General features: G+C 33.7%; 2 protein-coding genes across 2 annotated transcripts; both read left to right on the top strand.

Annotated features, from left to right (window-relative positions):
• Window positions 1–5,581: 5,581 nt before the first annotated feature.
• LOC145259098 (uncharacterized) lies at window positions 5,582–17,765 on the top strand. Its single transcript, XM_080116793.1, has 2 exons — window positions 5,582–7,756; window positions 13,815–17,765. Exon 2 carries the CDS (start codon window positions 13,827–13,829, stop codon window positions 14,625–14,627), a length of 801 nt encoding a protein of 266 aa, XP_079972919.1. The 5' UTR covers window positions 5,582–7,756; window positions 13,815–13,826; the 3' UTR covers window positions 14,628–17,765.
• A 28,270-nt stretch (window positions 17,766–46,035) lies between these two features.
• LOC145258317 (uncharacterized) lies at window positions 46,036–70,332 on the top strand. Its single transcript, XM_080116452.1, has 2 exons — window positions 46,036–46,177; window positions 63,860–70,332. The coding sequence occupies exon 2, from the start codon at window positions 63,886–63,888 to the stop codon at window positions 68,521–68,523; it is 4,638 nt and encodes a 1,545-aa protein (XP_079972578.1). The 5' UTR covers window positions 46,036–46,177; window positions 63,860–63,885; the 3' UTR covers window positions 68,524–70,332.
• The last annotated feature ends 1,757 nt before the right edge of the window (window positions 70,333–72,089 follow it).

The following is a 72,089-nucleotide window of genomic DNA, read 5'->3' as shown; positions in this document are numbered from 1 at the left end:
ACAAAATTACCATTAAAATAATCTTATTCGTAACATAACAGTCATAAGCTCAACCCCACAGTTCATTATGTGAAGTCGTATTTATAATGGGTAATAGCTCAGCACTAGAGAATTACATTATCACATTTTGAATTTACTGTCAGTGAGTGCATATTCTGACATACTGATGCCTTTTCATAAACAAAATGTTACAACAAACAAATAGTAAAAAAGGGGACTCACATGAGAAGCACATGCGTTTTACAACAAACGTGTATCTGTGCACCCATTGAGTTATGTTTTTGTTTTACATACGTGTGTGTGATCTTCATTCTTGATCATCTCTTATTCCATGTGGCCATTCCTTGCATTGTTGCATCGTCTAGTGGCTCTGAATGGCTATTTACCTCAGGATGAATAAAACTCATGTATGGAAACACAAGGAGACGTGTAGGCAGATTTAAAGGCTTTATCGAGGAGAGATTTGTTCACAAGGGGAGAGACTAAGATTAAGAAATATCTGTCCATTCATTGACCAATTTTTAATCAAGTAATTGGTCTATGAATGGATAGGTTTTGATTAAAATTTCTCTTAGTTTTCTACATAGTTGAATTGGCTGCTTCCTTGACATAAACTGCCCAGAAAACTCTGTGTTGAACATTCGACCCAATTTCCATCTAACAAACTAACACCTGCTTCTAGCATGTTTTGTCTAGGGAACCGACTTCTGAACCTTCACATCACTCATGCCAGGTGTACTGGATTCATCTGCGTTCACCACAAGGCCATTTTGATATGCACTTAATTTAACACTTCTGAAATTCATACTAGTTAACATAATCTTTACCTATTGGCACAGGGTGCCACTATATAACAATATAGTCCTAACTTTTAATTTTATTTAGGAGAAAAGAACAGAACAGAATAGAACATTCAGATGGTATATAAATTTACACACATTCTAACTGTCCTTTTACATGACTTGTTGCTCTTTGCAATTTTTTTTTTTTTTTTGCTAGTAAATTTGATTTGATTTGAATTCTTAGATCCCCATACATTGTCCATTATCTTCTTTGTTGATTGAAGCAGCTCTTTATTTCGTTGACACGTTGTCAGTAAATGCTCAGTAGATAGAGACGTCTGTCAGCAGTAGCTATCATCTCCGTGATGTTTCAACAGTAGAAACAGAGTTGTTCATTTTGCGCTTCTTTACTTTTGATGATAACAGCAGCCATATTCCTCTCTTTCCTTGTAGCTGTAAGTATGGATAACAATAAATAAATAAAATAGCTCCAATAATAATTTTACTCAATGGAGACATACTATTTGATTTTTATTTATAGCAGTGTAAAATTACATAGACTTATTGTCTACTCAGAGGAAGGGTTAATGAAGACCAACTTGAACTGAGAATTTTCTTAGTTCACTAGCAAAAGAGAAAGACCTTGCTATACTTTTTGCTACCTTTCATTTCATTTTTTTTTAATGCCTATCCATCTTAAACAAGGCACTTGGACATAGGGGGCTACTATTTGGGACCATGTCTACAGGGATATTATGTAGGGAGTTCACAAGAATTTCCACTGCCTCCATCTGTTTTAAACTCTTTTCAGACTTCGAAAAATGACTTAAAAACGCTACTCTAATAACAGTTGACCCAGGTAAAGAATTTAAGGTAGAGACAGATACCAGTAATTTCTGCATAGCTGCTACATTAAATCAACAGGGTCGACCAATTGCATTCTTTTCACAAACGCTGAAGCCAAACGAAATTAAACATCATGCTGTTGAAAAGGAAGCTGTTGTAATCGTTGAAGCTCTTCAAAAGTGGTGCCACTCTTACTTGGCAGACACTTCAAAGTCATTACAGATTAAAAGAGTATTAGTTTTACGTTTGAAAATAGAAAATCAAAAATTAAAAATGACAAAATATGTTGACGGCGCGTTGAACTGTCACAGTTCAAATTCAGTATTGTCTACCATCCGCGAATGAAAAATGCAGCTGCTAACATATTCTCTCGCATATTAGCTCTCACTCATACTTTGCAAGACCAACGTGATTTGCATATTGGATTATGTCATCCTGGTGTTACATGGCTATGCCACTTTATCGGAATGAGGAATCTCCCACTCTCTTTAGACCAGATAAAAAGCATAACCAACTCCTGCTCCTCCTGCCAGTATCTGAAGCCCAAATTTGTCAGTAGTAAAAAGAACGCTCATAAAGGCCATACTACTTTCCAGCGATTGAACATCGATTTTAAAGCCCCATTACCAACTTCTTTACATGGTAACAAATACCTCCTCACTATAATTGATGAATATTCTCGCTTTCCCTTTGCTTTTCCCTGTAAGGACATGACAAGCAAAACAATCATCTGTTGTCTAAATCAGCTGTTCTCAATTTTTGGGATGCCTAATATGATACACACGTACCAGGCTGCTGACTTCCTTGCATGAGAAATTAGAGACTTCTTACATGGAAAAAATATTGCTATCTCTAACACAAGTAGATACCACCCTGTAGGTAATGGATGGGTTGAGAAACTGAACGACACTTTATGGAAGGCCATTCAAGTAATCTTACACTCTAGCAACATGAAGCTGCTCTGTTGGGAAGAGGCCCTCCACTCAATTAGATCATTACTCTGCACTGCTACTAATGTGACTCCTCATTACTATTTAAATACAGTCATAAATCCTTCTCTGGGACTTTGACTGCTTCTTTGGCAAAACCGGGTCCAATATATGTAAGAAATCACACTAAAACTAGTAAGCTCGACCCTCCTGTTACTCCAGCCATTTTTTTTTTAACATCAACCCTTACTATGCTCATGTACAACTACCTTCTGGTACAAAAACTACAGTCAACGTGCAAGACATAGCTCCTAACTCCTTGAATGAAAAAGATTTTTCTAATTTGAAAACAACCCTGCTAGCCGTGAGGCCTCTCAAAAACTATCTACTTATGAAGGCGTGGCTGATGAGGAGGAGAAGAATCCTTTGCCCACCCCTAAAGAACCAACACCTCCCAAGAAGTTAATACATAGGACCTTAATCCCCACAAATAAGTACGAAAATTATCCAGAGTATGAAGACTCCCAAGTAAATTGAAGGATTTCATAACTTGATGCTGGAGAGACAACCTTACTGATTCTCTTCATACCCCGTTTCATAAAAATTCTTGAAGAGGAAAATGTTATAGTTTTCAATAACCCTTGTCCCCCTGTCCCTTTGACTTTATCCCTTCCAATGCGGTAATAAAATGATATGGGCAGAAGAAGCCTTTCTGTCATTACAACACTGTACAAGAATCACAGCACGTGTATTTTTTGTTAATTAATAAAACCTATATCAACGGTTTACTAGTTTCTTCTTCCTTCTCAGATATTCTTTTCAGTTCATTACATTTGACTTCCCTCTTTGCAGTACAGTAAGTTTATTGCTAACTTCTTGGATATTGGCACAAGGATGAAATAAAAAAGTAAAAAAAAAAAGATAGAGACAGAGGTGGGATCAATAGGTATCTCCAAAACAATGTTAAAAAAATATGCATGATTCCGTGACGTCAGATTTGTGTTAACTATAAAAACTATGGAAAAGCAGAAGCAACTTAATGATTTTTTAAAACCTTTGTTTATTTTCTTCAAACTGCAATTAATAATTAATCTTTGTTATAATTTTGTTAGGTTTTAAGATCTACACAGTTTAATGATTAATAATATTATAAATAGTATAAATATTTGTATATTAAATATGAAATACGGTTTTACTGAATGTTCATGTTCGGCTTCCATACTTTTGTTCGGTAAAAAGAGACAAACAAAATATGAGAGGGGCCTACAACATGCTTAATATTTGTGCAATAATATTTTCAAATCGGTTTTAATCTGGAGATAAAATAGCTGACAAGAGCCATGTTTATATAAAAACTTAATATTTTAAAAAAAATTAAACATAATTAATTAAAAATCTATGTTGTAATGGAACATTTTGAAATAATGGAATTTTAATCGTTTTAATCTTTTAAAAATTAATTAATGTTTACAAAGTTTCTTTTTCTTGGCAATTCAACTGATTATAGTATATATTAATTTGAAAAAAAAAACGCTTTTTTAAAAAAAAAAACATAATAATATTAAATTTATATCATTTTTTTAGTTGCAACTTCAAGGTAAATTTTTATTCAATACGTGTATTTAAATTTAAAAAAATAAATATGTTTTACTTATTTGAACTCTCATGTTTCATAATAAATAGAAATTTCGATAGATTTAAATATATTTTGTTCAAATTTCAAAAAAATAAATATGGGGGAGGGGACTCGTACTAAAAAAATATTTCTCCTCGTATATTTTATGGAAACTGCATTTTTTATGAAATTTCATTCTAAAATGGATAAGTATCAAAAATTTCACGAAAATCTAACCATAACAGGTTTTTTAAGGAGAATGTGTCAGGAGTACGGTGCATTGATCCTTTCTACCCCCCTAAAGAATTCGGCCAGCATCCGGTTTGAAGAATAAGAACTCTTTCTTATTGAGAGAGACACCAAACGGAACGAACCCTTTTTCTTCATTCTCTCCACTTCAGTGTTATTTCAACCGGTATTGACGATTCCACTGGAATAACTACCGTGATAGTACCAGGTAGCCGGAGTCCAGCTTTTGACCAAGAACATATCACCTGGTACACATTCTCCTTAAAAAACCTGTTATGTGTTACATTTTATGAAGTTGTTGTGTTCGTCATTTCAGAAGCTTGTATTGAATTATTTATTTTCTTAGGTTGTGCCCTAAAAGCATCAAAATCCTACAGTAATGTCAACATGGTTGTCCAAGAAAATTTTAAGAGGACCCTGGCTTGATTCCCCTTACCTTCTAGCTTTATGCCACATCTTCCTGTGATGAGAAAGAAAGAAATATCCAGTCAGTGCATGAATGTTGGCGATAAATTTATCAAAATACTGATGAAAACATAGATATACAATACATAACTATGACCAAAGGCAAGAATAAATTACTTTTCTACTTAGATAAGTGTTTGTGTTTTAACATATTTTAACATGTTCTTTTTTACAAATAAATGTAGTTTAACCTTGTCAAGTTTAAAAGACTGATTTAAACACAAATATACAACACATAACTAGGACCAAAGGCAAGAATGAATTACTTTTTTTACTTAAACTAGCAGGAAGTAGCCGGCGTTACTTGGGTGGAGGATATTGACACAAGGACAAAGCGATGTTAATAATGGCTTCCACATGGTTAAAATTAAAAAAAAGATAGAGAGAGAGAGGTGGGTAATTAGTTTTCTACGCTAACTATTAGTTCAAAGAGGATAGTGAATTCAATGAGTTGATAATTAACTTTTGCCCAGGTGGAGGATATTGGCACAAGGACAAAATAAAAAAAAAAAAAAAAAGATAGAGACAGAGGTGGGATCAAACTCAAAAATATAGGGTAATTAGTCTTCCTTGCTAACCATTAAGGCCGAAGAGGATAGTGAATTCAATGAGTTAGTAATTAACTTAAGAATCATAGAGGTTGCCATGCATACGCAGAAATTTTTTTTTTTTTTTTTTATATAGGCATCACCACTTATCAAGGCCAAGAGGCCACTCGAGGATGAGGGTTAAAGAGTGTACAGTAGAAATTGGGCAGTATAGAAATCGCTAGTAATGGAAATTCAGTAAATTTAACTTATATGGAATGGCTCATCAAAAACTTGTTTACATTAGACTTGAAGGCAACCATGTTGTAGTCAGCTGAAAAGCAGGAAAATGGAAGACAATTTCATAGGCGTGCAGTTCTAAGAAAGAAGCTTTACTCATGGAATCTACGTTTAGATTTAGGCTCAGATGGGGGAAATGTTACTTTTAAACCTGGCTGGTCTGGGTGGGCAGGTAAGCTTCCCACTTTATTAAATGCTGCTTTTAAACCTGTATGTATAGTTTATTGCCAGTAAAAATTTACAATTTACTGTTGGAAAACAATAAAGAGAAAAATTTACAAACAAGAAACTTAGGCATGAAGCCTTACATGGAATTGAGGGGGAGTGCAAGGTCTTTCTATTGTCTATGCAACTTGTGAAATTACTCTTGATTGGCACCATTTACCACAATATCGCATTCACTCCATGTAATTAAACCTACTTAATAAATGAATTCCCAAGCGTTTTTGTAAAAATTATGTACATGTGCTGCTTATAAATTGGTTTGGGGGCCAGGTAAGCTTCCTGCTTTCTGTCGTTTGCATTCGAATAGTTTCACTTTATTATATGAAAAAGACAAACAAATACTCGAGACAACGGCATGGTGGGAATTTTTTTTAACCTGATCAAAAAAAGTAAAGAAGCGGTGTCCGTTTGCGAATCTCAGATGTTATGATCTCGGAAGTATAGGTTTAGGGGATTTAATGTAGGTGCATTACTCTCCTAATAATTAATTGATAATCACAAAAACAACAAAAATAACAAAACACCTCCTTGAAACAACAACAAAAGGGGTCTATTGCAGAAGAAAGACGAGATTGTTTCTCGAACTGAAAAGAAAGAAAGGGCAAAGGAATCTTCCTGGCTGGGTGTCAAGTAGGTGAGTGACGGATGGCAGTAGTCAGCGAGTAGCGGTGTTAGGAGTGCTGTGAGAGAGATCTGTTCTGGTCGCTGGCTGGAGTCTCTCTGCCCAAATCAGTTGAGTTTCCAAAGGGCTAAAAAATAGTCCTTTAAAGGACAGCTACAATCAATGTGCTCTGCCAACTGATTAGTCAATCTTACTGAATCACGTTGGCAAAGGGCATTGATCCGCCTATATAAAATAGTTTGTTAACCGCTACATAGGAAAACTTCTTGCGGAATTTAATCGACAATGGAACCCTGATCTAAAAAGCCTTTCACAGACATACACAAACGCCCACGCCCATTTTGCCTTTTATATATATAGAAGGATAAATTTTTGCATTTTAAGTTATTTTAATGTGCTTTTTTTACAAATAAATATAGTTTTACCCCGTTCTGTTAAAACGACTGATGTAAATATAAATAAAAACATATAATTATGACCAAAGTAGAGAATAAATTACTTTTATAATTAAATGGATAAGCTTCTGTATTTTAACATATTTAACATGTTTTATTCTTACAAATAAATATAGTTGAATCCTGTTAAGTTAAAAAGACTGATGAAAACATAAATATATAACACATAGCTATAACCAAAGACAAGAATAAATTACTTTTCTAATTAAATGGATACATTTTTGTATTTTAACATATTCAACGTGCTTTCTTTACAAATAAATGTAGTTTAATCGTGTTAATTATAAACATAAATATACAACACATAGCTACTGCCATTAGCAAACATAAATAACTTTTCTGCTTAAATGATAAAATTGCAAAAAATTGACATGTAACATGTTTCTATCAAATCGTATTACGGGTTTGTATCTGTAAAAATATGATACCTCACTGTAGTTTTATTTCTTGTAAATAATATCTCAAACAGTTTCCATATTTGTCTTCAAAAAAATGTATTTTTTAATTCATGATCTGATCCGAACTAATATTCCACTGATTATTCTATTGAAGGACAGTTTCATTCTAGTTGTTTGCGTATATGAGGGTTGATGTTTTTAACTACTGTGGAATTTCCACGACTTGTGGTTGATGAGAAAATAAGTTCTGGTTCAACCTTTTTACGGGTACAATTTTTGTTTTACACCGGCCGAACACCGCTCTCATTTTCAATTTCAAATGTCGCAATAACTCCTCTTGAAGGTATAACTGTTTTCATTTCTTTATTTTTAATTGATTTTATTCTTAATAATTTTTTAAATCGCAAAAATAGTATACACCTGAAAATCTCGTCCTTTAATTAAATTTATACCTACAAAAAGTTACGAATAAAATATATTGGCATAGTATTTACTAAATGTGTTAATTATTTACTTTTATTGTGTAATCCAAAAGAATGGACTCAAATAAATAAAAATAACTATTAGAATACACGGTGTTTATGCACTTATGTTACCATGCTATTTTTTAAAAATAGTATTTTCAAGTTAAATTCATATTTTACGATATCTGTTCTTTTTTTCTTTTTTGTACTAGTGCACTTACTGTTCCGCGCTATTTTTTAAATCGTATTTCCAGGTTTAATTAAAGTACCGTTTTATGGGGTTTGTATTACTGTACACATAGATTCGAAAAAGTTGTCAAAAAACAAATATATAACAAATAAATGTTATCAAAGGCAAGATAAGTTACTTTTCTACCAAACTGGATATATTTTTTGTGTTTTTATTCAATAGAACATATTTATTCAGCTCGAAAAACATACAGTGTTAACCGATGTATTCGAAAATTCAAGATGGCGTCTCAGTCGTCTCACACCCTCTTTAACACCGTAAGTATGGAAAAAGGTGTTATAAATAAAAAACTATACAAAATACTATTAAAAACCCGCCGAATATATGTCAACCTATGTCACGGTAACATATATTGAGCGAGTTTTTAACAGTATTTTATCCGGTTTTTTATTTATAACATCTTTTCCCACACTTACCGTGTTAAAGAGAGAATAAGACGCCATCTTGAATGTTCCAATACATCGGTTTTCGAGCTGAATAAACATGTTACATTGAATAAAAACACGGAAAATATATCCAGTTTGGTAGAAAAGTGGTAAAATCCATTGAAAGCGGTCGGTGGTTTGGTTCTATGAGAAAATAAAGCTGTGTACGCATTATAAATGTTTCTTTTCTGTGCCGTATGTTATACATTAGTACATTAGGGGTCATTTCGAGTTAAAAGTTTATTTACTGCACTCATCTGGACTAGAGAAAATCATGATTTAAATGTATATGTGTCGTCTAAATAACTAACGATAATTCTCTGATATGGCCGACCAGACGGGTGATCAAAAAGTCAGATCGAGCGTACCGTACCGCGTACCGGAAAACGAAATGAGACTAAAAAAAACGGGCAAAAAAAAAAAAAAATTATCCACCAAGAAAATAAAACACAACAAATTAATCTGAAAAGCGCAAAGTTAAAGCCAAAAAAAAAAAAAAAGGCCCATTGTCAATTTGATCTCATTTCGTTTTCCGGTACGCTCGATCTGACTTTTTGATCACCCGTCTGGCCGTCTGGTCGGCCATATCAGAGAATTATCGTTAGTTATTTAGACAACACATACACATTTAAATCATGATTTTTCTCTAGTCCAGATGAGTGCAGTAAATACACTTTTAACTCGAAATGACCCCTAATGTACTAATGTATAACGTAAGACACAGAAAAGAAACATTTATAATGCGTACACAGCTTTATTTTCTCATAGAGCCACCGACCGCTTTCAATAGATTTTACCACAAAAGTAACTTATCTTGCCTTTGATAACATTTATTTGTTATATATTTGTTTTTTGACAACTTTTTCGAATCTATGTGTACAGTAATACAAACCCGCCATTTCTATATGTGCAAGCGGGCACATATTGCGTGTACAGAAATGGCCATATCACTAATAACATATAGAATTACATGACTTAATATCTGGAAAACTACTTGTTTGCGGCAAAAATATGCACGCGCTTGCATGTATAGAAATGGTCACCATTGATAACATAAGGAATTACCTTGCTTGATATCTGGAAAACTACTTGTTTGCAACAAAAATATCTGAGCACTTACATGTACAGAAATGGTAACTACTGATAACATAAGGAATTACACGTATCTGTATACAGATCTTTCTTTATTTTTCAATTTCCTTGCGTCTTTATTGAAAGATGAAAGCAGAAAAAAAACCCAAAAAACCCTTTAGCTAATAAACAAACAAAAACATGCTCCCTCACTAAGTGGCTTATTTTAAGTTAAATTTACATGGAAAAGTGATCACCCACTTTTTGAAAAGTACTTCATATCATGAAACTATTTCTTTGTGGCGGAAACGGTTGGCAGATTCGTTTTTAGCACACCGAAATCTACAAAAAAAAATTTTTTTTTTTTTTTTTTCAATACAGGCCTTAAAGTAAAATTTTACCGAATTTTTGTAGGAATTTTTGACACCCCTGACACGAAACTGTGAATAAAATATAAAAAACTCGTAATTTCTCTTTTAAAAGTGGGTTGTTTATTTTCTTTATGGATTATACTTCCAAAATAAGCTATTAAAGTTGTATAAAAAGTAATAGAAATATTATTTTTTTAATTTTTTTTATGAAATTAATTGAATTTTACAAGCTCAGTATTTTTCAGTTTTAAACTTTAAAAATCTATCAATTTTTCTATTGATTCTATTTTTACGATATTTTCAGGGTCAATATGAAATTTTATGCTCTTTCCAATAAATGGAATATAATGTTTTAGACAAACATTTATTATTTAATTCACCCCCCCCCCATTTTGAAATGTCTATTAAAAAGTAAATAATTAATTTACTCACCAAAGTTTTATATATCACAAATTGAAGATAAAAGATCAATAAATAATATATTCAAATTTAAAACAAAAAAAAGTAGTATTTTTTAGAAATTTACCTGTAAAGTCCGAAGTTTAAAATCCTTTTTTTTAAAAAAAACACGTTTTTTTTTTTTTAAATGAAACCTTTGTCCTTGCTCCTTTAATTGAAAAAAAAATTAGGGTTTGAATTACATTTTTCGAGTAGTTATAAGCTTGGAAAAACAGGGAGGTGGAATTATTCAATATTTTTCACAAAGTTTCTGACACACCTAACCGAGTGCTTGTGCGTAGCGTAACTGAAGGCTGTGAAATGGTGGAAAATAGTCGCTTAATATCTTGCAAACAGTACATTTGTGACGGAAACGGTTATATTCTTTTAAAGCACACTGAAATCTACAAAAAAAAAATATTTTTCTATACGAATGTGAGACGGGCCTTAAAGTAAAATAATACCAAAAAAACTTTTGGTACTAGTGGACTTATTGATCCATACTGAAATAATAACGTTATTATTTAAAAAGCCATTCTTAACATGCGGATGGGAGGGTGTTTTGTACCTATTCTATACTTTAACCATACAATTGAATAAAAAATATATATCATAAAACTTTAATTAAACTTGGCAATACAATTTAAAAAATAGCGTGGATCAGTAAGTGCACCAGTACCAAACTTTCAATTATTTTTGTAAAATATACACAAAAAAGAATTGTCTACAAAACTAGGTAAATGTTACCTCTAACTACAACAGAACACTTACCGCTCTGACACTGACAACGAATCTGATATTCAGACACATTGCAAATTTACCGTTTGCCTGGTATTAGCCACTGGATCCTGGGACTATTTTGCGCCATTTCACCACTTTCGTTTACACTACGCTACCGCGATTTCTTACTGAAATGTATGTTTGCACGCATGTAGTCATATAACACTTCACAAGGCGCGTGAATATATGACGAACATTTTAAATTACAAGAAATACTTTTCATAAAATAAAAATAGTTGGTAAGACACCATGAAAGTGGACCCTGCACCACACACGCATGTATTGTGTAAAGCCGCTTTAACAACGCTCCCTTGCGCTAGGAGTATGCATGTGCAAACAGTTACATCTGTCTTATTTACTCATTCTTTTATTTTTTTCTTTACTTAAATAATTTTTCTTTAACTTAAATAAATTTAGTTCACCTTTTTTCATTTTTTCATGTGCATTGAGTTTTTTTTTTTTAATGGTGTTTTTATTTAATGTAAAATGTTTATTCGGTTTGAAAATCACATAGTGTTTATGAATATATTTGAAAAAGACCAATGGCGATGAGGTCTCTGTTGAATACGTTAAGTTTGGGAAAATAAGTTCAAACTAAAAGATTATATAAAATACTGTTAGAAACCCACTCAGTATATGTTACCGTGACATAGGCTGCAGTAGTAAAGAACTTGGAAAAATTTAGTTGTGAAAGTGACCTTCTGAAGGTTGAAGGTTCAGTCCTCAGTGTGGGCAACTGAAAATACAATTTTGAAGTACTTCTATCCAGTCATAAACTAATGGAAAGAGAGAATTAAATAAAGGATTCTGTTCCAAATTTTGTGCAGATTTCCAAGTTCGACAAGATATATTGGAAGAAAATCAGAGGTTACATCAAATAAAACGTTGTAAAAATAACACTCAAGATGAGTAGTCCTCAGAAATGTAAAACAAATGTACAATAAATAAATGTAACCAAAGGCAAGATAGGTTACTCTTCTATGGACCTGGATAAGTTTTTTGTGTTTTCATTTATTTAAAACGTTTATTTACTTTGAAATAAAAGTAGCGTAAAACAAAAGTTTGTTGGAGGTTTAATCAAATTGTGACCAAACAAATAAACAGACTGCGATATAACTTTATTATATATTTTCACTGGACTCCTTTAATTACGGTTGGTTATTTTTATTTTAATATTTAACTCTGTATGAACTGTCCGCATGAGCTATTTTTCCAGATTTATATTTTTATGTTTTTTAGTTATGTGACTACAAATCATAAAACTTTTTAGTTTCATCCTATGTAGCAACCAGCAAATCCATAGAAAGGTTAAAAAAAGTTTTTAGCATGACTATTGGATTATTTTGCTAACTGTTTTTTCTCTGATGAGAAGAATTTGCATTCTTTGAAACTGCAGATTAAGGAGCACCTAGCTACCAGCTTTGGAGTATTCTGCCAAATAATAAAAATTTTTTGTAAATTTCTACTTTACATCTCTGTTCTTCTTCTTCTTCTTCTTCTTATATATATATGTATTAAGCTAGTGTATATTGCCTTTCCAAAAAACCTAATTGTCACTTGAACTACGTGTTTGCCAATTTTAAATTAAATGTTGCAAAAGTAGTAGTGCATGTTTTTTACTATTGACAACAAATCGAAAAAGTAGTTAAGAAACAAACATAACAAATACACTTGGCCTTTTGGCCAGGGACAAAGTGAAGTATCTGTTCTGATACACACTTCACCTCTTCTGTCCTCGGTCAGAAGAGGAAAAATCTTTCATGACTGAGACAATTTTTATTTTCGTTCGTTTTTATCCAGAGTGCCCCTTTTTGGGAAGCTGGATTTTCCCCACATTAAAAACCGACCTTGTGTCTTTGTGTCTAACTCTTCCCTTGTGGGGAGGCAAGTAAATTATAATAAATATATAACAAATAAATGTTGCCAAAGGCAAGATAAATTATTCTTCTACCTACTTGGATAAGTTTTTTTGTGTTTTAAATTATTTTAAAGCATGTATTCAAAAAAAAAATGTGCCAAGTTCCTAAGTTAGAATAACAACATGAGGTTGCCACTTTTGGATTTCTGATAATGGCTCAGAAATACAAAATTATACAATACTGATAGAAATCAATCCAATAACTCTCACCGTGACATTTATTGGGTTGATTTCTATGAGTATTTTGTTTTATTTTTTGTTGAAAAAATTATTCAGTACAAAAATAAGTAAAAGTAAAAATCAAATTTATCAATTTAGAAAGTTTAGCATTTGTTATAATGTTGAAGAGATTGCAAGATCCAAGGGAAGTAATTGTAATCAATCATTTTGTCTAAATTATTACAATCCGTCATTTTTAAACACAAAAGTCAGAATGTAATTGTGGGTACTTTTTTATTAAATATACATCTAGCACATCTACTGAATCATTATTCGTAATTTTTGGAATTTATACTAATTTCAACATGATATGTAAGTATGTATGTTTTTACCTGAAATGCATTGGTTTAAAACATCACTATTCTACACAGGCAACAAAGTTGTTTTTTTTATGTTTTAAATAAAGTTTGTATTTCTTAAATTTTAGAATTAGTAGTTTAATTTTAATGTGTTTTTATTATTCAGGATCTGGACAAGATGGAGAAGAATTACGCTTGCAAGAAATGTGACAAGAAATTTCTGACAAAATATTTTCTCACATTCCACATGAGGAAAGTTCATTCTAATATTCCTGCCTTTGAATGTAACATTTGTCATAAAAACTTCAAGTTATCAATTCATTTGGACCTTCATGAAAAACTTTGCAAGATAAGTGAGCCTGGAATAAGCACGTCATCCGTCGGCACAGACTCTGAAGTTAAATCCAATTTCAGTGAAATATGCTCCAAATCAGAAGGCAAAACAAATGAAGAGAAGAAAAAATTACTTCTACAATCACCGAATTTAAAGAAACACCAGAAAGATAAACATGAAACAGAAGACCAGACAATGAACAACTTTTTCAAGAAATCTAATTTCACGAGAGCAATAAAAAAACTCAAACTGGTAGCATCAAAGGACGAGATTAAATATACATCTGAAATGACTGATGGGATAGTTTACCAGAGATGTTCGATCTGCCGGAGACTTTTACAAAATCATATTGTGATCATGGAACAGCACACAAATAGTCATCTCGAAAACCGACCTTATAAGTGTGACTATTGCGACAAAAGATTCCTAACTAAGCCGGATAGTAACCGCCACATGCGGACGCATGCCGACAAGAGAATGTTTCCGTGTAAATATTGCCCGCAAAAATTCCTGTATTCCCCTGCGAGGGCAACACACATGCGTTTACATACAGGTCTTAAAATATATCGGTGTCAACATTGCCTGAAAAAATTTCATGACTATCGTGATATGTATCATCATACTATAAAAAAGCATATACTGTAAGATTTAGATGGCTATCAACACTGAAAACGGATTATAATAATTGTTTTTTTTTTTTATTTTGTGTGTGTATGGAGGAAGGATTAAACTACACATTAGGGGTGTTGTTAAACCATGCATTTTTAAGGTGTATTTTTGCTTCCTGGGAACTTATTGCATTATAAAAAGATAAAATCTCACTCTAATACAAATAAAAACAAAATCATTTATATCTATATAAATTAAGTTAGCTATGTGTGTAGGTTTATATATATATATATATATATATATATATATATATATATATGTATATATATTTTTTCTTTTTCAATTTTATTTAATTCTGAGGATAAAGCATCCTACCGAATGCCAGACATTCACCTGCTATCGCATACATTCCAACTGAGAGATTTTTTTAAGACTCTACCTGTCCTTGTAAGTGCAATTGTTTGTATTTCTCTTGCACTTGGTTCATCGGGTACATTTGCTTTTGATATTGCACTTCATCTTGTCTATTTTTGGTCAGTGAAGGAGAAATCTCTAATTCAGGCAATTTTAATTTTTTGTCCAAATGGAGGGTGTGCTTTTGCAGGGGACTGAATTTTCTCCACATAAAGAATAACCTCAACCTTCTGTCTAACTTTACACTCTAGTCAAATAAATAATTGCTATAGTGAAATATGTTTTATTTTTTTAGTGGTGATAACATGATGCACAATAAAGCATGAAAATTTTCTAGTCAGGATAAAGTTTGATATGTCAGCTTAAATGCTATTTAGGTATAACTCATAAAATATTACAAGATAGCTATTTTCATATGTTAGAAAACAGATAAGTACCTAGGAGGGAAAAATTGTCTCTTAAAAATGTGTGCCTTAACAGCGACCCCGAAGTGCGGTTTTTACCATTGTTTATATTTTTCTCTCATCTAATTAATATTCAACATGTTCATTCATTCATTTCGCATGAATCAGACGATACTGTTTTTGGCATTGGTTTTCCCAATATCTTTCTAGTTAGAATTATTTCCAGAAAGACATTGGATACGTATAGGCGGGACCACATGAAGGTTGCCAATATCTTAAGTGAGAGTGTTTCTGTGAAGCGAACAGGATTTGAACTTGGCACATCCAGGTTGTCAGTCCATGTCATTAATCACTTAGCTACCATTCATCATGTTACAAAAAAATCAGTACTTACACTGAACTGACTACACAAGCCGATTGTTTTGAGGTTTTAAGAATATTCTGCAGACTTGATAGTTTATACTTATGAACACTTGCAGACTCATGTTTCAACATTAATTCTGGTCAATTTTAATTATGTGGTTTCTGTTTTTTTTTTGTTTTGTTTTTTTTTAAGATAAGGATTGATAATTTGCATTATTCAGACTACTGTTCTCATCTTGAATGTTATTTTCAAAACTTTTCGTTTGATATAACATTCAACCTTTTTTCAGGTGCTTTGTTGAACTCTGGAATATTTTTCTTATAGACAGAAGAATGATGGCAAGTAAGATGATTCAAAGAAATAGCGCATATGCTGGTCAACGATTATCTATTAAGCTGACCTTTTATAGAATTTAATATAATATAGGGAACCGTCTATATATATAAAAGGCAAAATAGCCACGCGCGTTTTTGTATGTCCAGCAAAGGCTTTTTTCGCGGGGGTTCTTGGGGGGGGGGGGATGTAGTATATTTTCGATTTTTTTTTTTTTTATACTCTCTAGTTTGTAATATCTACGATTTGCAAATGGTCATCCTCTCTACATTTATTTTGAGCAAGTTTTTTTAAAAAAAAAAAACCCTGGTTTCCAGTGTTTGTTTATCTTTTTCGTATGAATAAAGTGAAACTGAATCGAATCAAATCAGCTCACTGGCCCTCGAGACTGGCATGTAGCTTTGATCAATGTGGGGAATACCCTTTGTATCAGACAATTGCTATTCATTTGAGAGCTCCCCCTTTATCGGGGGAGCTTTTTTTTTTTGTTTACGGCATATCAACCCTTTTCATTATTTAATGCCGAATCCAAAGATTTTGAAGAAAAATTTTTAATAGAATATTTGTTGTTTTCAAGTCAGTTTCTATTTAATCCATAGTTGGGACCTTAACAGGTTAACACTCTGGGTCAGAGTGGACCTGGGAGCAATGGCTATTAAAGGGTGGCTCCACACTCCCCAAAGTCCGCAATCTTGGGCCTCACAACTGGATATAGTTTAAGGTCATATCCAGGACCATTGGGGGAGCTTGGTTTCTCCAACATCGTTGGGAAACAAATAAATGAAACAGCAGAAAGCTGAACTGGCCTTCAGCCAACCTTCATTTCTCTGCACCTGTGTATTCACTTACCAGTCAACTTTTTGTTTAACATCGCTAAATTTTAACGCTTTACACTTTTTATGGCCTCATAGCGTAGCGGTAAAATGTCAAGTTTTCTTTCACTTTCTTTTCCGCCTTCACATCACTGCATCACGAGTTCAAGCCTCCCTCCCTACTAACACTTTTTTTTTTCCTTTTACACCTCCAAACACCCAAGCAACACCAGGTACCTCCGCTAGTTAATCATAAATAATAAAGTTACCGTTTAAAATATATATATAAAATATATATTAGTGGTCTATATTGGTAAGTAGTAAGATTGTACACTTAAAAACAAGAATATGTTTAAGACTCCCAAAATTCATACTAGAATTGTCCACAAGGACCTGTGGCATAACTGATAAAGTACTAAGTAAAATTCAATTGTGACATGCTTCTGGAGATTGACGGTTCAATCCTCAGTGTCGGCAATACTCAGAATACAATTACAAATTACTTAAGATTTCTACTTGGTCATAGCTGATGGAACGAAAGCATGATACCCCTGTGGATTAAATAAAGGGTTCCATTTAAAATTCTCTGCAGATTTCCGAATTTATCAAAAAGATTCCTTAATTTTCCAAGAGACACCTGAATAAGGTTGGAGGCAACATTGTGAAAATAACAGTCAAGATGAGAAGAGTAGTCCAAATAAATTTTTAAAGAATTGTATACATTTAGTTTTAGCAACAATAAAAAAAAAATAGCATAGGTTACTAACCAAATTGCTCATTCAATCATCTATGTGTGTACATGACTTCATTTGAATTTTGTATAATTAAACTATTCTTGTTTACATAATGTTTAGTCATTTATTTGTTTATTTTTTTTACTTATATGTTGCCACTTATCATGGACAACGAAGATGAACGCCAATACAAAAAAGATTGGACTCAGTGGATCAAATTAACAGAATATTTCTTAAATGAAAGTGATTATCCTACAGGATTACTCAACAATTATTTGTTTACATTAAACTTGGAGATGACCATGTTGTAGTCTGTTGGGAAGCAACCTCTTCATATATCTTTTTTCTACAGATGGAATGTTCTAGGAAAGTAACTTTGTTCATGGAAGATCAGTTTGATTTTTGGTACAGAGAAAAAAAAGTTAATTGCTGGGCAAGTTCTTGTTGTGAATGTTTTTCGGGGATTCAAATTCTGTTGAACACCTATATACAGTAAAGAAAGGTTAGCAATATATCTTCTGTGTGACAGTGGCTGTAGTTAAAAAAGGAAATTGTGAAATCAGTTTTGTACTTTGTTGAGGCAAAATTGCTTTGAGCAGCACCTCTCCAGATATGGCAGCAATACTCTATCACATAACCTATCTAGCTCTTATACAGGTAAAGGATTGCATCAGAAATACTTTTTAGTTATCTCCTGTTACAATGTTAATTCCTAGGATGTTGTTTAAGTTTTCTCACATTCTTAAGGAACACTTATGACTCTGGAATTTCTTTCCAAATTATTACTTGATACCATTAAAAAAATCACTCTAAATGTCGAATTCCCCTGCCGAATTCTACTCCACTTGAACCCAAAAAAATGAATATGTGTTAAATAAAAATATATCAGCTCTGTAGTTATGTCTTGGGTAGGTTTTTTTTTTAACTTTTTGGCTGGAAACACAACTTTCCATTGTATTATTAGATGGTTTAAGAATAACATCAAATGATAGTTTGCATGAAGGCATGAAAATTAAACCATGGAGTACAGTTATTAATAAAAGACATCTATCATCCAGGCTGGTTTACTATCACTCATGAACACAGGGAACAAATTTAATAAGATTACTCTTTTTGAGATTCATCAATAGAAAATCCTATTTTCAGCGTTTTCATTGACTAATGTTCCAACATGATTGACATGAACCCAATGGATTCTATTTTGCATTTTGTAGAGGTAATAGACATACACAGATATGAGAAGAAACATTTAACAAAAATTAATTTATGTATAAATTATAAATCCACTTCAATGAATTTTTGTTGTACCCATTAAGACATTACAAGCAAATACAAACAAGAAAATTACTGTATTTTGAAATTAAAAAAAAAAAATTGACATTATTCTGTTATATTATCATAGGGAATTTGGTTCAAATTTTTTGTCAGTGTGCAAGTTAATGTTTTTTATGTAGTAATACTCATCGATCATAAAATGCTTTGGATGATAACATTTCAAGGTAATTCTACTACTAATCATTGTAAAAACCAAGACATTCTCAAAATACAAATAAAAGATTGAAAATCTTAGAAATTAGTGATTTTAGTAGGGTTTTTTTTTACAAACCTCGCCCTTTTTACTTTCAATGACACGGAAATGCCTGTTCATATGAATTTCATTTCAATAGCTAATATATTGAATCTTCTTAGTATGATTCATAACACATTAGAGATCAAGATAATTTTTTCTTTTAATTATAAATTGATAAAACCACTGAATTGTGGACCATGTAAAAGCAGTTGAACAAACAGTTTGGTAAAAAGGGTAAAAAAAAATGAGTCAAAAGTATGTTACCAAAATTGCTGCAAAAATGTAACCATTGGAGGGAGAAGCTCTTTGCAACTTTACTAATTTTGGGGTGAGGAACTAAAAAAAATGTTTGCCTTGTTTCTAATAAAACTTTTTGCCACAGAAATATTTTTACTTTGGGGAATTTAAACTCACCAAAAAAAGAACCGACAACAATAAGATTTAGAAATTTGTTATACAAAAAGTCACAAGGTATTTTTTTCAAGCATTGAAAAACTTTCAACTTAAAAAAAACAAGTAAGATATTTTATAGGCAGAGGTCTTACTACAATTCCTTTCCTTATTGATTTTCTCTCGGAATTCTTTCATAAGCTTCTGCTATGGTAAATATATCGAGGACACTCCAAATCCTACCATCACTTGAAACTGGCATTACCTCAAAATCTCATCTGTAAAACAAATGCTGACTCTACCTTTGGTTTGCAATAAAAAATTTTATTACAGCGCTGGATGCAGATATAACCTCAATGACTTGGCTAATGTAAAAGTTAGTGTCATAGTAGACAGCAACCCATTGTCCTTAATGCTCATAACTGAAGATATCCTGAGATGGTTCTTCATCGCAACTGCAGGAGTTATCTAAATGTTCAGCAGATTCACTTAGGGACTTTTTTTGTTGCTTTGGAGGTGTAAATGAATTAACTGGATTTCTTCCCAAGAAACAGGTGCACAAAAAAAAAATGGCATCTCCATTTTCGACGATAAACTGTAGAAGTACCGTCTCGGGAATTATTAAATAAACAAAAAAAAATGATTTTTACAGTGAAATTAATTTTTTCATTTACATGCCACGTGCACATAACTTATATTTTCAGTTATTATTTTTTAAGTAATGTACAGTGTAATGAGAAAATAATTTAAAATCTTCAAATTTATCAAAAACGCTTGATAGAACATAAAAAAAAATGCACATTTTTACGTGAAATTAATTTTTTTTATTTACACATGACTTGTTGCACGTAACTTAAAACTTAGCTATATTTTGTTAATTTTTTTTTTTTTTTAACTAAAAATGTTTTTTTGGTTTAAAATGTACCCAGTTTAATTTTTAAAAGATAATTTAACAATGCTGAAGTTTATCCAACCGAAAGAAGATAAAGCAAAGAACATATGAAAGTTTGAAAGATGATATAGAAAATAAACAACTGACATTTTTTAAATTGTAAATTTTCATTCCTTTTATTGACGTGCTTGTCGCACTAAAAATATTATTTTAAACAATAACCTTCTATAACTTTTAAATAAACAAAAACAAATCCATAGTGAAACAAGTTGTTTACGTTTTCGTTGGGTCATGCAGCTCATTCATGCTGACAGTTGATTTTCGTGATGATACTGATACCATCACTTGGCATTAAGTTGTAAATCTCGATGTGTTGGTACATTCACTTTTATTAGTGGCGCTCCTTGATTTATGAGCATAGTATGACACCAACAGATTATTAAAGAGGAGATATTTCTCTACAAAACGGTGCGATTTTCGGAATTTTTTCAATTTTTTTTTTTTTTTTTTTTTTATTACATTTTCACCCCAAACAAGGCAAATTGCCACTTTGGTGTAGGGGGCTACTATCAGGGGCAACAACTACTGGGGTACTATGTAGGGATTTGGGCAGCAAGGTGTCGGTTCACGTTACACTTGAACTTCTGCACGTCAGTACTGTTGGGGAAGCAGGGACCTGGAATGGAATTCCAGAGTCTTGCGGTTCTGGGGAAGAAACTATTGGAGTAAAAAGATCTTTTACATCTAGGGACCTCTACAGTGTGGGGGTGGGATCTAGTAGCCTGTCGGGTTTGTCGAGGGTGCTCGCGTCGTGGGGGCACAAGTGATTGCAGTTCATCAGAGCATTCACCACTAAAATACTTGTAGAACAGGCAGAGGGATGCAACATTTCGTCGATGGGACAGAGGCTGAAGCTTAGATGCCAGTTCAGGGCCTATCAGATTTGCGACTCTCTTTTGAACCTTGTCAAGGAGCGAGAGACTAGTAGCAGATGCACCAGCCCAGATGTGGCAGCAATACTCCATACATGGGCGAATGGTGGCCTTATAGAGGTACAGGATACTTTCGGGTGTTAGTAGTTTTCTAGCACGGTAGAGAGAGCCTACCTTTCTTGCAGCGGCCCTGGCAATGCCTTCAATGTAATTGTTCCAACTCATGTTTCCTGTGAACGTTAGGCCAAGGAGTTTGAAAGATGGACTCTCAGATAAAGGGTCGTTGGCCATTGCTATTGGTGGTAGAGAGGGTTTCTTGTAATTATTGAATGAAACTAGTTTAGTCTTGGCAGCATTGAACGCGACCAACCACTTTTGTCCCCATTCCACTACAGATTGGAGGTCTTCCTCTAGTGTTTCTGCCATTTCTTTAGAAATGTGTTCATTCGTCTTCCTGTCGTGTCTGCCATAGAGCATATATATATCTGTCATCAGCATATATACCCATCTCAGAGGCAATGTTGTCGGGGAGGTCATTTATGAATATCAGGAACAATAGAGGTCCAAGGATAGAACCCTGGGGCACTCCCGCATTTATATCATATTGTTTAGATGTGCGACCGTCGAGGACTACCTGGATTTTTCTCTTATCTAAGAAGGATTTAATTATGTTAAGTATTCTACCAGTGATACCGTAAGATCTAATCTTCCTGAGGAGACCCTCATGCCATACCCTGTCAAAAGCCTTAGATATATCTAGAGCTACCGCTCTGCCTTCCCCCGCTTTGTCCAGTGATTGGTATATACGTTCAGAGATCACGGTGAGGATGTCTGCTGTGGAACGGGCTTGTCTAAATCCATATTGTTTGTCAGTCAGTAGTTTAGCATCTGTAAGATGATGGACTAGAGCATGGTTAATTATGGTCTCAAATATTTTGGCAAAAAGTGGGAGGAGGCTAATGGGGCGATAATTTGATGGGTCTGTCCTTTCGCCAGAATTCTTGAATACTGGTACAACAGAAGCAGTTTTCCAACAGCCCGGAAAGCAAGCTTCATTAAGACATTTGTTGTAGAGTTTGGAGAGAACTGGAGCTACTTCGGCTGAGCACTTTTTTAATAGCACAGCTGGGATAAGATCGGGTCCACATGCTTTTGAGGTGTCAAGGTTTTTTATGATAGCATGCACCTGAGCAGGGGTGGTTTTCAGATCGTCTAGTGTGGCGTCTGTCCACATAGGAAAGTCAGGTAGGGGGTGGTTGGAAGGGTCCAGTGTGGAGTTTGAGGCAAACCGACTGGCAAGCATGTTAGCCTTGTCGGTTGCTGAGGAGACAACCTCGTGATTGTTGGTTAGTGGGGGAATTGTTGATTGCCCATTATTTACTACACTGTTGTAGATTTTCCAGAAGTCTCGAGTTCCTAGTTTTTGTGCTTCGATGCGCTTTTTAGTGGTTTCCGTAAATTCTCTCTTAGCTGTCGCTATTTCTTTCTTAACGTTATTTCTAGCTTCTATATACTTCAGTCTGTTTGAACTGGACTTATGTCGGTTAAACCTACGGTATGCATGCTGCTTTTGAGTAATGGCAGTTGCACAAGTCGACGTAAACCATTGGGGAGAGTGGGGCTTACTATAAAATTTCCGCATGGGAACATGCGCTTCGATTGCAGTTTTGAACCAGTCAGTGGTCTCGTTTGCACACTGTTCAGCAGGGAGAGAGAAAATATTTTTCCATGGAGCATCTCTAATTAGTTCCCTGATGGCTTCCCAGTCAGCCTTATTATAATATCTCGTTGTTTTGAGCACTGGCTCTTCAGTTTTGGGACTAGAGTTTAGGGCGATTTCAACCATTATCACTGCATGATCAGCGTTCCCGAGTGGGCTGTGGGCCTTCGCTATGCAGTCATCGGGAACTGTGGTCAAAAACAGATCTAGAAGTGATGCGTGTTGTTCTTCCTGGTCAGGGAAACGGGTTGGAAACGTAACAATTTGTGATAGGGAGTGAGATATAGCGAAGCTATGGGTTGTGCTGCCCGCTGCATCTGTGTGAGTAGAGAATCCAAGCCAGTTTTTGTGGTGGACATTAAAGTCACCAAACACATGTATTTGTGCGCTAGTGTCGAGGGACAGTGCCGTGTCTATGCTGTCAGATACTTTGTTTATTATGGAGCAGTCCTGAGTCGAGGGAGAGCGGTAGAGAAAATAATAGTAGCTAATACTGTGTTGCACGTTTAGTCTAAAGCACATAAAGGCTTGATCATCTGTTTCTAGGTTTGTTTCTCTAGTCAAGGGAAGGGTATTACGAATGTAAACTCCAAGTCCGTGCATATGTCTGTCAGAGTCCTTACGGCAGAGTGGGAGATATCCAGGCATGTTAAAGTGGTTAGAGGGAATGGAGGAGTGTAGGTTAGTCTCACTTAGTGCTAAGATATCCGGGGTATTTGTTAAGAGAAATGCTTCAACATCAGCTAAGTTAGTTCTAAGCCCACGGATATTTGTGAATGAGAGCCTCAAGGGAGGAGGCAAGTTGAATTTGTTTGTCCCTAATCCTGGTTTAAGCTTATTTTTAGATTGTACTGTCGTCATATTTTTTTTTTTAAGAGTTTCGGTAAGGGGGAGCTAAACAAGAGGTTATGCGGAGCTTCAGACATGCATCACAAGTAGACCATCAGCTGACCTTTCTCCAATTAGGATTGTGGCCTCAGGAAAGCCCACCGGGGATGAGTGCAGGGTCCCTTTCCATGCGCGTCATGGCACTGCAAACAACCCGATATTATTCAACTGTTGATGGAGCAGCCGCTCTAAGCGCTACCAAAGAGTTAGGTCTCCTGTACTACCAGTCGGGAACAGCAGCCAGGAACTGTCAATCCGGTACCCTCAACCCTTTAGAAGAAGGTCAACCCAATCTAACCGCTCAGGCATATCTTATACTCAAGCACTCCCAAATGTTCAGTTATAGGGGTGGGGCATGCTGGGAATGGGGAAGAACGGCGTTCATTGCCCTAGCCAGGAAACAAGATCTACCGCTGGGTGTTTCTGTCGAATCACTGAGATAGTGTCTCTGCGCTTGACTAATAGGCAAAGAAGGAGTATGGAAGCCGGGCGATAGACAGAGCCTATCTACTCCTTAAGCAATTTAGGTTTGCAAACCGGTGAATTTGTTTGAGTCACCAGCTCTAGGAAGGTTGTCATCCAAGACTGAAGAGGCCTCTCTCCCCTTTGGTTTAGTTTCAGAGTTTTCCTTCTCCTAGACGGATGATCTGGGAAGACCTACTGGGTCCGTCAGCCCTGAGAGGGTTTTCTCCGCGCCTAGGTTCTAATCCAGGTATTTCTGCGACCCCGCGTTGTTAGTGTTACTGGGTTAGTTTGTTGGGGATTATATCTACTGATTAGTTACACTCCTCAAAGTGATTTAGGGACATGCTATTTACTTGTTAATGGATAAAGGGGGTGGGTGAAGTTCATGCAGTGTAAGCGTCTATGTTTGTAAGAGGGCTTGTTAGGGAGGAGATAATGTGATTTTAGTCGTACCCTTTTTTTTTTTTTTATTAATGTTAGCTTAGGTCTAGTATAGTGTTACAGTATGAGTAGGTATTAAGAATTGAGCTACGAGTTGTGCCCGAGCTATTTTAGATGATAGGAGGGTTAAGATGTAAGTGCAATATAGCATGGATAAGACAGCAAGTATTGAGTCATGCGTAATTAGGTGAATAGATATATATGGGCAGGTTTTCAGTAGGTGCGAATAGTGTTGGAGTTGTAGGTATTTTTTAGTAAGAGTCATGGGGCGTTTTGCATAACAAGGAGTGTCGTTTCAATAACGTAATTAATCGTTGCAAAACTCGAGACAGTTGTGTAGTGCATATCGCTTTGTTTCTGGGTACTTTGGCTGTTAAGTACCTGCCTTTGTGTGCATAGGCTGTTAAGTCCCTTACTGGATAGGAAGGAGCTGTAATGCATGCCTTAGAGGTAGAAATGTATAGATGTTTAGTGATGGTTATTAAAACAGTTTGCATGTGAGGGATTAGGGGCTGGAAGTTAGCGATTCAACTACAGATGCGGAGCAATGTGGGAGTTTAGTGGCAGATAGATTGGAAGGAGTAGATTGTTAGCGTTCAAGAGAAGAGGGGTTATTTATTTACAGATGGATTTCCATTAGGATTTTTGAGTTACAGGTAAGGTTTAGTCTGAAGAAGGGAGGAAATTTTTTTATTTTTTTTATTTTTTTTTATTTTTTATGCATGCAGGTAAGACAAACGCAATCGTCTTGGAGGTAAAATGTATAGGATTTCGTAGCTAGCTATTAGGTTTTTCCCTCCCAGTTATAGGGACAGCTAATTAATGGGATTTGGAATTGTAGTCATTAAGGTCAGGCGCAGAGTGTTGCATCTATTCAGAAAATTGAATTTCTTTCATATTTCTTTCACTGAAGTTTTCGAGTTGGATTTTTTGTGAAAAGCAACTTAAACCCCTTTGTTAAACTCACCATATTGATAAGTGACCTTTTTTCTTTAAAATGGTACTATTTTTTATACCTAGAGACTCACAATATCGTGTGCACCAAATTTGAAAAACACTATTTTTTTTGTGCAAAAAATAAAGCCTCGTTCACCAAAATTAGTGACATAGCTTGAAGTAACCTGGAAAAAAACTATTAAAGACACAAAAGACACATGAAAAAGAATTATATATCTATAAAGCAAAAAGATTAAATTTTATTTAAATCAAAACTTTAATAATAACCCAAAAAATAAACACGATATCGCAAGTTGAATTTAAGGGAAATTTAACTTTATTTACCAGTTTTCGCATCCTAAACTAGGCTACTTCGGGATACCTAATATTAGCTCCTTTTCAGCAAAAGTAAACAAATTGGCTGCCACCTGTTTTGTTTAAAATTATTACTTTTTGTGATTCTTTTATACAAGAAATGCAGATTTTCAAATGTACTCAGTTTTCTGACTAGAATTATAGTAATAAATGACTTTCTAACCACCAATTTAAAAGACTAAATAAAATTATACCTTTTTTAGGCTATTATGTGTGAATACCTTAAAAACTTTGTGGACAAAAAGAAAAACTGATAACAAAAATACTTTAGAGGAAGAATCAGTTTTGCATATAAATTTAATGTGTAATGATCCTCCATTTCTTGGCCATTCTTGTCTTTTAGTGCAGTTAGAACTCTAAATTCTTTTGATATTTCTTCAAGTTGAAACATTAAAAAAAATTACCCTAGCACTACATCTAGGTCCAAGTGACAAGCCCATTTACTAAAAATGTCTTTCCTTGAACGTGTCATACTATTAACCTTAAAACTAAGTGACAAGCCACCACTCTCGAAAAACCTTTAAATCTACCACTAAATCCGAGTGGCAAAACAAAAATCATTCCTTAACCTTACTACTTACCCTAAGAGTGAGTGACAAGTACAAACCGTTTTAAAACTACAAAAAAAAAAAAGACTCCTGCACCCCCTATAAAATACATAAAAAGTAAAATCAATGAATCATTAGGTTGATGCAAAAATAATGTCATTTTTTGACATAAAGTTGAACATCAAAAAGCGACATTATTTTTGCACCAACTTAATAACTGTCCTAAAACGTTAGGATGGCCTGGAAATAGTGGATTATTTTACATTAAATTTATGTGTAAAACTAATCCTATATTCTAAAATAATTGTTTTTCTGTCAAGTTTTCAAAGTATTCACATTCCTGAGCCCTACCATTAACCCAAAATCCCAGTAGAAAACACCTTCCTCTCACAAAGACCTGCTTAAAATCATGCGTAATCATCTGGAAAAATAAATAAAATTCACAGGATTTATTTCTTATACAAAAATATTTGATCAACTGTTCAATAAACGTTAGAATGGCCTAACAATCGAAGATTAATTAATTAAATTTTTATTTATTTTTATTTCTGCTAAGTTTTCTAGTGTGTTTATATGTAATTGTCTAAAAAACAGGGAAAATTACATTTTTGAGAGGCAGGTAGGGAGGGGATAGCAAAAGATGTTAATCTACAATAATACCAAATTTTGCAATATATTAATTTTTAAATTATTCTAGTATTAGATTTATGATAAAATGCATTACAATTCAACTTTGAGTTCTCTAACTTCTTTTTTAATGGGTTACATGGAATTTTTATAGTATTGCAGCATATTTCTGTGTATTTGCTGCAGATTACTTTGAAATCATTAATTTCTGAAGATTTTCATTACCATATTCTGATTCTTTTTTTATATTTTCACCCAAAACAAGGCACATTGCCACTTTGGTGTAGGGGGCTACTATCAGTGACGACAACTACTGGGGTACTATGTAGGGATTTGGGCAGCAAGATGTCGGTTCACGTTGCACTTGAACTTCTGCACGTCAGTAGAGTTGGGGAAGTAGGGACCTGGAATGGAATTCCAAAGTCTAGCGGTTCTGGGGAAGAAACTACTGGAGTAGAAAGATCTTTTACATCTAGGGATCTCTACAGTGTGGGGGTGGGATTTTGCAGCCTGTCGGGTCTGTCAAGGTGTTCACGTCGTGGGGGCACAAGTGCTTGCAGTTCGTTAGAGCATTCACTATTAAAATACTTGTAGAACAGGCAGAGGAATGCAATGTTTCGTCGATGGGACAGAGGCTGAAGCTTAGATGCCAGTTCAGGGCCTATCAGATTTGTGACTCTCTTTTGAACCTTGGCAAGGAGCGAGAGACTAGTAGCTGATGCACCCGCCCAAATATGACAGCAATACTCCATACATGGGCGAATGGTTGCCTTATAGAGGTACAGGATACTTTCGGGGTTTAGTAGTTTTCTAGCACGGTAGAGAGAGCCCACCTTCCTTACAGCGGCCCTGGTAACGCCTTCAATGTAATTGTTCCAACTCATGTTTCCTGTGAACGTTAGGCCAAGGAGTTTGAAAGATGTACTCTCAGATAAAAAGTCGTTGGCCGTTGATATAGGTGGTAGAGAAGGTTTCTTGTAATTATTGAATGAAACTAGTTTAGTCTTGGTGGCATTGAACGTGACCATCCATTTTTGTCCCCATTCCACTACAGATTGGAGGTCATCCTCGTGTTTCTGTCATCTCTTTAAATATGTGTTTATTTGTTTTCCTGTCGTGCCTGTTATAGAGTGTGGTGTCATCAGCATATATACCCATCTCAGAGGCAATTTTATCGGGGAGGTCATTTATGAATATCAGGAACAGTAGAGGTCCAAGGATAGACCCCTGGGGCACTCCCGCATTTATATCATATTGTTTAGATGTACGACCGTCGAGGACAACCTGGATTTTTCTCTTATCTAAGAAGGATTTAATTATGTTATGTATTCTACCAGTGATATCATATGATCTAATTTCCCTGAGGAGACCCTCATGCCATACCCTGTCAAAAGCCTTAGATATATCTAAAGCTACCGCTCTGCCATCCCCCGCTTTGTCCAGTGAATGGTATATACGTTCAGAGATTACAGTAAGGATGTCTGCTGTGGAACGGGCTTGTCTAAATCCATATTGTTGGTCAGTCAGAAGTTTAGCATCTGTAAGGTGATGAACTAGAGCATGGTTAATTAAGGTCTCAAATATTTTGGCAAAAAGTGGGAGGAGGCTAATGGGGCGATAATTTAATGGGTCAGTTCTTTTGCCAGAATTCTTGAATACTGGTACCACAGAAGCAGTTTTCCAACAGCCCGGAAAGCAAGATTCGTTAAGGCATATGTTGTAGAGTTTGAAGAGAACTGGAGCTACTTTGGCTGAGCACTTTTTTAATAGTACAGCTGGGATTCAGATCGTCTAGCGTGGCGTCCGTCCGCATAGGAAATTCTTTGCAGAAAATCACACTTATATGGCAAATTTCATTTATTTTTATCGTGTTTTAACAAAGATATAAAATTTTTACTGAAAAAGTAGTGTAAAAAAAATGCAGCAAAATCCATATGGTTATAAAGAGGGAAAAATATCTAAATATGTAAGACACAAAAATATTCATAACTTCCTTATTTTTAGTCAAATTTAAAAAATTAAAAAAGATTCTTTCTTAGATCGTCAAACTCTTTCTATGTATGCCATTATTAAGATATTTTACGCAATTTAAATTTTTGTCATGTGTATTCTTAATTTATGGTAAATTTTCTTTAAAATTTGTTTTCAATATTTTCGTTGTGATGCCATTACATACTCTTGCTGTTGATGAAACTCATGTGTAATCTTGTCCTTGTTTCAAGACACTGCTCTTTTCAGAATAGAGGTTCCTATTTACATGAGAAACATGCTCAGACGTATTATTTACCAAAAGGTTACACACAAGGTTAAGTGTGATTTTGAGAAGCCAGTAGAAAAATGCCTGAACAACCTTCTTGGTATTTCTCTGTAGCAATACCTCAGGCGATTAACAATAAACTCCTTTGCAGAGAAAAAGTAAGCCTGGAAGAATTGAACAGACCCTTACCTCAGCCAGAAAGTGGCGAAGCCACTATCAGATTGATTTGAATCATAACTTACAGAGAAGTTACAGACGTAACTTACAGAAATCAGAGAGATATAAAGTTTGTATACACAGGCATTTTCTGCTATTATATGAAACAGTCTATCCTCATTAGAGTTGGAACAAACAATTTCTCACATCTGCTTTGAAGGTTGACGGTGACAAGAAATCACAAAACTCTTCTAGAGAAATGACATCAGATCTTAACTTCTACTTATTCATGGGAGTTGTAGTGAACTACTACTATGATGCTGCTACGGTATGCTTCTCTTATTTCTCTCTTTCTCCCTACTCTTCTACTTTTCCCTTCCTTTCTTCTCTCAACATCCCCAGAGGTTTCAGCCAGTTGGAATAGAGGACTGTGTTGGAGGGAGATACAAAGAAGAAATCTGTCTCAGACATGCGGAAACGATAGAAGCATCAACATGCGACGGACCAGTTTCCTGGGTAAAGACTTTTATCAAAGAAAATGTATCATCCTCTTTGTACCCTATATCTTGGAAACCTTTATAAAACATCATCAATCCTAAAGTCTCGTCGCACTTAATTATAACCCGATGATTTCTTTTCCACAACCGTTCTTTTTCAGCACTCTTGTTCTCTCTCTAATGTCGGAGGTGCCCCAAAAAGGGGACCAACCGAAATGGTGACCCTTTTTCAAACGTCGTTAAAATTTATGGTAACCACCATAGAATCACACTTTTGATTTCACAGCCGTCAATCATTTCTAGTTTTGAATTATCTGCCAGCCTAAAACCAGGGCTCTATGCTCACTTCAAGCTGTTTTAATTAACCTGCTATTGTTGAGCTTTTTTTATATCACGAAAATACTTCATTTTTCTTTCAGCAATAATATTTTCAATTTAATTCAAAGAAAAAACATCTCATCTAATGTATTCAGAGATTAAAAAAAAAAAGAAAAGAAACCAACATTTTGTTATTCTTGCAAAAGTTCATCTCCAAATGTTTTAGACTAATAAGTCATTTGTTTGTTTTATACAGTAAACTTTCTTTCAAATCAGTTTTAAATTTTTTTTTTTTTTTTCGGTTTTCTTATTTTGTTCTAACTGATTATAAGATATCCTACTGGACACCAAACATTCACCTGCTATTTCATATATTCCAATCAAGTGATCTTTTTAAGATTCTAATCATTCCTTTAAATGCATTTATTTGTATCTCTCTTGTACTTGATTCACCAAGTATATTTGCGAGGTAGTTTAATAAAAAAGGTTTTCATGAGTCCAGTTGCTCCTATAATTACCGGAATGATGGAGATCTTCCTAAGATTCCAGTTCTTTTCATATCATACATAATATCTTGGTGTTTTGTTATCTTTCCCTTTCAGTTCTGTTTAACCCAGCATCATTGCGAACACTATTACTACAATTGCTAATTGGATAATTTCAGACTTAAGAAAAAATATAATATACTTGAGTCTTAATGTTAAATACTCATGAAAGTACAGCTACTAGTATCTATTTGTTTATATCTATGTTGAGAAATGTGTTGGGAAACAGGAAACGTTTTAGATAAAGGGTCACGAAGGAGGTTCAAAAATCAAACTTGCTGAATGTGTGAGAAACAGAAGCTGATGAAGTGAACAGATATGATCAATAGAGAGGGTAGCAGGCAAAAGGCCATCATTACTGGTGGGAGCCTCAGTGGAGAAAAAACATTAATATTTAAGCTATGTGCTTAAAAGGTAAGTAATTTTCTTTCTTTCTCTATTCTCCTCCTCCTCCTCCTCTTTCACCTTTCGACTACAAGACAATCACTGGTTCAATAAATCCTTTATTATTCTAAGAACATGTTCAATTAATTGAATAATTATATTAAGAAAGCAGATGGCTTCTGATTGCAGCTATCTGAATTGGCCTTGGTCTTTAGTATGATTTTAAGTGATTGAAATATTAATAATGAAATGATTTTAAAGAACTAAATGATTATATAAGGTTAGTTTGATAACATCCTTATGATCATATTGCAACAACGTGAGTTCTTGTCCTCAAAGCAATAAGCTTAAACCAAAATTATGGCCCTTGGATGCCAGTTTTTTATTTTGCTTAGGGGATGCTTTCTTGTTTTTATTTTTTTTTTTTTTTTCATAAATAAAGGTGTGACATTCGCAGAACTAGCTTCACCTTAGTATAAAACACTAATCGTGTTTAGTTTGTTTCCATTTTAATCGGGACATAATATATGTAACATTGGCATATATGTAATCAAAATTAGGGAACATGTAATCAAAATTAGTCCCAAGCATCACTAGCTTGCCATGCATGGCATTGGCTAAGTTTTTACGGAATTAAATCATTCATCGACTAAGTGTTCAATATTGTTGAATATTGCTAAATGCCATAAAAATGATAATGAAAGCAAAATTAAACAAAACCGCCATTCACCTAAATTTTCTTTATATAATGCTCGTGCAGCTCGAAGGTCCTGGAATTAAAAGAGTAACAGACGACTAAGCAGGAATTGTTATTATTTTCTTTGATTCAGTAGTAACCAGGCACAAAATATTATCAATGAAAGCTAAAACTATGGTCCATGTAAAGGGTAGGGAATTAGATGACTTGTTTCATCAAGCATGACTTTCTGTCTCCTTCTCCATACATTTTTCTCTTAAATACATGGGGGAGGGTCATGTATTGGCATTCGTTTCTCTCATATTTTTTTTATTTTAATGCTTGTTCAATCAGTACAAAACTAGCACAAATGCAAAAAAAAAAAATAAAAACAATAGTCATCATTGATGTAATAAAAATATTTACAAGAAGAAAAATCTTGTAATTTGTTATGCTTGCAGGTGTGTGCGTAATATGATATCTCGTACACTGAAAGTTCAATCAACGGAAGATGAATTAGTAATATGTTTGAAAAAGTTGTTATCCAGTTTAGTAGAATTTAAAAAAAAAAAAATTTTTTATGGAAATCGTTCCAGATAAGACAAGAAGTCAATCGATGTAAGAAGCTAAAAAAGATGAAAGTTGATTCTTGCAAAAATAGGAGATACTTATTAACCTTAGTTTTGAGGAAAAAAATAAATAAATAAAAATAAGGTGGAAAATAAGAGGAACAGTTAGCAAGAATAGAGCTCCGTAAGCCTGGAGTTTTTGGATAGAAGCTAATGGAATAAACTGTATTTTAACAATGTATTAAAACAGTGAATCGGTGGTGACCATTAGACTAACGAGTCAAATAGGCTGAAATAAAGGAAGCAGGAAATAAATCAGACAGGTTTGAAGAACACAGATTAAATTATGTAAAATGGCTTCTGTGTGAGAATGACTGGCTATAAAAAATGTATAGCATTAGGTACTATTGGCATGCTAATGCTGTCTTGTAGTTGCTAGTAATGATAATGATTGAGTTTGCATTCAGCATGGTTTAATCACCATTGTTATTACAAAAGGAAGAGTAAATAAAGTCGGTTACTTTCAGTGTCTGAAGATGATAGTGCATTTTTGGTTGGATAGATGAAGTTGGGCATTTTTATTGGTGCGAAAGTGTCAGTCATAGATGTCATAGCTTTGTGTGATATTGTAGACATCTTGCCTTAATCTGCTTCTTTCTCTCTTTAAACCAGGGCATTTATAGACTATTTTGTATCAAGTTTTAGATTCAACTGTTTCTTGATGTGCATATATTTGATTGGCCAGTCCTAGCATGAATTGATATGCTGTAAAACAAAACAATCAACCATGCATGGGTGGTTAAGTCATGCATGCATATTTCAATCCAGTTGCCATCATCTATGTACAAACATCTCAAAATAGCTTGCTTTATAAATTAGAAAATAAAATGAATATGAACACCAGCATTCATAGTGAAAGTGGAGCCATATTTTATGGGGGAAAGGAGGACTTCAAATGGAGGCAGGAGGCTGATCATTTGAAATTAGGCAAGTTTAAGATGAAGATGGAGAAAATAAAGAGGGTAAAAAAGAAGAAGAAGGTGGGTAATGTTTCTTTGAAACAGATACAAATCAGAAATCTGTGAAAGTACCGAAATTTTCCAAATATCTTCATATCTTAGAAAATTCTCGAATTGGCATTGAAATGTAGGAATCTCCATTAAATTCTTAGTACTGAGGGAACATATGTGAGCAAATTGTAGTAGTAATGCTACAAACAACCTCACCTCAAAGAAGCAAAAGGTGTGCTTTTTCTGCTGCCAGCGTGGGGAAAACATTAGAAGAAAACGCAAGAGGTGTGGCATGTTTTATGGAAGAGGTCGAGATAAGCCACGTGAAGTGGCAAGAGTTGCTGAACATAATTGGCCACACTCTAAGGGAAAGAAATTAATATTTCGCTCATGCTTGATGAGTAAAGCTGTCACCAAAAGACACACATGTGTATGGAACAAAACGGTGATCAAGGAAAACCGCCTCCCCCCTTACAAAGAGTTCCAGTGTTATGAGCCATAATTCTCCAAACTCCACAGAACACAAATTCATAAAGCGTAAAGCTGTTGTAGTTAATGAAAAATTGGTGAAATTTTGCTAGCAATTCTTTTTTTCTTTATGGCTATTACTCCAAACAAGACATGAAGCCATTGACATAAGCCATTGACATGAAGCCAAGACATTGATGTAAGAAGCTTAAAAATATAATATTTTAAGGTAAAAAAACAATCAACAGTAAGTGTGAACTGAATAGAAAACAGCAATTCTCACCTCCCCTGCTTCATGGGATGTGAGGACTAAAGGATGAAATAAGGAAAGTAAGAATTACGATGCTGTCAAACGTAAACTCAAGGTCTACTTTCTATTCTTCTTATTAAACACTCAACCATGACCAGAAGATAAAGCACATACTTTTTTTGCTAGATCAACATTTAAAAAAAAAGTATTGTCAACGTAAGTTGTTCCAGTTGCTGCACTAATGCAAAATCTTTGATGATAGAAAAAAAGAATATTTTCAAATCCTGAAAGGCGGTGAAATTCACAAAATACCACGAGACATTTTTAAAAACTTTACATGAGTCTAGCAGTTCAATCCGAGCTGCTGCTGATGGCTGGTGATGAGCATCATTCATTCATTTCAAATGAATCAGATGGCTTACTTTATAAGCTTTCTATCTATCGAATATCTGGCAATGTCTTCTCAACCACCAAATCCTTTCTCTCTGATAGGTATATAAAAGTAATTGTTGATGGGCTGAAGTCTAAAGCACATACTGATGTACCTAAAAATCTATTCTGAACCTAATTCTCATCCTGATCTTCATTAATGATCTTCCAAATCATATTCTGAATGGTAACATTTAATGCTACCAAGAACAAGCATCTTTCCTTTAACAATAATAAGAAACCTTCTCAACCAGCGATTGTCATAACTAATTACACTCTACCTGAGAAATCGTCGTTCAAACTTCTCAGCTTAACATCCACAAACAACATGAATTGAAACAAACACATTGAAGACATTGCCAAGGCTGCTGCAAAGAAGGTGAACTATCTCTACCGTGCTAGAAAACTACTCACACCTGACAGTATCCTGTATCTCTACAAAGTCACAATTCGTCCATGCATGCAGTATTGTTGCCACATCTGAGCTGGTGCATCTACCACTAGTCTCTCCTTCTTAGATGGGATCCAAAAATGAATCTCAAATCTAATAGGTCCCATATTATCAACCAAGTTTCAACCAAGTTTCATCACTAGAGTATTGCATTTACAAACACTTTAATGGAATATGCTCTGATGAAGTCATAGCACTTGTGCTTTCTCAACCTAAATACCCTGACTAACCTGAGAAGCAGCAAAATCCCACCCTTCAACTGTAGAAGTCTTTATATGCTGAAATACTTTCTGCTCTAATAGTTTCTTCCTTTAAACTATATGGCTTTGAAATTCCCTTCCTGTTTCCTGCTTTCCTGATTGTACTAACATGTAGAAATTTAAATGTAATGTGAACAGACATCTCACTGCTTAACTCCCTACATAGTGCCACAGTAGACATTGTTAATCCATGTGAGAGATCTCCTCTGAATACTTCTCCAGCTGATAAAGCAACTTCCAGCCAGAAGTTGTACAGCCGCCATTACTGTAGCTAGAAGGAGCACGAGTATCCATTGTCGAAGTTTGTCATTTCATGTGTTTATATTCTTTAACAGTCTGTAATTTTTCAATTAACATTGGTAGCAGAGCAAAACAAAGCTATGGCTTCGAAATTCATTCCTCCACCTATCTTGGTCAAAGACAAATACAGCACATGGAAGAAAGAAATGCAAATACGAGAGATGGCTACATCGCTCGAGAAAACAAAATGCACCCCAATAGTGTTTCTCTCTTTGGAAAGAAAACCCAGAGAAGCTGTTTTGGAATTAGATGTTGCAACACTAAACTCTGAGGATGGCATGATGAGATTATACAAAAAATTGGACACATTATTTTTAGAAAACATAAACCATATGACGTTTCTGAATTTTTGAGGTGAGTATTGGTTATTTGTATTATTATTCATCGAACTACTGTTATCATCTTGAGTGTGATTTTCACAACGTTGAACCTTTGATATGACAGTAGCAATCTTAAATTCAATTTTTCATTTGGCTTTGGAGCAAAAACATTTTTGGGCTTGATGAGATGGCAAAAGTTGCTAGCAGAAGCAAGCACCTTTTGCTACCAGAATTCCTACAAGATAACACCACATAATTTGCAATCAATCAGATTTCTACAGCTTTCATCAACAATGACAAAAACAAGAGAGATAATAACAGTTTCTCATGTGCTTGCCACAACATTCATCATTTAAAGCTCTCAACCTGTCAACAGTCGTCATCATAGTCGCAATCATGAACCGATCCTGCCATCATTACAGTGGTGACAGAAATAACAGTAGTGACATCAAAATTAACAACTCTCAGTGAAAGACAAGACTAGAAAAAAAAAACATCACCATGCTACGATAATAGTCCATCCTTTCTTGAATCATGAACTTTAAAGACATATACTTATTCCTTTCACATAGATACTAGCTTTATATTTTGTTGTACAAACAATTTCAGTTCATATAATATTGAGTGAACTAAGTAATCTTTTTAAAAAATAGATTGCAGCATTATTGCCAATAACATGCTTAATAATAAATAAAAATTGGCTAGTCAGAAGATCCCACAAAATAACTTCAAATATATGAATGATGAAATAAATATTACTTATCCTTCCATGAAAGAGAAAAAAAGGGGGAATAAAAACAGAACATCAGACCAACCTTTTAGATGGACAGTTCCTGCTGGGAGCATTGTAGGTTTAAAAAGTTCCACATTTCCATACTCATTCCGAGGAATTTTTCCCTGAAAAAAAAAAAAGTAGAAATAAATAAATAATTAGATTTGTATGTCAAACATTTTAGAAAAAAAAAAAAAAAATGCCATGCTATGCTAGCAATGTCAGTTTGGTTAATGGTAAAAAAACACAAAGATCAATTCAGACTAAAGACACAAATTTCAGTTTCAAGTAAAGAAAACATTGGTTTGTAGCTTCAAGGTAATGAGGACAAACTAAATGAAAGATCTGTTCTTATCATGTATGCTCCATCTGCAAGCAACAAGGTTTATCTTCACTAAGAAATTTGATGTTTCTTTAAATTAGGGAACAGTTAGGTTCCAAAGTTAAATATAAAAAAAAAAAAACCCTAAAAATCTAAATTTAGCATCTTTTTGATTGCAATTTATTTTTTTCTCTTTCTCTCTTTGAATACTATCACTGGATGTGGTACTATCATCTTGTTTATGATGTACCATTATAACCCTTTTTTGATTGTTAATAACATTCTTTGGGCTTTTGGTTAGGAGCAAAATGGAGTATCTATTCTGATACTACACTAAATTTTTTCGTCCTTGGTCAGTGAAGGGAAAATCCTTTCAGACTTAGGCAATTTTTGTATTATTTGGATTCATTGGACTACTGTTCTCATCTTGAGTGTGATTTTCACAACGTTTCACTCGATATAACCTCCGACCTTCTTCAGGTGTATTTTGTTGAGCTCGGGAATGTTTCTGTTGAACTCGGGAATTTGAACGCAAGGACCTGTGGCATAGTGGTTAGAGTAGTGGGAAAAATCAATTGTAAAAGTGATATTCTCCTGAGGGTTGAAGGTTCAATCCTCAGTGTGGGTGACCAAAATATACATTTGCAAATTACTTAGGACTTCTATCCAGTCATGGCTGACAAAACAAGAGCACGCTACTCTTGTGAAGTAAATAAAGGGTTCCGCTCGAAATTCCGTCCAAATTCCCGAGTTCGACCGAAACATTCCCGAGTTCGACAAGATACGCCTGAAGAAGGGTGGAGGTTATATCGACCAAACGTTGTGAAAATCACACTCAAGATGAGAACAGTAGTCCGATGAATAATAATACAAACATAAACCAGTCAGCATTTTTGGTTTACAAGACTTTTGAAGGATATCAGAGACAGCCTAACACATTAGTGGAAGATTTTCTTATAAACTTTCGCCGACATGTCACTAACTTGAAAGATTTCAACATCATCCTCCTCGAACCTGTACTTGTGTTCATGGCATTAAAGAGTACCTCTCTGTCACCAGAAAATGAAAGGCTAGTCAAGGCTACAGTCGGCGAGTTAACGCTGTGTTCAATGTCAGGACAGCTAAGAAAGATTATGCAAAGGCAGCCTTCTAACACGTCATCTATGAACTCAACACCTGTTGTGGTAAAAGAGGAAGATGTTATCACCTATGCTCAGAAGGAAAACGAATCTAGCGAGGTTTATTATGGTCGCTCTTCACACCGACATAACTTGACGATGAGAAAAAGCAAACCAGGGTGGAAGATGTGGTAACAGCAACAAAGCACGCTCCATTGACAAAATAAAAAAGATAAATCTGCTAAGACCCAAAGAAAACACCATTGTATGTTTTAAGTGTGGCTGCAAGTTTCATTGGTCTTATGATTGTCCTTACATCAGTGATGTCTAGGATCTACACAAGGACAGCGAACACGAGGGTTATCTTTTCCTGGCTAACATCGTGCTTATGAGTCGGCAAAAATGTGAGGCAAACAGCAACACACTCTTAGGTGAGACACTCGGTTCAGCTGTCCTAGATAGTGGTGCATTTGGTACCGTTTGTGAAAAAAAATGGTATGAAGGTTTCCTTGAAACATTAACCGATGCACAGAAAAAAAGTAACTGCGTGAGACGGAGTGAGAACTTTTAAATTTGGCGGCAGAAAAAAGCTGAACTCCTTCAACAACATCACGTTAGCATGTGTTATTACAGACATCAAAGTCAAGATCGTCACTGACATTGTAGACTCTGACATTCCACTTCTTCTAAGTAAAGATGCAATGAAAGAAGCTGGGACTGGTCTCAATTTTGAACACAACAGTGTGACTATGTTTAAAAGGATAATGGCAGAGAATTCAACAACCAATTATTTTGGGACATGGCACAGAATTTGAATATTGTTGTATGGACTTCTGCTGCTGAAAGTCCATAGAGTAACGGCTTAAATGCACGCCATAACGGTATACTAGGATAAATGGCAAAAAAGACCCTAGAGGACACAAACTGTAGTTTTGAAACACCACTAGCATGGGCCATAAGTGCCAAAAATACGCTTCACAGTACCTATGGATTCAGTCCTAATCAACCTGTTTTTCAGTAGGAATCCCAATTTGTTTTGAATAATTGACTTCCTGCATTAGGTGTTTCTACTAATGAGATTGTTGCTAGTAATTTCAATGCCATACATGCAGCTAGTAATCAATTCATAATGTGCGAAAAATTACAACATGCACTTTGTCATCAAGTTAGAACTGGGATAACTCAATAATATAAAAATACGGATGTGTTTTACAAGAGAAATCTGTGAGGTCGCTTGATCCAGGAACTGTTATAGGTTGGGAGCACAAGCAGGTATTTGTCAAACATGAAGGCACATATGTAAGAGTACACCCATGTCGTTTGGTGTCTCATCCAGAAGCTTATCAGTTCTTCTGCAAATGAGTCAATAATTGAACTCACCATTTCACAAAATGAACCTGAAGGATCTTCAAACATATCAATGTCTGAGGAGAATGATACTGATGAAGAATCAGGAACCTTCAACGATCAAGTTGCACAACATCAAACTGTGAATGAGAGACATGTATTACCAAAACAAAATCCCGTCAAAAAAAAACTATAATGCTTTCCACACGAGGACAATTTATTAAATGCAAACTTGCCAGTGATGAGGATTCAGAATGGTAAACATTGAATGTCATAAGTAGAGCAAGCAAAGCCACAGGTAAAAACAAACATTTAATGAATGTGGCTATGGAACAAAGTGAATCATTTTGGCTGGACTTTGATAATCGAGTATTGGAATGGAAAGAAATGAAGTCAAATCAATAAATAAGGATGGAGCCTCCTATGGTGATCAGCAACACATAATGATTTCCTCTTCTAACTGTTGCAATATTTTTTATTCATAATGGGGTATGATCCCACACAGTCGGGTGATTCTATTTATAAACGATGCTGCTAGGAACTGACGAATCGAATTAATTCACGTTCTGCTACCAACCAATCAGAAACCAGAATTGTTCCATAAATATTAAACCTTTTCTGTAGCAATTTCGCATGTTTTTTCCGTCTCGACATGGTAAAAATCTTTTGCTCTGTGGAACTGTCTACTGCAAACCAGTCACCTCTCAAGACTTGTTTAGAACAACGAACCATCAGAAACTGTTCTGTCTATTGCAAACCAGTCACCTCTCAAGACTTGTTTAGAACAATGAACCATCGGAAACTCTTCTGAGACTAAACATGGCTTACACTTCTAGAATTCTTGCCAGTGATGAGGATTCAGAATGGTAAACATTGAATGTCATAAGTAGGGCAGGCAAAACCATAGGTAAAAACAAACATTTAATGAATGTGGTTATGGAACAAAGTGAATCATTTTGGCTGGACTTTGGTAATGGAGTATTGGAATGGAAAGAAAATGAAGTCAGATCAATAAATAAGGATGGAGCTTCCTATGGTGATCAGCAACACACAATGATTTCCTCTTCTAATCATGACTTGGAAGTAGCAAGAAAATCGAACTCCAAAGCTGGATTAAAAATAAAGTTTCACTCGAGTGCCTGACCAAGGCCAACTCAAGATATCCACAAGATGGGTTTATACAAATAAAAACCTCAATGGCAAACAAGTTCATAAAGTTAGAGTTGTGGCAAAAAGCTTTCAAGAAAGGAATTTCAGCAATATAAGGAACAAAGTAAGTCTATGTATAGCCTTGACCATAATGGCATCTAACTATTGAGTGTGTAAGATCATGGGCATAAAAACAGCATTTTTACAGAGTAAAGAGTTAGACCTCCTAAGTGTGTATATGGTTTGATGGATGCATCCTGATTCTGGTACCGTACACTCAAGGAGGAATTGTTGAAGTTAGGAGCAGTGGTTTCTAAATATGATCAAGTTATATTTACACAGAACTTTGGAAACAAATTGCATAGTATTATCGTTACTCATGTTGATGATTTTTGCTTTGCAAGCTCAGAGATCTTTCAAAATGAAGGTATGGACAGAAATCGTCACTTGTCCAAGGTCAAATCTGAAGTTGCAGAGTTCAAGTATATCAGATAAAGCATAAAAAAAAACAGGAATGATGTAAAATTTGGACGAATATGTGACGAAGTTAAAATGCATCCCATTAGAAACAGACAAGAATTTGAAACATGAAATATTTTCAACAGAAATTAATGAAAGCAGGCAATTGATTGACCAACTTAATTGGTTAGCCACCCAAACCAGACCTGATCTGAGTTATGACATCAGTGAGTTTTCAATGCTAAAACAGGAAAATGTAGAATGCTTAAAACAAACTAACAGGGTGGTAAAAGAAGCAAAAACTAGAAAGAATTCATATAGACTTGAGGAATCTTGAACATCTAAAAATTGTTGCATATAGCGATGCCTCCTTTGGCAATTTAACAGATGGAGATCCGTAGGGAGGCTATATACATTTTTGATTGGAAGCAATGACAAATATATGCTCATTGCTTGGCAGTTCATATATATTAGAAGAGTCGTCAAAAGTACTTTAACTGCTGAAACTTTAGCCATAGTTGACATGGCAGAAGCCTGCATTTATTATTGAAAGCTGTTAGAAATTTTACAATTGAAAGACAATATTGACAACATCAAGATCTTCTGCAAAACAGATAATTCCTGTCTTTATGATTCCGTACATTCCTCAACCCAAATTTTGGATAAGAGACTCCACATAGAAATGATTGACAGAAAGGAAATTGCAGAGATCTCTTGGATACCAATGTACAAATTGCTGACAAAGGAAGGAGCGCCACTATTCAAGATTCTTGGGTTCATCCAAACCAAAGGAATCATCTGTATTATATAAATACCCTCCCCATTTTTTCTTTTGCAGATTATATGAAGCTTAACTGAAAAGATGAAAAAAGAGGGGAAGAATTGTTAATTCATGCGAGTAATCTCCCCTGACGTCTCTCCCAGCCTGTGAAGCAGCTTCCAGCCAGAAGTTATACAGCCATCATTATTATAAATAAATGTAACTAGCAGGAGTACGAATAAAAGATATTCGAAGTTCATCATTTCACATGTTTATATTCTTCTTTAACAGTCCGTGATTTTTCAATTAACAGACATGATCCCAAAATGCAGTATACCTTGTTTGAAATAAGAGTTTTTTAAATTTTAATACAATTATTTATGTCAGTATTTCAAAAATCATTGGCAATCAAGATCTTGTAGTTTGTCTTTCTTCCGACTTGAAGCACATGGTGCTCCTAAGAAGGAGTACTGCTACCACATCTGTGCAGGTATTGTACAAAGCACTCTTTCTTGAATTGACAGAGTATGAAATTAATTTTGCAATGTAGTGGGAGAGAGTCTTTTTTATTCTCAAAAGAGATATTACTAGTCTTTCCCTACTCTATTATTATTTCCACGAAAGGTGCTCAACTGAACATTAATCCTTGATTCCTGCTTGTAAGAACTCATCTTATTATCACAACTGCAATTTTCACAAGACTACTCCCCTGCAGGCTACAATATGGTCGTCTTCAAGTTCAATCTCAATAAATAACTGTCATAAACGTTCTCATACATAATCAAATTTTGTTCATTCAATTCATCATTTCAATCTTCTTGTTATATTCGTCATTACAATTTATCCATCCCATTAATCCTTATCCTCAAATGACTTTTATACTTGATAAGTGGTAACACATTAGTATATATATATATATATATATATATATATATATATATATATATATATATATTTGTGGTCATCGACATACAATCCTGTTTCGTTGTATCACAACTCATTAGTGCCGCTAGACTAGCACCTCTCCCAAACCAAGGATCGAACCTAGAACCGTCGTGTTGACAGTCGGCAGTTCTACCACTCGACCATGGAAGCAATGCCCACAAATAACCCGTCTGAATGTCTATTTAAACAAACATCCGTCCGCCACTTGTACAGTACTCAAACCGCTTGTTTGTAAACAAACCACGAGCTTTGCATTTTTCAGCCAATTAAGTAGCGAGTGAGATTATTTACGATAGTGCTCAACCCAAAGAGGGGGGGGGATTAAAAAAAAAAAAATATATATATATATATGGCACTTGATCAGTTTAATCAAAACATTAAAAAATGAAAATATCGCAAAAACGTTATATTGTACGTATCCGTTTTGAACTGAAGATCTCCGGAAAAAAATTTCACTTAACTTGATCGAGTAGTTTTTTTTACAGCGGAAAAACACATTTTTATGAGAGCATGTTGAAGGCAGTCATGTTGGAATTTTTCTTAATTTTTGTTTGGAGTTTAGAAGCGCCACGGGAGATAACTCCCTCCCCCTAAAAATCGAACCTTTTGCTTGGTATCATAACAAATTGTTTTTTCACTGTAAAACAAAAACTACTTAATGAAATTAAGTGAAATTTTCTTTTGGAGAACTTCATTCCATCACGGATACGTACAATTAAAACTTTTTTTTCGATATTTTCATTTTTTAATGTATTGATTAAACTGTACAAGTACCATATATATATATATATATATATATATATATATATATATATATATATATATATATATGTATATATATATATACACACACAATTATATGAATGCACCTTTGTGTGTGTGTGTGTGTGTGTGTGTGTGTGTGTGTGTGTGTGTGTGTGTGTGTGTGTGTGTGTGTGTGTGTGTGTGAGAGTTAGTTCCTTATGGACTCCAAAATGGCTGAACAGATTTTCTTTAAAATTTACAGAACTGTAGTGTTGGGAGTGATCTTAGTAAAGTTTTGTCTCAGAATACCCCCGATAATTACAGATAATCGAAACTGTTAATTTAATTTATCTATCATCGGCAAAACCATTTTTTCCATGTTTTCGCTTAGTAACAATGATGGAACAACAGCCCTGAAAATTCTACAGTGGGTAAGTTGATAGCGTGTTTTTTTTTTTTTTTTTTTTTGCATGACATGTTCTGTAGGTTCAAACTCCACATATAAATTTCTTAATTTCTTTTCATTAACAAAGAATTTTATAAGACTTGAAAATTTACGTGGCTTTTTTTTTTTGTTTTGTTTTGTTTTTTGCATGACATGTTCTGTAGGTTCAAACTTCGCATGTAAATTTGTTGTGTTTTCTTTTTTTTTTTTGTTAATTGAAAAGAAGTTTATATAAAATAATTTTATAAAAGAAACAGTAGGTTTTCTAGAGTGCAATGTAGAATAACATATATTTTGGACTAAGTTACTGTATGGAGGTATGTATAACTTCCTCCTGGGCGATTTCACAGATTTTGATGACAATAATAATATAGGAGTGTGAAATATTCGTTGATCATCATTCAATCCTGGACAACATCGAGTCTCCCTGCTAATATATATATATATATATATATATATATATATATATATATATATATATATATATATATAACTACTTAATTTACTCACATAAAATTAATATACGAAAGTATAGATTTATGCGTAAACTTTAAGTATTTACTTCAAAAGTGCTCAATACGTAAGTAGAGCTAGTTAGTAATTTATAAAATATATATGGCGATTAAGCTACGCGGAATATTCAGTGTAGCTTAATCGCCATATATATTTTATAAATTACTATATATATATATATATATATATATATATATATATATATATATATATATATATAAGGAACTTAGTGTGTGTGTGTGTGTGTGAGTTCGTTTTCTGTAGACTTCGCAATGGTTGGGTCGATTTTTATGCAATTCGACACAAATGTACTTTTATGTATCTGGCAGTGTTCTTAGATAGGTTTTGTATTGGAATATATCAATAAATAGTGATAATCGAAAAGATCAGATGAAAGAATGAATAGGTGATTTTGACCTTATACAGTAGTCTTGTCCACTACAAGTCCATTATAAGTGCATTTGAGAAGTTTAATTACCAAACAAGTACAAAGGCCCGGCATATAAAGTCAAGAGTAGGTTCTTTGATATAACAGAGGTGCATTCAAAATGTTTTTGTTTAAAGCACAATTGAACAATGATACTTATTTTTTCATTTTAAACTTAAATTTAAGCTATTATCACTGCACAAACAGAAAAACCAGACATATAAAATTAACAGTAGGTTCTTTGATGTGAATGATTTTGTTTAGAGCACAATTGAACCATGATACTGGACTTTCGCATTTTAAACTTTAATTCAAGTCGTTATATATAAAAATATTTGTATAAAACCAACAGTAGGTTCTCTACAGTGCAATGTAAACTATAATATATTTTGGACTAAGTCACTAGGGGGGGGCATATGAAGCTTTCTTCTGGTGCACCGCGATGGGTACCTAACTAGAGCAGGCAATTAATCAATTTGTTTTAAAAATAGGCGATTTCATCGGTTTCGATGACATTAAAAATATGAGAGAGTGGTGGAAACATTATATATATATATATATATATATATATATATATATATATATATATATATATATATATATATATATATATATATATACACACACACACACACACACACACACGAAAAAATATAATTAATCTATTTTTGTGTGAATAACAAAACGAACGAGAACTCATGCGAGATGATTCGAATAAAGTCCATTGTTAAAAACTGGTCAGCGTTTCACAGTGTCGAATGTTGAATGTTATTTAAATCCTACTAAGAACTTATCTAATGTATTACTATGGTAGCCCCACTTTGATCGACCCCATCTCTGCCAAGTTTAGGTAATATTTGTTTTGTTTTTAATTCAATGTTTCCTGTGCTCGATGTATCAGTTTTCTTATAATCCATATGTTGGAATTGCTCGGTTGTAAAAGATTTATAAAACAAGAAAGAAAATGGCTAACATTAACAACCAGCAACCACGACCCCTTTTTTGTTGTTGTTTTTAAATCCTTTTGAGGAGTGTTATCTTAATTTATTTTCTCGTAATGTCCATTTAGTACATCTTAAATATCTAGAAATCGATTTATTTCTAGACGTATCATCTTTGTTTTGCATTATGTTCCCCGTTTAAGTTTTCATGTTTTCCATGTCAGATAGGGTCGTCACGTATTGAAAGTAAAAACAAAAAAAACAACAAACGCGAAAAATAAAGAATTACTTTGAATCTTTTCTTAGGTTCATATTTATTTATTTGTTTTAACTTGTTTAGTTAATAAGCCATTTTTTAAAATCGATTGTTGTTAAATGCAAAGATTTATAACACGAGAAGGGGGGGGATGGTAGAATGTCAAATAGGCCACGCTCGACACTTCATTGCTAATGGTGAAAATGTAGCCCTCCCCCTCCTTCTTTCAGGTGGAGGGAAACTGGTGATAAAATCGTATTTTAGTCTCTATTTACTCTTGCTTCCACACGTGCGCAAAGTTAGGCACAAGGTTAGTTTTAAATGGGTGGTGTTCTGAGGTATCCAGCTTTCCCCAAAAAGAACACTCTGAGAGAAAAATAAAAGCTAATTATTGTTGTCTTTTAAAACGGCTATTTCACCTCTTTTTAGCTTATTATTTTGAGGGGTTTTTTTTTTTGTTTTTTTTTTTACAATAGACAAACGTACAAAAAAAGTGATCCAAAAACAATTTTTTTTTTTACATGGTAGTCACCACTTATCAAGGCCTTGAAGCCACTCTGGGATAAGGGCTATTGCGTGTCCAGTAATCAATGGGATAATATCGCAGCAGCAATCGTTAGTAATGGAGATTTAATAAAGTGTCTTACTTAAGGGGGCGATTTATCAAGAATTTGTTTATGTTGGACTTGAAAACATCCAAGTTGTAGTCAGGTGGGAAACAGGCAAACGGTCGGAACAGAGTTTCACAGGCGTGCACTTCTAAGAAAGAAGTTTTTTTCGTGGAATCTACGTTTTGATTTATGCACAGATAAAGAGTGGGGAAAATTATTGATAGTGGTTTCAGCTAGACGGGTGTTTTTCGTGAAAGATTGGTTTGGAGGGACCAGAGATTGGAGCTCAGACGAGCACTTCCCATGGAAATAACAATAAAACAAAGACACGCTCGCAACGTCTCTTCTGTGGGAGAGAGGTTGCAGGGAAGTGAAAAGGGCATCCCCCACTAAGCCCCGAAGTCTATTTTATACTCTGTTAAGGCAGGATAGGCTGTTTTTAGCAGCACCTGCTCAGAGGAAGCAGCAGTACTCCATCCTTGGATTTACTTGGCTTTTATACAGATAGAGAATTGCATCAGCAGTGAGATATCTTCTGGAGCGGTAGAAGGATCCTACCATTTGTCTAGGGACCTTGGCAACAGACTTGATGCACGTGTTCCATTTCAGATCGGGAGTAAAGGTCAGTCCCAGAAGCTTGTCAAAACATGGAGCCTCCCCTAGACGAGAGCCATCCATTTCAATTGATGCCAGATGGGGATCAGAGCGTTGATGATGTAAAGATATGAGCTTGGTTTTAGATGCATTAAAAGTAACCAGCTACCTCTTCCCCCACTGTACCATGCACTCAAGATCAGAGGAGAGAGAATCAGAGAGAACTTTGTCATTTACAGCCTTTGATGTGTTGCCATAGATGGTCATGTCATGAGCATAATTCCAACGAATGATTTAAGTATGTATTTTGAGAGATCATTGATGTAGATCAGGAAGAGAGTTGGGCTCAGGCTAGCCGAATAAATTTTAGTGTTTTTACTTACTTTAAAATGTTTATTCGGTTAAAAAAAAAAGTAGTGTTGAGCGTTACATGATAACAAGAAAAATGACAGTGATGTTACTCCTACATCATTGAAGTCTCAATAATGGCTTAAAAATAAAAATAAAACAAACACTGGTAAAAACCTACCTGATGAATGTCATATAAAGTTGTGGGACCACGTTTCTGTCTTTCTTGCCTTTACGTTACTTATATACAGTGGCACCAAAAAGAAAGTCCGCACTTGTCATTTTTTCAAAACCCGCGAATGTAAGTTAAATTTATTGTAACTGTTTAAACAACCTATACCTCATTTGACTCACCTTTTATTCCTGTATAATTTTACTTGTTCATATTTGGCTTTTAATTGAAGTATCCTAGTGTTCATGTCAATTTAAAAAAATTAACTTCAAATCGAGAAGGCAAAAAGAAACTCTGCAGCAACAAATGAGCTTAAAACCAGCTTAAAATATCCACCTTTCAGGCAACAAAGTATCTCTAACTATAATTCTTGTTGTTCCAGGTTATACAACGTAACATTTAGTCCGTATGCCTCGACTTTCTCTTAGTGATCGTCAGGAGCTCATTAATCTCCACTTTTCTGGTTTACCCAATCGAGAAATTGGCCGCAGATTGAATTGTGATGAAAAAACGGTACGCATGACTTTGCAAAAGCACCAAAACACCGGCAGTGTTTGTGATGCCCCTAAATCTGGTCGTCCTAGAGTTACTTTTTAAAAGGAAAACAATGCTATCAAGATCCGCAGCTTCAGAAACAGATATGAAACGGCTCCTCAAATTCAACAACAGTGTTATCCCGTTAAAAAGTGCTTTTTTTCTACAGGTAAGAACACATTAATGGAATTTAATTTGCAAGACTGTGTTGCAAAATGCAAGCTAATGATTTCTGTTAAGAACAGAAAATGCTGTCTGGACTTTGTCAGAGGCAATGAAGATCATGACTCTTCATATTCGTCAAAAGTGATTTTTAGTGACGAAATCAATAGGCTAGGCAGTAATGGTAGGCAATACGTCTGTCGAAGGGAGGATGAAGAATTTAACCCTATATGTAAATTTCCAATGCTGCAAGGTGGTGGAAGTTCAGTTTTGGTGTGAGGCGTTATTAGTGACAATGGTTCAAGGCCTATAATTCACTTGCAAAGGTGAATTTATTCTACCAAGTACATTAAAATGTTGACTGAGCATTTTCTACCATACTTTGGCTGGAATTTGGATGATAATCCCATCTTCATGCAGGGTAATACTCCGATTCCCACAGCTGGCAATGTCAAGAGGTTACTTGAAGAGCATGATATTCTGTGTTTGGATTGGCCTGCACAATCTCCAGGCCTCAATCCTATCAAAAACATATGGCATTACATCAAGCAACATTTACACAATGATAAAATTTCAAATCTGGAAGTACTTTGGACAAAAATGAAAGAGAGGTGGGATGCCCTTTCACTGGAGTATTGCTACAGACTAAGGAATGCCCAAAAGATTGCAAGCTGTCAAATTGCAGAAGAGCTATGCTACTAAATATTAACTCGTCCATTGTATTCTTGTTGTATTTGTATTGCATTAATGTTCTAAAGTTACATTTAAATGACGATTTTCCATTGTGCAGAGTTTCTTTTTGTCTTCACAATTTGAAGTTAATTTTTTAAATTGATATGATCACTAGGATACCTCAATTAAAAGTCAAATATGAACAGGTAAAATTATAGAGGAATAAAAGGCAAATCAAATGAAGCATAGGTTTAAACAATTACATTCAATTTAGTTTAAATTTGTGGTTTTTAAAAAAAATGACAAGTGCAGACTTTCTTTTTGGTGCCACTGTATGTGTATATATATATATATATATATACATATACATATATATATTGTAATTAATTAAATTATATAATTTAATTAATTACAAAATTTATGTTTGTATTTATTTTAACATGTCAGGCATTTTATTTATTTCATAGCTGGAGGAAAAAATTATTTATATCGTTCTACTTACTTGCTCCCTGCTCTTACTTACTTACTCTCATCTCTTTACCGATATGTCACATGACCGGTGAGATTGTTTGTATGTAGTTTTCATGTCTATGTAACTTTGATAATCAAAAAAAAAAAAAAAAAAAGATGGCTTACTGTTCCAGTATTAAAAGACACTTAGAATATATTTCCAGTATGAGAAATTTATTCCCGCATAACTTAGAACTTTGGCAGAGGGCGAAAACACAACATTGAAAGTGCACTAACCTGATGGTTTAGTAACAGGTCGTTTCTTTTCTCTTGCAAAATGTGTTGCATTATTTTGCTTGTTCTGCTACACTTGGTAGTATGACTTCATGACGAAGTAGTAATGAAGCATCTCCTGTGAAGATTAGATATTATTCTTTGAAAAGTTATTGAAAATTATTCATTTAATTCGATTAGTTTGATTAGTAAAACAGATGTTTCCGACAAAGTTGTAAATATCCAACAATCTTTGCTGACTGAAAAGACGATGTTACGTCAAGAAAAAACAACACCTAACTCGGTAGGTCTGAAAGGTTCCATGACAAATTAAGAAGATTAAAATGAGTCCATCATGTTAAAGTTTTTTTTCAGACTGAAATTTCTGTTGAACAGGCCCGCGCTCGCTCAGTTTAATATTTGAAATCAACCAATGAGAAAGGCTGTTTTAAAAACAATGTGTTGAACTAATCAACCAATGAGGTGACACGATTCAACCTGTGTAATTTCTCACACCGGATCATTTATTTATTTTTAATTTTTTTTTTTTTTTTTTTTTTTTGTAAGGGAATTTAAGGAACTCTCACCATGACTAATCACGTAACATGTCGGTAAAGAGATATACAGTAAGTCAGGGAGCAAGTAGGTAGAACATTATAATGAGAATGTGAACCCCCTTCCTAAAAGTCATTAAATTCTTTATCAAAATTTTCTCTGCCGATATAATAGTTAAGTCTGTAATCTATGATAATCATCGGGAAAAAGTAAAAAAAGAAGGTAAAAAAAATGCATAGAGAGGAGGACACTCTCATACAAGTCAAGTTATGTTTTTAAGTACTAAAAAAATTCCTAAATTCATTTTTGCATTTTTATTAACATGAAGTATCATAGATGTTAACAATTTTAAAAAAAAAAATATTTTTATATACTACGAAGAAAGCTCCTGAAAGTTCATAGTACATTCAATTTTCTAGAGATAAAAAGAACATTGCTTTGAAAAAAATTAGTTATAATTTAGTGACTTATGATTTACCATAATAATTAAGCGGGTTTGTTTTACAATTCACAGAGGTACGAACTTGTCAAAAAACAAATATATAACAAATAAATATTATAAAAAGCAAGATAAGTTACTTTTTTACCTAACTGGATAAGTTTTTAGTGTTTTTATTTAATGTAAAATGTTTATTTGGTTTGAAAAACAAGTAATATTGAGTGCTAGCAGAGAACAAGAAAAAATGGCTACAGTGTCTTTGAAGTCTTTGTAGAGACTTCAAAATAAGAAGTAAAACAAAATGGTAGTAGAAACCCATGCAATAAATGTTACAGTGACATTTTTTGGGTGGGTTTTTATCGCCATTTTATTTTATTTCTTTTTTTTTAAGTAATTATGACTCCAAAGAGACATCGCAGCCATTTTTTTCTAATTTTCCGGTAGCACTCAATATTACTAGTTTTTCGAACCAAATAAACATTTTACATTTAAATGAAAGCACTAAAAACTTATTCTGTTAGGTAGAAAAGTAACTGTTTTTACCTTTCATTGCATTTATTATATGATTGTTTTTGACAACTTTTTCATACCTCTGTGGATTGTAATACAAACAGAATGAAGCTTAACTTTCAAAATCTTATTTAAAAAGGAGAATCATTTAGTAAAAAAAAAAAAAAATTAAAACGGCATATTTTAAAGAGAAAAAAGCAACATGAAAGTAAAAAGCTTCTGTATTTTCAGCAGTTTCCGGACCGTGCTGAAGTAATGTTATTTAGAAATCCATTCTTAATATGTGTGGGGGGGGGGTTAACTATTGTGTACTTTCACTTAAAAATTTAATAAAGAAAAGATAGCATAAAAAATTTAATTTAACTTGAAAATCCTATCTAAAAATTGCACAGTTCATGAACTGCAGAAATAGTTACAGCTAGACACATATATGGTATTTATAAAGAATTGGCACGCAAAGGATGCTAGTTCTTATGAAATCAGTTTTGAGTATTGACAAACAAAATGTAAAAAGGCAGACGATACTAAGCATGAGAAGGGTTAGAGGTTAAAAAACTTTAACCTCTCAAAAAAAAAAAATTAATAAAAGTTGAAAAACCTTCCAAAAAAATAGTTGAAAGGAAGGATTTTTCAAATCGTAAATTGCTTTGTCCATTTCTGGGACTGTCTGAAGATTCTCCGTCAGTACTCACTCTAGGCATCTTTCTTACCAGTACCATATACATATGTGTCATCTACAAGCACTGTTTCGCTGTATCACAGCACTTCAGTGTGGCTAGACTAGCACCTACTCCAAGCCAGGGGATCGAACCTTCAACCATCTAGTTGATAGTCAGCAGCTCTCATCAATGACCCAGGAGACAAGCACTGTTAAATGATATCTATAATGTCTTTATCTAAACATTGACTGCTAACTTTACAGTGCTTTATTTGTTTATTTACAAAATGCTTTGCATTATGCTAAGAAGCAGCAGGTGATATCTTATAAAGTCGTCTACAGGCTGACTGTTTCATTATATTACAGCTTTTCAGTGCGGCTAGTTGAGCACCCATCCTAGGCCAGGTATCCAACCTTCGACCATCTAGTTGATTTTCACCAGTTCTCATTGCTGAGTCACGACACAGCAGAATAGTGATCCTCTACATTGGCTATTCCTTAAAATGGATGAAACAGAGGTACTTGCAATTTAATGGTGAAAAGTGATAAGGGACATGGTTTTGAAAGCCGACTTATCATTTTTTTGTAGGTTTCTAATTACTTTTTGATTATGCTTGAAAGATTAAAGCCTAAAGTTAATCTCTAAAAGGAAAAAAAAATTTTTTTTACTTGTGAAAAAAGTTATAATGAAAAATGTTTTCATGGTAGTGGCGGAGGAAATTGACAAATCAGCTAAATTTGTAAGTTAAATAAATTCATTGTAAAAGTCCATTGAAAGATAAATATTAATTTTCTAGAACTATTTCAAAAGTAATTAGTAAAGTCTTCAGATATTGAATTAAAAAACAAACAAAAAAAAAACACCTTGTTTGTACATAAAATAGCTTAATTAGCCTCCAAAAGCGAGAGTTTAGTAACAGATCTAGCTTCACGCAATCAAAACAACAGACAAAGCATCGCACATAAGTTCTACGGAAGTCCAATATGTCACACAGTCAATTTTATTTTAAAATTTATAGAGGAATTGAAACATTATTATACCTTGAGTTCTGTATTTTTGAAGAGTATAAAAAAATATTCATTAATTTTGGTAATCCTATTTGTTGTAATAAAAAGAACATAGTTGTTTGATTAGAATATATATTTACTTTTTTCCATCATGACTCCGTTTATTCTCAAACAAGTATAATCCTTTTTAAATTAAAGTAAAAGTGCATTTTAAGTGTGAAAAAATTCAGTTAAAATTACCGATTATACTGACAATTTATTCGTAAAAATAAACAAAAACAATTTATCAACAATTAAAGAGGATACGGTGGATGGGATGAAAATCCTATCTGTTTCCATCTGTATTTTTTCTTCTGTTTTTTTTTTTTAATATAATTTTGCTGCTTTTTTAATATAATTTTGCTCATCCATATTAATTTAAATGAAATCATATAAATTAATCGTTATTAAAAATAATACTTTTTTTTTTTAATTATTTTTTTCTTAGCAATCCTGGATATAAATTTTTTTTTTTTCAGGATTATAAAATAAATTTCTTACACTAATGTTTACACCATCGTATTTACAAGAAAAATATTCTAATATATTTGAAATTTTTGTGAGAATTGTTGGTCCCCTGACAAAAGAAGTGCAGACCTGTAAATTCACCCTTGTCCGTTCGTCTGTTCGTCTCTCCGCACTTTTCTCAATAACTACACCTTGGAATTTTTTGAAATTTTGTAAAAAAGTAACAACAGATTTCCGGGAAAACTCCGGTTGCTCCCTTAGGGGTACCTTTCAAGTTAAAATGGCTAAAATTAACATTTTTGTATTTATTAAAAAAAAAATTGATGCCTTGGATTTTTATAAAACTTTCTGAAAAGTTGTAACTAACTGATTTCTATATAATTTTGTTTGTCTATACCTTTTTGAGTGTGCCCCAGGGGCTTTTTTAGGGCTAATAAAAACACTTCATTTTTGGGACTATTTTACCATATTTGTCCAAAATTTTCTGTGTATGTCTATTTAGCAGTTCTGCATGGTGCTGAACTCAAATTTAAATATGTTAAAGCCTTGGGGACTTTTGTGGCTAAATGGGAAGAGGGGGCAATGATGGACTTTCTTTTTTTGCATGGTGTAGAACTCAAATTTACATATGTTATGGCCTAAAACTGCACCATTTGTTCATTTTCACCAGCATTCGACCTCCCCTGGGGTTTGGAGGGGCTAAATGGGGGGGGGGCATGCTGAACTTAGTCATTTTTTTTATGCCTCGTTCACTGTGCACTCACGGGGGATTATGCATGCTTCACTTATTATTAAAATAACATGAAATGTTTTTTCAGTTATTTTTATTTTTTTCAGTTTTTCGTAGAAAATATTGAATAAACAATGCTTTATTTAATGATAATATTAATACTTCAAGAAATTAATTTTCCATTGAGCAATATTGATTTTATCAACATGGGCTTTAAGGTTCTTTTTCGTAATGTTCTTGAAGTAAAAAAAAATTTTTTTTTTAATTTTTAACATCTACAATGCTTTTACTCTTATATAAAAAAAAATTAAACAAAAATTTATGCATATTTTTTTAGTACTTAAAACTTAACTTTAGTAAAGGTGTTTTTGTATACAGAAAATTATACATTTTCACTAAAATTTAAAAAAAATAATGAGTTCATTATATTATGTGATTGTTAATTAAATACTGAAAATTCCATTAAGATTGGTTGATTTTCTAAATTTTGGTTAATTTTTAAATGAAGAGGGAAGGGGGGTCAAAATCAGTGGTGGGACGATGAATCGTTAATTGTAAGAATCGTTTATTTTGGGTGGAATCAGAATCGCATCGTTAAAAAATACCTTAGATTTATGATTCTTTCATTACGATTCTCTTATATTTTTAAGTTGAACTGTTTGTTTAAAGTGAGATTAATGCTCTCAAAAATTTATGATAAAAACGTCATAGAACTTTTCATAACATATTTAATATGATGTACAAGAATTTTATTAACTACTTTAAAGGTAATCTTTATTTATCTTAATGAGTTTCAAAATTTCTTTGAATTTTTTTCTTTAATTCTTTGAATTAAAAAAAACATTTGTTTTTACTTTTAGCTTAACTTGCTTTTATATTTCACTATTTCGTTTTTTAATAATAAATGCTTCTCTACATTAAAAAACCCACCTTGTATCTAACTCTGCCCTCGTGGGGAGACAAGTAAATAGGAAGTAATATGGTGGCTGAAAAACGTTTTTCGACCACCATAAAAGCATTACAATACATTCAAACCCTGAAGAATTTCTGCCATGCGCACTTGTTGTTTTAAGTTAACTAGCCACTACTTGTGTTTCAAACTTTAAAAAAAAAAAAAAAGAAGCTCTTTAAAATAGTAAAAATACTAAAGCTTTTCTCGTTTTGGAAGGGGGGGGGGGTTTCAGGCGCCCCTATTATCCCAAAGAACCAGCTACGTAAACACTTTACAATATTTTTCAATAATTATTTAAAAAAAATTCTTTACAATCAATTTTTATTTAAAATTAAGAAATTATTTTCTAAAATATTTTGTTTATATATGTTTACATTTTGTTTTTAAGTAAAATTAAGAAATTAATTTTAAAAATATTGTTTATATTCATCTTAATTCCAAAGGGTTACTTTTTGGTAGCTTCACCTAAATTTTCTGAATGTCAGAACGAGGCTCATCTGCGGACCTACTTATCTAAGCTTCACCGATTTTTGTTATGATGATTTTATCTGTGTTTTTTTTTTTGTTTTTTTGGATGGATTTTTTTTTTTGACGGAGTTTATGTAATTATTAACAGGAAAATTGGTGAAAGTCAAAATGGAATCCGCACTATTTTTAAATATTATTTTCAAATTTAATTAAAGTTTTACAAGACCTTTTTTTTTTATTATTGTTTTTGTATTCTTTTGTTATTTTTATTTATTTGTTTCTTTTGCCGAATTTAACAAACAAACAAAATAAAAGCAAAACAAAAACAAAAAATTTGGTGCTTATGCACTTATGTTACCATTATTATTATTATTATTATTTCTTTAATGGTTTAAGTACCTCACCCAATGTTTGAAGAGTTTCTAATTGTTTTTTAAAGGAAAATTGGTGAAAGTCAAAATTAGCACTTGTGGCGATAAACAAATATAAACAAAAAGCTTTAGCGTGTACGTACCTCTCATGGAATGTCGTAGATCGAAACACAGTGAAATATTATTTGGTGCGAGTGCACTTATTGGTCTGCGCTATTTTAAAATAGTATTTTCAAGTATAATTAAAGTTTTACGATACCTATTTTTATTAAATTGTTAGGTGAAAGTACAGAATAGGTACACAACACCCTCCCGTCCCCATGTTAAGAATGGTTTTCTAAATAATGTCATTATTTCAGCACGGCTCAATAAGTGCATGAGTACCTTTTTTTTTTTTTTGAATAAAATAAAAACTACTCGACGAGAACACTACTGTTTTTGTTTCAATAATTATTTTTTATTTAAAAATAAATAAAAATTTCAATTGTTCAAAACATGTTTTTTTCTCAAAGCTTATTGGGATTTTTTTTAATTATCATATTTTTCATGAACATGCTCTAAAAATGTTTCAAAATTATCTAATATTTTTTCACTTTTCATATTATAAGCCTCTCTATACATTGCCTCATCAACATGAGACCATTTCATTTCTCCTACTGATCCCGATATGTATTTCAGTCTTCTTTTAATACGAAACCAGTAGGCTTCAATATTATTGGTGCAAACACCAATAAGCGGATCCACAAAATTTTGTGAATGGTTTATAGTCCCGTGAACATAATTAAACTTGAAAATAATATTTCAAAATAGCGCGGATTCCATTTTGACTTTCACCAATTTTCCTGTTAACAATTATATAGACTCCGGCAAAAAAAAATATCCATCCCCTCGAAAAAAATCATAAGAACAAAAATCATGCGGAAATTTTAAGCCAAAATAAATTAAAAAAAAAAAAAAAAGAAAAAGAAAAAAATCTAGGTCACACACGCAAAAATTCTTTCCTTGTAAAAATAATAACTTCTCCCTCAGTTGAACAACGTACAACATCGGAGCCGATGTGTCTTTCATTACAGGGGTAGTATTCATGTACGTCCACCCTTTTTCTTTATATTTTTTAATATATAAAATAACTCCTGAAATTGATTGTTATTAATTTTATGGTGCATGTTTAATTCATGGTTAAAATATTTGTTTTGACTTTTATCTTCAATGAAAGAAATTTTATGAAAAAAATTTAATCATTTTTGAAATTCCCTTAATTGTATTTCCACTTTTTTGCTGTAACAAATTTTTTCTCTACACAAAAACTTTCGATTGTATAATGGTATATTTCAAAGCAACAATTCCACCGGAATTGGAATCTTTAATCAACATTTTCCTAGAATCGGAAAAAATTTAGGAATCCTCCCAACACTAGTCAATACCTAATGAAACATATAAGTATGTGTGCATAAGTTCCTATTATTCCCCCCCCCCAAAAAAAAACGTCTTTTTCACTTACTCATCTGACTTTCTTCATCCCCGAATGAATCTATCAAAGTTCAATTTTACATTAAATTAATATTTTTCAAACTAAACAAACATTTTACATTAAATAAATACACTAAAAATTTATCCAACTAGGTAGAAGAGTAACTTATCTTGCATTTGGTAATATTTATTTGGGTGCTTATGCACTTATGTTACCGTGCTATTTTTTCAAATAGTATTTTCAAGTTTCACAATATATTTTTTTATTTAATTGTTAGGTGAAAGTACAGAATAGTTAATAAAACACCCCTCCCCATGTTAAAAATGGGTTTCTAAATAATAAAGTTATTATTACAGCATGATAGCATAAATGCACAAGTACCTTTTATTTGTTATATATTTGTTTCTTTTGTTTAGTTTTTGGACCACTAAAGAACACAATTCTACCTTAATACCATAACAGAAACGCATGTACTTAGTACATTTTGTTGTTTTTTAACACTTTTAGTACAAAAACAACAAAATAGTTTGGAAATCAAATTTGAAAAACTTTTTGAAAGCAGAAAAACAGTTTTCTATTTTTAAAAGAATACAAACGAAACTTGTTAATGCGCTGACTTTAGTCAGCTGAACACTGGTCAGCGCATTAGCACATAGCAAACTGTTTCCTATTAAGAGGATTTGAATTTCTATAAAAGATAACATTTTAAAGAAATTTCTGCACAATTAATAATTATCAAATATTTACATATTATACCTGAAAATAATTCTGAAACTATTATCTATATGAAAATGGATAATATATGCCGATTTATCTTATCAATTTTGAAATATTCTTTGTCAACTTTGCTCAGTCGTAATTTTGCTTCCTGCAGTCGTAAAAATATAAATCAAAGTTCAGTAGAGATGAACTTCTGTGTTTATATAGCCTGTAAAATTTCAGCCATATTCAATCAAATTTGACCCTGCGCATATGTATCCAAACGTAACGTATAAAATGTAAACATTGAAAACAGTTTCCCTTTTTGCTATTGTCATTTTTTACTGTTTTTTCATTTTTAACTTAGCGCATAAAAATATTGAACGCATGAAAGAAGAATAAATTGACATCATTGGAATGCTTATTCTATTCTCTTTCCATCAATGTAATTCTTTTAAAAATTGACCCACAAATAAAAAAGATATGACTTGTTGAAGTACATTAGGTATGTAATATTGCCGATGTCCACTAAAATACAGCATATGCTTGTAATGCTGATAACATTTCTCATGTATCACCTATATATAAATCACTTTATTTATGTGTGGTTATCCATTTCGACACAATGTAAAATAGTTTGCTTAACATCCAACACACTGTAAATGACATCACAAAATGTATCAACATCACACAAAATTCCATACATGCAACAAAGTCTATATTGTTGAGGCATGATAACAAATTATAATTAACACATTAGAGATGAATCGTTTACATTTCTGATGGTCAGTGATGTGAAACTGATGTAAAGTGTTAAGCTAAGTACAATTAATATTAATGCAAACTAATGGAAGTACTAGTGAGTATTCAAAATCTAAATTTTATTTCCATTATATCTGAAAACTTTGCAAAACATAATGCTAGCTAGTAAATTTATTTTGGTAGAATAATTAGCCACTGAATTGTGACTATTTAAACTTTGTTGGAAATTTAGACAATTTTCCATCTTGTATGCTAATAGTCCAGAAATCAAATTTCAGTGTAGAAGTAAAAATGCAAGCTTTAAATAAGTGCAAAAGTTCTTACAAATGTAATGTCATCTTGTGGTAAATGCAAAAGAATTGGAAGCAATAATTATTAACGGAAGTCAGCCTTAATGTTGGTTCAAATCCCATTACCTCCAAAAAAAAAAACATGTAAAAATGACACAAAAGTTTTAACTTTGACTGGTCATGTAACATTCATTTCAACAGCTAACACATTGAATCTTTGTAATATGATTCATAGCAAATTAAAGATTGTTAGATATTTCTTTTAATGGCACTATCTTTTTATGCATGAATACAAAATATTGTGCATACCAAATTTAAAATTGCTTTTCTACCTAAACCAAGGGGAAGCAGAACTCAAAAACAATTTTTTTTTATGAAGAAAATCGATTTCTCCACTATCACTTAAAAATTCATGAAAATTCACCTTGTAGTTTTCAATATAGGGAATAGAGTAATAGCTCTTGACATACCAAAGGCTTTAGGCTTTTGATCGAGTGTGGCATAAAGGCCTTCTTCACAAAAATACGGAATTTCTGGAAATGTCCTCTCAGTTATTAAATTCTTTCTCTCTGATAAGTTTATAAGAGTAGTCGTCCATGGGCAGAAATCAGAAGCTCATAGTATTAACACTGGCATCCCTCAGGATTCCATCCTTAGCCTCTTCCTGATATTCATCAATGATCTTCTAAATCACATTCTTAGATCGTTCATAGACATTTATGCAGACAACACTACCATCTATGGCAACACTTCAAAGGTCGGCAATGACCAAAATCTCTCTGATTCTCTCTCTTCTGACCTTGAGCATGTGATGCAATAGGGAAAAAGTGACTGGTTAATTTTAATGTATCTTCCATCATAAACGTTCTGACCCTTTGTCTGGTTCCAACTGAAATGAAGGCCTCTCATCTTGGGGAAGCACCATGTCTTCACAAGCTTCTGTGACTGACTTTCACTCCTGATCTGAAATGGAACACGGATCAAATCTGTTGCCAAGATTACTGGAAAAACGGTTGGATCATTCTATCACTCCAGTAGATATTTCACTGTAGATGCAATCCTTTACCTATATTGGAGCCAAGTACATCCTAGGATAAAGTACTGTTGCCACATTTGAGCAGGAGCTGCTCAGAGCACCTTGTCCTTTCTTGATAGAATCAAAACCAGCTTCGAAACCTAGTAAGTGATGCCCTTGTTTTCCCTGCAACTTCTTTCCCACAGAAAAGATGTTGCAAACCTGTCTTTTTCATGGCAAGTGCTTGTTTGAGCTTCAATCTATAGTCCCCACTTGCCAAACTTTTACAAAAAAGGACTCGTCTAGCTACAAACACTATCAAACATTTTCTCCCACTATCTGTACTTAAATTTAAACGCAGATTCCATGAACTTTCCTAGAACTGCCCACCTGTGGAACTCCGTTCCTCTAGCCTGCTTTCCAGCTGACTACAATATGGTCGTCTTCAAGTTCAATGTGGGCAAGTTCCTGTTGAGCTGTCGTCTTAAATAATCAAATTATACCCAAATTTCCATACCTAATGATCATTACACTGTTGTCCTGATGAGAACCGTGCACTCAGTAACACTTATCTTCGAGTGATTACTTTGGACCTTGATAAGTGATGACTCCCTTGTAAAAAAAAAAAAAAATTTTTTTTTTTTTTTTTTTTTTTTTTTTTTTTTGAAAGTCAGTAGGAGCAAAATTAGCTGGGGGGGGGGCATTTAAGGAATTTTTTTCCATTGACTTTTCATCTGAAATTAAGATACAAATTTTTTATCTTTGAGTTTAGATCAAAATGCGTTATTTATTCTGTCGGGGAAGGAATGGGGGAAGGGTAGAGAAGGAAAGATATTACACACACTTTTTAACTGTTCTACACCGTATAAAAAAGATCCATAGAGACCATTAATTAATATTAACAGTGGCAATTATTAATGAAAGTAGCCATTTTAAATTGAATAATCTTAAGTATTGCAAACATATTGAAGTTATATATTAAAACTAGATAATCCATGACTTGTTATGTTTCTGAATTTTTGAGATGGGGATTAATTATTCAAATTACTGTTTTCATCTTCAGTGTTATTTTCAGATATTTTAGTTGATGTAATCTCTGACCTTCTTCAGATGTAGCTTGTCGAACTCTGGAATCTTTCTGTTTAATTCGGGGAATCTGCACAGAATTTTGAATGGAATCCTTTATTTAATCCATGGGGGGTAGCATGTTTTTTATACCATCAGCCACGATTGGGTAGAAGTCCGAAGTAATTTGCAATTGTATTTTGAGTGTCGCCTGCACTGAAGATTAAACGTTCAACCTTACAACTAGATTTTACCAAGTACTTTATCCACTACACCATGGGTCCTTGTGGACATTTCTAGTCTGAATTTTAGGAGCCTTAAACTTATTTTGTTTACTGAGGAAGGTTAGAAGAGGTTACATTAATTGAAATGTTGTGAAAATAAGACTCAAGATGAGAACAATAGTCTAAAAAATTCAAATAATACCATGACCTGTTAAATGATAGCTTTGTGATGTCATTCAGTGTGCAAGGTGACAAGATACAAGTCAGCAAGATTCACTGACTTTTTTTTTAGAGAGAAAACATTGCATCTCGCATGTTTAGCCTATCAGATTCCACACATCGAACTCAAACTATTGAACCTCTGCACAGCCAAAGTCCTTTGGTGATGTGTCCTTTTAATGGATTCAAAGCAAGTCAATATATTACAGAAGCTTGATATATTTGCATAACTTTTGCATATGATATTTTTGTTTCATCATGGCTACATACATCATACAGATTTTCTTTATTTTTGTTTTTAATATAGGGAGAATTCTTGACGAGGGCTAAAATTTTATTATAAATTACAGTTGTAATTTGGTTTGTCTATCTCCCAGCAGTAAACAATCGGAGTGTTAAGTTCTAATGAATATCTAAAAAAAAATTTTCTGCATACAATATTTTTGTTTTTTCTAAAATAAAGAACAAAAAGGCAAAATATTTGTCAATGGCTAAAAATAACCTTATGTCAATAAGGATAGTTTTAAGTTTAAATATAATTGATGTTTATTTCTTTTATTGTTTTACTTTTATTATCTCTGGATTTTATTTTGCTTGATACTAAAATCATTAATTACTTGTATCCTGTAAGTCCATGCCATTACTCATCTGAACACCTCACATACTTTAAAATGTATTTTCATTTCTATTGCCCTCTCTCTTTGAGCCATGTGATGTCATGCCCATTTTTTTTTTTTTTTTTTTTTTTCAATTTTTGACTCTGGGTCATCAAGTTTAACTCCACTAACCTTTGAACTGTTTTCATTAACTGTCATTCTCAAATAACTAAATTATTTGCTAAGAGTTCTACCTGCTCGGCGATATTGCAAAGGTGGTTAAAACGCAATTTTTTAATTATCCTAATTACAGTTTTAATCTCTGACAAATAACAATTCTTAATGATTGGTACAATACTAGAAAATATATTTCTATTCCTAATTTATTCATAAAACTGATAAAACAGTAATAATATAATTGAAACTAATATATTTCAATGCAATGACAGTTATCTGCTGTAGTTTCAGCTTAGACAACGAAAATGTACTTCACAAAAATGTATGATCATTTATTAAACATGAGCTTTGTTCCAAATCACTGATCAGTGGAAATGAGTCAGCGAAAGATTAAAATCACTAATTACTTATATCTTGTCAGCACATACCATTATTATCTGAACGCTTCGCATGATTCCAAACGAATTCTCCTTTTTATCACTCTCTCTCTTTGAGCTATGTGATGTATTATCTGCTTTTTTAGTACATTCCTACAGCCTAAGCGATTATCAAGTTGACCTCTGCTAACCCCTCAGTGGTTCCATATCCAGTTATTCTCAATTAATTAAATTATATACTAGGAAATCTACCCATTCAATATCTAACAGGTTCACTGCATTAAGAAATACAACTGTTTTATTTGGGTGACTAAATTCTTTTGATTAGAGAATTAAATTAAATAGAATTTTTGAATATGATTTTATTTTATTTTCAACCACTTTATTAGATTTCTAATATTTTTTTTTATTCTGATTTATTAACAGGTTTAAAAAACAACAACAAAAGAAGTATGGATCCTGCAAATACCACATGTGTAAATAAAACAACAATCATACCATTTACTACAGCAACTAAAAGCAATGTTGCCAAGTCATCATCATCATCCCATAAAGTGAAAAAAGCAAGTAAAAAGGTACTAAAAACCGAAAAAAGTTCAAGCAAGTCATCTCGTATATCATCTGCCTCGACCAATCAACTAAATTCTTTCAAACTCCAAGAACCTATTTCAAAAGGCAACCTGGATAGTGGTACGAAGAACCTTTTTACTGATTTCGCTGCAAACCCATGTTTGAAATCAAATACAATGCTACTTTCAGATAATTATGATAAAAGTTGGCCATGCCCGATCATTCAAACTACCGATAAGGCCAAGAAAGCTACAAAGGGACTCTCTTCGACGTCTATTCAAATTACCCAACAGGATAAAACAAAGTCACCTTGTAATTGCTGTAAGACTGCCAACGAAACATGTGATGCATGCAACTCTAACAATGATACTAGCAATGGTATTAGTATGTTTACTAATACCGATACAAACATTAACACAAGCAACTTTTTTCAAACGGCTAACAGTACAATGTGTGTGAATCAACAGAGTCCATCACTCATTATCAGCTCACCTTTCAAACATTTAATGGTTGGACCTAAAATCAGCAACATGCCAACTCCGTTTAATGGACCGCTGAATAACAGCCCCGTCACGCCCAGCCAGGAGCAAACTCCAGTGACAAATGTTGACCAAGAAGAAACCTGTAAGATACTTTTTCCCTCACGTAAAGGTGAAAATGTACCTTTTGGTTCTCCTCCCGCTGACCAAATAGGTGTTCCGCAGAGAAACAGTAATGCTGAAAGTGCTCCTGCCGTTTTAAATTCCAAGGCATCCAGACGTGATTCCCGGAGAGCCCGTTATGCTACAATGGATCCTGAACAATTAGCCTTAATAAGGCAACGAAAAAGAGATAGAAAATTCCGAAAATTGCAGTCACTTTCTGCCCTGATGAGAGCTCCCGATGACAGACATAGTATGGGCCCGTTAACGGCATTAAAAAGGGAAAGTTTTCCTAACACGCTAGGATTGTCAAACCATAATTTATCACCAAAATTAAGAGCTTTATCATCAAACCCATTCTTTCGGCCATCAAGTGCAGGTGGTAATCAACTGAATAAGTTTTCTCCCCATAACCCTTGGAAAGGTGAGAACACAAAGAAGCCCTGTAGCTTCATTCATGAACCTTCCTCAAAAAACAGTGCAATTCTCAGTCCGAATCCATTAGAATTACCAATGAGAAAATTTGATTATCAGAAGGCGTTAAATTCTTCAGATTTGTGGAAATCATTAGGAAGCTCAACAGAATTCCGATCATCCTCGGTAATTGACGATGCCCTACGCATCGCTGCACTGAAATTCATAAAGAACGAAGTAAAAGGTAAGGAATCGACGACCCCAAAGGATGCCACGCCTATTTCAGCAGAAGTGTTTGGCAGCAACAAGGTAAAGACGCCAAACATTTTCCTTCCTTGTTCCGCAAAGAATGATAACGGTTTCGAAACTGCTGCATCTTCATCTGTTGAAGAGAATACAAAGGAGGAATCAACAAACAAAATGACCACTCCCCCGTCAGAGGATGACAAGCCTGATCAAAATATACAGAAATCAGCTGTTCAGCCTATAGTCAAATCTCATAAGAGACCATCCAGCTCTAAGAGAAAGGTTTCTGCTAATGGTACCATTTTCAAACATAACCGTTCTGTGGTGCGTGATCGTTCTGTGGTGCGTGACCGTTCTGTGACACGTGATCGTTCTGTGACACGTGACCATTCTGTGACACCTGATGATTCTGTGACTAATGACCATTCTGCTACAGACAATAGTTATGTGACAAATGATCTAAAGAGACCTGCTGAAAATCAGTTAGATGAATCTCCATCTGTCAAAGAAACTGAAAATATTCAGCCTGAAAGCAAACGAATCAAACTTTCTGTTGAAATTAAAGAGAAACAGGTATTGGTTAACACAAAGAGACGAGGACGACCACCCTTGCCTAATAAATTAAAGGTTTTCAAATCTGTTGAACGACGGGGCCGACCGCCAATGATAGCATCCTTGAAAGCCAAGTTACAACAGAGAGCAGTGAATTCACGCAGGATTCAGTGCAAAGTTGAATCTCCATCATTATCATCATCTGGTCTACCTAAACGTCGTGGTAGACCGCCCAAACATCCAAATGCACCTCCTGTAAAAATTGAAGTGCCCAAACTAACTGAGGAGGAATTACTCAAAGTGAAGCTGAACGTCCCCAGGAGGCGTGGCCGACCAAGTAAAGCAGAGGCTATGTTGCGAGAAATGGCCGTAGCCCGTTTGGCTTCGACTGGAAAAGATGTCAATACTGGCCTCGGCCTCACTATCAAGCCAAGGCCAGCAAGGAGACAAAGCTCCACTTCACGACAACAATACCACCGTCAAGAACCATCCGGGTCCGTCGAAAATGTAGGATCAGGATCATATGGAACCCAAAAGATCAAGTCTGAACCTGTCTCTTTTGAAGAATCTACATCTGGTGAACGAGAAAAAGATATAAAACTATCTGCTAGTAATTTGATAAAACATGTTAAAGTAGAAAATACAGTGAAAATCACTGGACGCAATTTAGCCAGTACTAAATTGTCAACTTTTGATAACGAAGGACAGCGCAAAAGAAAACCCGTTAAAAAGACAGCGCAAAAGGTTGATCCAGATTATGTGAAGCAAAAATTTGGACTGAACAAGGCCGCTCAACCCAAGGAAGCTGCTATTCCTACAGCAGCCAGTATAAAGAAAGAAGATACGGCTGAGGATGAAATTGTGGTTCCTGCAAATCGCAGCCGCCCCCTTCTCTTGAGAAATGTAAAAAAGAATAGTAAGCCATTACCCACATTCACTGACTCTTCTGAGGAATCAGATGCTGATGAATCTACTGATGTGGAGTACCCAACTCCTAAGCCACGAGCAGTGCCGAAAGCGAAATTCAAGCCTCCGATAAAGATATTTAAGCCTCCTATAAAAATATGCAAGCCTGTAAATCTACCTTTTACCCCCCAATCAATGCCACCGATCTACAATGTGCCTAAAGTTTTATTGCCACCTAGCATCAAAGACACTGGCATCCCTTGTAAAATGTGTGGGAAGATACACACTCGGGATCACTTTTTTAAATACATGGAACTGAAAACGACTGATCAGCCACATCGCTGTCCGCTTTGTGGCCAGTATTTCACTTGGAGCTGTCTGTTTATTGAGCACATGAGGAGCCATCCAGAGAACACAGCTCAATATCGGTGTGAATATTGTAATGCTGTCTCGCGCAAGATCTCAGCTTACTTCAATTGCCGTATCACACATGCCCCACCATCCAAGGAATGGCTTCATCTACAAAAGACATGCGATGATTACCTTGCTAGTCTGAATGAAGAAAAGGAGAAGAAAAATGCTCGCTATACAAAAATGATTGCAAACAAAATTGTGAAACCCATAGACCCAGCAATGCTTACTAAAACTTTTGTGTTCAACGCCAACCACCAAAAAAATAGAACCGGTCGGCCTCCGAAAATCGTTCAGACTAAAAGTATCAAAGCCGAAGCGAGCAGCTCGGCAACAAACATCAAAGATTTCTCTCTCATGAATCTGAATGAGGCAAAAGATAAGAAAACTGGTAGAACATGCAACAAGATAATTCCAAACAAAATCATCAAGCAGGAACCAATGACTCCGACAATAGCAGAAAATAAAGAAATTTTAGAAAAAGTACAAGCGGCAGTTGGTAAGACAAAGAACAGTAAAAATTCCGGACAAAACAACAGCAGTAACAACCCAGCTTCCAAAAAACCGTTCTCTTGTAATGTTTGCCAAAAGACATTTCTCACTTTCGATTTTCTCACTAAACACAATCAACTCCACAAATCGAAGCCTTTGTATTCATGTAAAATATGTGGTAAGCAATTTTCCACTCAAGCCTTCTTCATGGTACATAAGCGCACATACCATGGCAATTCAGAGGAGAAAACGCTCAAGTGTAGCGTGTGCGACCTAACATTTTCTTACCTCATTGCCTACAATAATCACATAAGTCTCTTTGGGTCTTTGTCTGAAGAAGAACACCGGAAGCGATCAGTGTACCCTCATATCTGCAATATCTGTCGGCGGGGATTTAAAATAAAATCATCTTTGCTAAATCATATGCGCACTCATAAAGGGATGACGTCGCATGACAATGATGCTAGCGATAAGAATTACACTCCATCTTCTAGTTTAGAGAAGCACCGACGGATTTCTCAGCAAGATGTACGAGAGAAAGCCCGGCGTCAAGAAAAGGTCCATTTCTGTAAACTGTGCAAGAAAAATTTTACTAACGAGACTGCATATAACAATCACATGCGGGGTCATACGGAAGACGATAGATTTTACTGCGATATTTGTGAGAAAAACTATCCGAATGCCCAACTTTTAAAATCTCACAAACATAACGAGCAACGTCCGTACAAGTGTAAGTGTGGACGCTGCTACAAACTTAAACAGACACTCATAGAACATAAACGAGTTTGTGGTGTATCGAAAAAAGAATCTCGCTGCCACGACAACCATGAAAAAAAAAAGTATTATGTTTACTTGTAGCAAAGATGTGTGTGTGTGTCTTATTTCCTTTAGGAATATGACATTTACTAAGAAAGAAGTTAAAAATGAATATTTTAATTTTTAACCTTGTCTGACTTTGAACTTAAGTAAACTACTCATCCTGAAATTACTTGGTGCTCATTCTTGGGTTGCTGTGTTTTTTTGTTTATATATATAAAGTTATGAAAATATGTATAGCAATTTAGTGTTCTATGTTTCATCCCCATAGAAAATTGTCAATCTAACAATTCCTAACAATTATGGGAGGATGTTATGCAGAAGACTAGCTTAATTGCCATAGTTATTTTCATAACTTACTACCTAGCTCTACTCATATATTGAGCACTGTTGAAGTAAATACAGAAAACCAATAAATAAAATACTATGTCTCCTTATAACATTTTGTGTGGATACATGAAATAATATATATATATATATATATATATATATATATATATATATATATATATATATGTATGTATGTATGTATGTATATAATTCTGCTTTTTATGCTAATCTTTTCACAGCTAATACCACTAAACAAATGATTTATTTAGTCCATGAGGCTAGATATAAAAAAAAAATACCATAAAGTGAAAAGTGAGATTCTCACAGGGTTCAAACCTGTACCTCAGAAGAGGAACCGCCTAATTTAGGCATTGTGCTAAACTGCTTGATTAATGAGTTAGTACTTCTGGAGAAAACTGAAATTGTATTAAAAAAAAAACTCATCTCTAAATCTTGTATGGGTTTCATTTTTTACTTAGTGGTATTCTTTGTGTAGCCCAATGGATTAAGTAAATCTTTTTTTTTATTGATATTACCTGGAGAAACAGCATCAACAACAAAAAAAAAAAAAAAAAAAGGCAGCATAATATAGAACATTCTATCAGAAAAGCTTTACATACACACTTGATCATCATCTTGATTAAGACTGGAGTTAAATTAGTCTGTAGGCCCATTTAACAAATCCAGGTTTTAAAAAATGTCCAGAATAATTAAAAATTGGAGTAAATCCTGTTTTTACCCTTATCTTTTGAATAAATCTTTTATCTTAAAATTTTATTTTTTTAAAACTATCCTTTTTTTTCATAAAACTTTTAATATGTGCCGTGTTTGTAAATATGAAGAAAGGTGCATATATATATATAAGCATATCTTGTTTTTCTCTTATATTTGTATGTGAATATATAAATGAACATGCATTTATTATTGGGTACATTTTTATTTTTCCCCCAATTAAGACAAAATACGATCCTTTGTTTTTGGTTGGACTATCAGCCCAGATAAACCTAATGACAAAAATATTTGTTAAATAGTAACAGATTATTTAACATCTTTAAATGAATTTGCAAAACTAGTATTGACATTCTTTTCTGTTTTCTATTGTCCATTCTTTAATAGAAGATAATATTTTCAAGGAATTTTACTGAAGGGGGAATAAATAATAAATAAGTTCACCCAAATGTGGCATAAAAATGACTGTAAATTACTATTGAGTTTTTCAATCTTTGAGTAAATATCCACACAAAGTTTTCTAAATAACTTAAACCTTTGCTGAGGATTCTTTGGACTAGTGTATCCATTTCATGTATTATTAAATTGAATGAAGTTACTTCTCTTCAGTTAAGTAACAGATACTAGTTGGAAAAAAAATAGAAAAAAAAAATGTTACAACTATTTAAGTTGACTATCAAAATGGATCTGTTGTTGGTTTTCATTTATTTGTTTATTTTCTCTCCAAGAAATGAACATGAAATACACAATTTCTCCAATGTCAATTTCAATAAATCCAAAGCTATGCATCTGCATGACATTCACTTTTTTTTATTGAAATGTTTTGTTTTGAGATTTTGGAGTTGAGGATTGATAATTTGGCTTCTTGGCATTACTGTCCTCATCTTGGATGTTATTCTCACAATGTTTCGACTGATGTAATCTCTGGGAGTATGTCCAGAATTTTTGGATGAAACTCTTTATTTAATCCACAAAGGTAGCTTGCTCTTGTTCAAAAACATAATATCAAATCGATCATGGCTAGTGGAATGAGGCAAAATACGTCTTCAGATTGAATAAAGAGTTCTATTTGAAAATCCTCACACATTCTAGAGTTCAACAAGATACACTTGAAGGAGATTGGAGGTTATTTTAGTCAAAATGTGAGTATAACTGGATGAGAACAGTAGTTTGAATACATTTTTTTTTTTTTTTCAGTTCTGAATTTTTTAGATGAGTAATCGGACATTTGTTCTCATCTTGAGTGTTATTTGCACAAGATTTTGGTCGATGCAGCCTACAACTTTCTTCAGGTGTCAAAGTCGGCATGTTTGGCAAAGGAAAAAAGAGGTTAGCTCTACCTCCAAGGTTTTGTATTTTGGTTGAGATTAAATTTGTAAAAAAAATCAATAAAATTATCAAGTAAATTATTTATAACTAAAAATTTTTAATGAGATCCATTAACCAATTGTAAGTTCTTAGAAACCTAAATTTACGAAAGCAAGAGGATTGCCGGAGAAATATAAGTAAATTCACATATGTTGTGTTGTGTTTATTTTTAAAAATTTTTAACAAGATTTAAAAACACTTTTTTTTAAATGTATTGTTATCTAGCAACTGATGTGATAAATAAAAAAAGAGAAGGGGGAAGAAAATACTTTTTTTTCTTTTTCATTTAGTAAAACCATGCAAAGAAATAAAAATATGGTTTTGCAATTGATATACATAAAAAAAATGACTTTAAATAAATTATTTATACACAGGATTTTTTTTTTTTTGTTTTATGGGAAGTATTTTTCTTTTTAAATTAAAAGAGATGCCTCCGCTAAAAGAAAAAGAAAAGGTCTGTCTTTCTTATCTTTGTATAAAATGTATTCTTCCAAAATGTTGCATTCCTCCTATTATTTTTCATAATGTTGCAATGTAAAATATTCTGAACTAAACAACACAGTGTAACATTGCATAGATGCATGTATGTAAATGCATGTGAAATGATGTCATCAGTGAAGAAAAAGTATAAACAAAAGAGAAAGAACAATCATGTGAGAAACATGGATAATGTTCCCAATCACATGCGAGGTGTGAAGGACACTCAAGAAGACGACCATGCGCGGGACATCACAGAGGTAAAGAAAGAATGAGGAAATGTTGTTGCTTCAAAGAACAAGCTAGTTGAAGTTCTTTCCTATTATTTGTCTTGGTCTCTTTTGCGACTGAAACTGGACACATGTTCGTTCCCAGACAACGTTAAAATAGGATTGAATAAAAAAAAAAAAGTGGTTTTGTTCAACCAATTTAACTTTTATTTATTACTAGCAGAGCTACCCAGCATTGCCCAGAGCAAAAGTGTAACATATTTCTATTAAAACTTCTATCTTTTCCCTATCCTTCTCTCTTTCTCTCTACCCTCTTTTTCTTCACCAACAACTCATTTTTATCAATTCCTCAAGGAATGAGTCTTTATTAGGGAATTACCTCCTTGATTTTAAACTGAAAAACTAGAAAACTGACCCCATCTCTGACAAAATCTGCATCAATTTATGGTCAAAGAATGAATCATTTTCTTTTTT

Source organism: Euprymna scolopes, chromosome 1, assembly GCF_053919585.1.
Source record: "Euprymna scolopes isolate OS-2025 chromosome 1, ASM5391958v1, whole genome shotgun sequence".
Taxonomy (NCBI): Eukaryota; Metazoa; Mollusca; class Cephalopoda; order Sepiida; family Sepiolidae; genus Euprymna; species Euprymna scolopes.
Note: the sequence above shows the minus strand (reverse complement) of the source record. Positions and strands in the feature narration are given on the sequence as shown.

Bases quoted from the DNA above. Each gene is read 5' to 3' on its own strand.
- LOC145259098 (XM_080116793.1), top strand. From the start codon at position 13,827: ATGGAGAAGAATTACGCTTGCAAGAAATGTGACAAGAAATTTCTGACA.
- LOC145258317 (XM_080116452.1), top strand. From the start codon at position 63,886: ATGGATCCTGCAAATACCACATGTGTAAATAAAACAACAATCATACCA.